Below are 58415 nucleotides of genomic sequence, written 5' to 3'. Positions count from 1 at the left end.
GTGCATGCATAAAACTAATGAGTAAAACATGACCAGAAGTGTATGCCCTTTGCCATCATCAGACCTGAAGCATATTCAAACTTGATCGTCATCTTTCGGTAATATACTTTATTTGAAACATGGTACCTATTTCATTGTCGTAGCTCAAAGCTGTGGAAAGTTATTGAGGGTATACATTCCAACATAGTCAGTATATTATTTGTCAATGTATAAGTTTATTGACATTTTGACCTTTGACCTTTTCGGACTTCACCAATATTCAAACTTAACCGGCATCTTTAGGCGATGTACGTGTGGTGTAAGTTCCATTGTCAAGCTCAAAGTCGTGGAAATTTATTGAGAGTACTCTACAATACTGTAAGTATGGTAATGGTGTTTATCAAGGAAAGCTCATTAAACTTTTGACCTTTGCCTTTCTGGACTTCCTAACATTCAAATTTGACTGGCATTTTTAAGCGATGTAAGCATGTTGTGAATTAGATGGTCATAGCTCAAAGCTGTGGAAATTAAGTCATTAAGAGTACACTAAATAGCCTACTATGAGTAAAGTGCGCATGCTTTTCAGGTAGTTCATTGACCTTTTGGCCTTTGACCTAGTCGGACTAAAAGAACATATTCGGACTCGACCAGCATTTCAGGTTGTGTGCCTGAGATGTTAGTTTGGAAGTCATAGCATAAAGCTGTGGAAAGTTGTTGAGAGTAGGTCCCTACACCAAATTGTTGACGACGCTGCCGGAAAAGTGACGCATATTGTTTTTTATGTCTCGCTTCCGCTTTGCAGGAGACAAAAATGAAAAATAATGCAATTTTAAAGGAACAATGCATGACAAAGAAAGATTTACAAAAAAGGGGGATTGACACTTGCACGCATATAATTAAAGAGATGTGATTTTAGTTTCACTTTGAATGCATTAATATCGTGCTTGTCTCGAAGAGCTAAGATTTATTCCAAGTAATCGACCAGCATGAACAAATGACCGACCCCCCATTTGGTGTGAACTTTTTGTACTCTCTAAAAAAAAAATCGAGTAAAAATATTCACAAAATGTTAATTTTCACTCACTTTGGAGTGACCTCAGGGATCACTCGAAGATTTTGGAGTGATCCCTGAGGTCACTCTAAAACGAGTGAAAATGAACATTTTCACTAAAAGTTCACTCCAACTTCATTCTAAATTCACTCGTTTTGGTATTCACTCCTTCAAGAGTGAATATTTTCACTCGATTTTTTTAAAGAGTATAGCTTTATTGAATGGAGTCATATGACCGTGCAGTACGTTGTCTAACAGGGATATGTTGCTGAACAAGAGAAAATAATAGTCAGGGGCAGTGCCATGGACACATTGAAACATGAGCAGGAGGACTACTTTGAACAGACTTTGTGATTCTATGGACAACAAAATAATGTAGAGATTGAAGGAAGCACGAGGGTAATACGATCGCGTTTTCTCGAATGAGTAATCATATTGGTAGCTGTATTTTGAAGTTTCTTAAGACTAACTGAAAATGTACATCGCTTTATCCAAATCTATAGCTTAGAATATTAAAGCATGTACTTTTACTTAAGTATTTCAATGCAAATCCCAAATTACACAAATAATGTATGCAGAAAAATGATACATGCATAGTTGTCATAGACATCGCAAATCGAACATGTCTCCAAGATTCATAACAAAATCAAATAATCTTAGATAACAGATAATAAGATAAAAATGCAACCATCCAAACTTAAAGACACAGGGTACTAACATCCGAAATGTATCATTTTCATATATGACAAGAAATATTAAGATCCAATACTGATCTTTTGAATGGCTGGCTATAAAACCCATGAAAACATGACAAATCAATATAAATTTAGATTGAATAGGGAAAATATCATGAATATAGATTTGTTTCTAACCTGTATGTTGCTGTAACTGCTAAAACAATGTTTTTGCTTGAGTTTCCAAGTATTCATTGTTTTAAGACATCTGTCTTTGATTCAATCCTATTATTTTAATGGAAAATATGGATGCAAACAAACAGTAAGATAAGAAGCCTGTTCCTCTTACCTCCAGTACCTGTGAAAATAAAACCACAGCCATAATTGAGATCCTTTTGATTTTGCCATCCGACCAAGTGTCATATACGCAACTTGTAGGCCACTGTTTGCAGGGAAGACACAGTACAGGGTTGAATAGTACATTGGTACATGTGTATTCCCACGTGATTCACATTTTTCCTCTATTTACTGTTTCATTAACGTGCATGTCCAAAGAAACGGGTTCTCAAAAAGAAAGATTTCCGATACTTAAATGTTGATTCATTACATGCAGAAAACAGTAATGTCGATATAGTAAAGGCTTGATTTACCATTTACAGATGAAACAAAAACCCATCAATAGTGCTTCAAAATAGATCTAAAATGTGAGTTAGGGAAAGAAACAACCAATGTAAAAATTTGAACCAGTATAATCGATGTTAAGTATTGCTCAGTACATATGCAAAATGTGAACAAAAGTTATAATTAAAATGTTCCCAGACTAACCGTCTACAGTTATGGTTTAATGAGAAAAATAGTGATATCTCCTTATATTTTAGGCTTTATTGCAAAAATTTCATATGTAAGATGTTTTGTGAAACAACTGACCTACATATAGGCATCAAGAGTGATATCTTGAATATTTTTTTAATCACTGCCCCCAAATGTAAACAGGACCTTCGAGAGAAAGTTAGTAGAAAATTGGGTAACACTTAAAGTAAAAGAGAATCATCAAAGTTCGCTTAAAGGAAACCTAAACCCAAGGATCAATGTGGAATGAGTGAAAGCAGTAATATTAGTAGAACACATCAGTGAAAGTTTGAGGAAAATCGGACAATTGGTGTAAAAGTTATTAATTTTCACTCAACTTTTAACTTTCACTCAATCCAAATTTCTTTTTTGGTTTCGGTTTCGTTTAATTCCATGTGCCACCTTCTAATCGTACAAAAATGTGAGATTTCACAGAAATAGAACAATTCAGAAAATATAAAAGGAATTTCACAGAAATAATACAGCAATGAGCACTTGATCTAGCTCCACTGGAAGACAAGCAGAATGATTATCATCTCAATAACAGGTTAAGGGATCATTGTATTTTACATAAAAGAGTTTTGAAATTTCTATTATATTCTAGTCTTCGTTAGTTTCATATGTTTTGACCGAGTAGTGCTTCTTGGTGGGGACCATACATAATCACACAAACAAGATTAGGTGAAGGCATCAATATCTCCTCACAACTCTGCCTGTGCACTGGGGTATCAAGAATCGTGCCTTGAGTATCAACTTAGCAGTCAGACATTTCTTCCCCTTAAGAAGTCCTTGATTCGCCATTGCACCCTAACGATTTTTTTTGTGTGTGTCAATGATAAATGCCTTGACATCATCATTTAATCATCTTTGCATTGGCTGCTACTAATCAATTTTTGTATATATTTATAATCACAAATTTGTGAAATGCCTTAACTTTTAAATTTTTGATCGTTTAGAACCATTCAAATGAAAACAAAAAGAAGACAAAATCTCACCTGCAAAAGAAGAGGGAGTCTAAAGAGAAGAAGGCACTGTTCAGAATCTGGAAACCTAACTTTCCCACTTGGCTGTAGCCATACATAAGGTTACCTGTCCATAAACGTATACAAGGATTGAAAACGTCATGGTGTCTGCATCTTAATCTACGAAAGCATCAGTGTAGAACAGCATATCAAATTTAACAATATTTCTCCATGATGAAAGAAAAATAAGTTGTGCAAATACCGGTCTGCAATAACTACAGAAGTTGAACATTGATTACTTAAAGAAAAAAAAAAGTGAGTTCAATTTTATATGCAATCGTTTTTTCCCAGATTGATTCCACTGCAAACGAAGTTAACCTTTTAAGAAACTTTGCCCGGACACTTGGATAGAAATTCTAAACTTTTTCAAACAGTCTTCCTCCACACTTAACCTAGTTGTAAAGGTAGCAAGCCCATTCAGGTGTAACAATGAGTCTCACTCCAACTGGAAGACCAAGGTGACATAATAGAGATTAGAGGGATTAGGTCATTTTATTCTATCACCATTAGTTTCCACGCATCTGTCCGAAATTTGGAACACAGCGCTCCAGTGCACATGCCGTTATTGGCGATTTATTAAAGCACAATCTTCTAGAATTCAAAGAGTCGATATAAAAGAAATCAAGCTGACTTAAATGATTTTTTGTTGTTGTTCGCACTCAGTTTGAACTTGTCTGATGTATCTCAAATAGATGTTTCATCTGGTGCATACGCACATTCTGAAGGTTCATTAATCCGAAATGGGATAAAGGTTCGTTAATTCGAAAATGAAATAAGATTCGTAATTCTCAAAATGAATTAAAATAATTTCATTTTGATGACAAAATACGCTTTTGTAGCTTAAAAAAAAATGGTAAGATTTCATGCATTGATCGTGAAAATTGAATAATACGTACATGTATGTAAGAAACGCACACAAACAAACACGAAACACATTTAATGAACGGGAAAACAAAGTAATCTGTAAAGTAAATTTCTCCCTTAGTATAGAAACAATATCGTAAGAGGCGACTCAAAGGCACAAAAAAGAACCAAAAAAAAAAAAAGAAAAGAGGAAGAAATCACATATGTGAATACTGATCATCTCCTTTGAAAGGATCCTGCATGCTCCCCTGGTCTGGTCATCATAAATCAGCCTCTTCAGACCCTCGCCTACAAAACAGAAACAATGACACCCCCCCCCCCCCCCCTTCTTCGTCACAGAATATTCAGATTTCGTATATGGAACTTTTTTTCGGATTAAGAAACCTCCAGAGAAGCTATAATCATATTTCGATTAACGGACCTTCGGAATAATGACCCTGTTTTCATTTTCGGTTAACGATTATTCCGATTAACGTCCTTATTTCATTTTCGGATTAGCGAACTTTTTGAATGATGAATCTTCGGAGTAACGAACCTTTTCTTCTTCTTTTTTTCATTTTAGGATTAACAAACCTCTAGGTACAGGGAATTCGTGTGTTTCGGAATAACGAACATCACCACTAGCAACTGCGATTTTCTGCAACAGGGGAAGCGTTGGAGTGCTCAAAGCGAACCGAACCAAACCGCAATGCCCAAGACTCGCTTGCATCTAATACAGTACTAGTATTGGGAATCAAGTCAGAGGTGTAGCACACAACGGGGTCAATCAGTTCGTGCGCTTGCGCTATACCCTCGCCAATGCACAAAATCATTCTCTTTTTTTTTTTTTTGTATCATGAACTTCCGATACGATGCCCAGGCCCGTGACTAGGATTTTTATGGGAGGGTTCAGAATTAAAAAAAAAAGAAGTGGACCTTTAACTTCAAGTTTGTGTTCCACATTAGGAGAATAAAAAATATTTCTGGTGCCACTTCTGGATTTTATTAGCTGAAAAAGAAAAGAGAAAAGAACAAGAAAGCCTCCCCTGTACATTTTTTTCCATTTCTCCTGCCTCTTCCGGGTATCATCGGCTGACCAGCAGAAAAGAAAAAGAAAAGGCACTGCTCATTTTTTTTTTTTGCTAGCAAACGGGGGTGGGGGGTGGGGGTGGAATTCTGCGGAACTCCTGGCCCTTCCCTCCCGGCCCTTCCCTCCTCCCCCCCCCCCCCCCCCCCCCTCTAATTACGGGCCTGATGCATTTGGACCAGTTCGCGTCTGAGCGTTCTCTGGTAAGGAACGGTTACTGCGATACTAGTAGGCCATAATTGGACCACACCGGGCTGTTGGGTTTGCTCAAGCCTGCGTTCAAGCGCTCCTCTAGCGTGAGAACGGTATACTGTACGCTCCAACACACCAACCTGTTACCATTAGGAGGAACTCACCTACAGTGTTCGTTTGTAAGACATAAGTAACAAGATGACCGAGGATGACCCATGCCATGCTGATTACACGGATTCCATTCAGACAGTTGATGCTGCCCTCGCTTGTCGCCGCCTTCATGAGCTTGGAGAGGTTGCGGTTGATGGCAAAGCTGAAGAAAAACTGATGCCATGCCTTGGTGCAATCTGTGATAGGTTTCTTTCCTTTTTTTTCATAAAAATATGCAGTGGACAGAGTTAGACACCGTCCCTTTATCACATGTTTATCGTAATGATTGAAAAAAAATATTCACCTAACTGCCACTAATATTTTGAGAGATGCATCTGAAAAAGAGTGTCATTGAAGAGCCTAGAATCTCTGTATAATTTCACTTTTTGCAAGTCTCCTAAAAGTAAAAAACAACTGCACTATATTAACCTGGCAATTAAGTCGATGTAGCTCAGAGAAAGAGGATCATTGAGACACATATCAAACAAAGAAAATCATCAACGAGTTGAAACGTGACAATCAAATGTGAGTGCCAAGCATTACGCCCTGATTAATGGGAAGTGAAGTTGTGTTTGATTTCCACAATTGATTCTGAATCGCGGGGGGGGGGGGGGGGGGGGCAAGGGGAACAGAACGAAAGGTGTTGGGAACTACTCAACAATTCTAGTTTTTTTCTTTATTGAAAAAATAGCATACTACATGTGAGGAAAAATACTGGTACATTGTAAAATCATCTCTTTATGAATCAAGGACGAATCATCCTCGATATATTCTACAGGATACAACAAACATAATTTCATTTGATACAATGTTCCGCCTGTCCACACAAGACACTAGTGTACGTAATTACGGGGTCCAAGATCTTCGCGTTTTGTTTGCTCATGGTTTCTTTGTGTTAAAGTTGTAATCATTTGTGTATGTAACATAGTTCATAGTACAGGTTCCCTAGACGATTTACTTATAGTTGTTTGACCATCAAGCTATACCTCTCAAATAAATTACCAGTAAAAAACAAATAGTTTTATTTTTATTCAGCGTTTAGGTCCATACCTCCAAGTGTCTCCCTGAAACCAACAGAAAAGAATAGGACCAACAGGACCTATCGGACCTCCTACTGATGTAAGAAACCATTAAAACCTACAAAACCAGAGGAAAACCAATAGTATTTTATAGGATGTTTATGGGAATCTTTGGGATTTTCGACCTGGGAAGTCGACATCTCTATAAGAAGACTTCATCACTCATTACTCTCCCTTTATGTTCAGTAGGTTGTGCCCTCAACCTGGAGTTCAAGATGTGAAATGATCACATAAGTCACATGCCCAGGCAATTACAACCAGGACAGGCACGGTATTAAAGACACAGCATCAGCAATAGTATGGAGGACTACTGAGATATTCACCTGTTGGAATTTCTTCAGGAGTATCCTGCACCACCTCAACCCAACGTTGTGTGTTTGTAGTGCTGGGCGGAGTCATATTTGTAGTGCTGGGCGGCGCCGTGTCTGTAGTGCTGGGCGGCGCCGTGTCTGTAGTGCTGGGCGGCGCCGTGTCTGTAGTGCTGGGCGGCGTCGTGTCTGTAGTGCTGGGCGGCGCCGTATTTGTAGTGCTGGGCGGCGCCGTGTTTGTAGTGCTGGGCGGCGCCGTGTCTGTAGTGCTGGGCGGCGCCGTCTTTGTAGTCCTGGACTTCAGAGTCTTGTCCACAACAGCACCCATTATTGCCAAGATGCTAAGTACAGCTATGAGACACCTGCACGACAACACGTGATTAACCCACAAAGTCGCGGGGTGATTTTCCTACCGAAATCATATTATTGACATATTTATCAAATTGGGGAACCATCAGATGAAACTGGTTAAATTTCCTCAATCTGCACAATATCACGAAAAGCAAATAGCAATGTGAGACAGAATTATTGAATTAGATTTCTAAAATATGTTGCCTTATCAAGAATCAGTTAATCAAAAATGATTCAGAAACGTTTGATAAATCTACAACTGAAACCAAGAATATGGTTTCTGACCAATGTAGTGCTTATGACATCGTGATAGATAAATCGTTACACAACCTTATGAAATACTATACTCTTGCAATAAATGATGAATATGAAGCATATGATACAGTGCAAAACAAAAGAAAAATGGTTCGTTTCATGTCACTCTCGGCTACTTCAGATCATCATGTTATGTAGATTCAAGTACAACAAGGTAAACTGCCTTAAATAAAAGTTCAGTCTGAGTCTGTTTTAATGACATCATAAAAGTTGAACAGTGACTACAGTATGCAAGTTCATTTACAAGTCTAAACATATTTTACTTAGGCCTGTATAGATAGAGTTGTCCGTGTTTGCATTTGCAATGCTGCCATGCTGACGTTTGTCAAAGGTCATGGTCTTACACTCTAAACATGGCAATCTTTTGCCACTCTGACAGCTAGTGTCTATCTGTGCTTTGAGCTACCAAGGAATAATTTGAACCCCTTTGCAATATATGAACCACATGGTACTTCTTAATCGTCGTTAAGATAATAGAGACAATGACATCTTCGTTTTGTTTTGTTTTGTTTCGTTTTGTTTGTTTTTGGCGGGATGTCATCGGCAAAATTTCTTGAGGTTTGTATGGAATATTCTACCACTTTAAGTTACTTCAAACATACAATGGCATGTTCAGTTTCTCTCAGTTTAACACAACACCTAAATGAAAACAAGATGATATGCATTAGCTGGTGGGCAGGTGAAACACGCTTCTTGTCGGGAAACTCATGAAAATTCAGTACAAGATCTATCTAGGATGTGGATTCAGGGCAATAAATAACAGGAAATGGTTTAAACTACAAACGTCTTAATGATAATAGTCTAGGTCTAGAGTGGGTTTAAACAAGTTAAAGACAAAAATATAAACTTACACAGTGATGATAAAGCCAGTGTTGTAGGCTTCAGGGGGATCTCCGGCACACAGCGCTGCTGTGCCATTTAAGATAGACATGTTGAAGGGTGCCTCAACAAGTTCTGAAAGGAATACGAACAGGAAGCACAAAAGTAATGGTAGGACAAGCCATTAACAGGGACGTTTCCTCAAATATACTTGTGGATTGAGTTAATGCAGAAATATTAATAGAACGCATCAGTGAAGTTTGAGGATAATTTGACAATCATGCTCAATAGTTATGAATTTTGAAGGTCGTAACGCTGGATGAGAAGGCTACATCATCACTGTAGAACATCAAGAATGAATTCAACTTTTTCCATTTTTCTAGCATAACGAAAGAGCAATCGACGTACTCTTTCAGAACACAGGGGTAATGATATTACCCTACACAAATGTCACTAACCATTTGAAGGAATGTGTCCTTTTCAAAATGAAACAAAATTTTGTGAAATTCTCTTTTATATGTTCTTATATCTTTATCATCTTTCTCGTGCAGCAATGTTAGCGCCAAGGCTTTAAAAATTCATAACTTTAGAACATAACTATGCCCAATTGTCCTCCAACTTTTGCTAATGTATTCTCCTATTGCTGCATTAACTAAATCCTCTTATATATTTGGGGAAACTTCCCCTTTAAAATACAAACCAGCCTAAAATTCTTCCAAACAGATTGTATTCTAGCAAGTCCTATAGAAGCCCGTTTTCTGTGGTTTGATGCTATATCTCGTATTATTCTTTCTTCATCAATTCATTATCTTGAATATTGAATTCAATTTATCTATCATCTCACCCTTATGTTGGTGGCTAAGTCATCAAAAGCCTCTAGATCTTTTAAGTGATTCTTGATATGATGAAATATTTCAGAAGATATAAATTTAATGTTTCCCTGTTTTATTGGCAAACTGTTGTATTGTATTTTCTTTCTGATTTTGTGCACGTTAAAGATTTTAACTAGTTTCATCCAGTATGTGACAAGAAGTCATTTCAAATTTTCCCATCATTCTATTGAAGATAAGATGATAATATCTGCGACAGGATTACTCTGGTATTTGTTGGGTTAATAGAGAAGGGGAAGTGGATAGTAGGCCAACGAGTTAATAGCAATGTTAACACTAAATCTTTGTTCGTTCCTCACGTAAATTCGCAATTAAATTTTGCAAACGAACGCTAAATGAATAGAGATTTCGAAAGTAATGAAAATCAGTGCATGGTTTACATGTATCACATTGGCCTGTCCTGCCGGTCTACCATAGCGGCTTCTGTCTTATCACATTTTAAGAGGTGTGCGTGTGTGTGCTTGGGTCAGATTGGGCAGTACCCTTGTACTTTTTCCTCCAACAGCCCTATGTGATCATGACATCGGGAAGCAATCCAACATTTCAACGCAAAGTCAAAGCCAATATGCCAATAATTTATTGACTAATGAATAGTAAGATAAATTCATATCCTTTCAAATTTGCGTAATGCTTTATGTACTATACTTGTAGTTTTATAATAGTAAGAATGGTTCTTTTATTGGTAGGATTCGGCTATGATGCTCACCAGTTTAGTTTCATTTTAATTTAAAAAGAAATCGGCCCAATTTAAAAAAAATCGGCCCAAGGGCCGAAATTTGTATATACCATAAGTTCATAGATATTTCACGATATCTAACCCCTTTGAACCTCTCCACAACACTTTGCACATCACGATCAAATTTGCCACGAAACTTCGTGTCCAGAGGCACCAGTCAATCAGGATGACAGTCAATAATAATGTGTACAGAAATCTGCTGCCCTCTTAAGGTAATAAGGTATGAACATCGTGCAATACATTCAACCCCACAAAGTCTCTCTTAGCTTCTTACCTATAAAATAGTTCAGCGATGAGAAAACATCTGAATTGGAACAGGATTCAGGAACACAGAGTCCCCATACCAGCGGAGGTTCCTTCACAGTGAAATACAGTATTTTAGGCAAAAACGGAAACAAGATAAAAGCGAACCAAACCAAAGTTATATCAAAGAACTTTAAAGACCCAGTAGCATGGAAAGCCATGCAATGGGAAGGCTGGCTTGACTCTGATATATTCCGGAATCCCTGCAACCAATTGAGTCCAGCTTTATATGCAGCATATTACGCAGCACAGGAATGTCGGCTGGAGTACTGAAGATTACCGACGAACGTACGCTTTTGTGCTCATATTCGCTGGCAAGCATCTATTCTAGCAGGCCTGCGCTAGTCGTAGTTTTCGTACCCAGATGGGCAACGAAGGACGATTGATTCAATACGGGTAACCCACTCGCTACACCCATCTCCATGCTACCGGCTCTTTACGCTGACTTAAAATATAAATCAGCATACTGTAATATAAAAGGCTCTAAATGCATGATACTGCATACACGCAGCTCTCTGGTGTTAATTTTGGTCAGTAGCTGTTATAATGTTCACCATTTTCAAATATCTACTTATCTAGATTTGGAAGGCACTTGCTATAGAGAACGGGGATATACTGGCTTATACATCATTGATCAAAGGTGTGGTTAATACTTCCTTTTAGCTAAAGGCCCTAGACCGCGTTTATTGTTGGATGCAAGGTTTGAGACAACGGACACTTGAAAACTTGTTCTTTTTTATGAGCATGTCCATCTAGCCGTATGAACCCTTGATCCGCCATCACGCCTGCAGTGAACTGCCCAATATCTGGCTGCAAGCCATGGATCACTACCGTATCTGGACTCGTCGATCAAGGTGTCCTAGAGATCACAACGCATAGCACTATTCAAACCTCTGCCTCTGGCACTGAGACTTGTCGCCATGGTTGAAAAGGTCAAGAGACCAACCACTGCTGTTGCCGGAACTATAGGCCCTACTGAGGAATTGGCACACTTCACATCGCGATAGAATGATCACGACTACGTGGATGCAACCATGAATCTGGCAAGGACGAGGTTGTCTACTGCTCAAGTGCTGCAATGAATTTCTTTGCAGGAACCTCACTAGAGCCGCTGGTGTTAGCCTCGAACTCACCAAGAAATCTGGAGAGGAAGTCCTAGCGGCCACCAAAAAAGCTTGATGTGCGCGAGAAGAACACCACGGTTGCTCGGATATCCCTCCACAACATGCATCTAGACAGAGATGAGACAATATGCAGCTTGGAGCCGGTCTGCGGGGTCAAGCGGACATCTGCAAGTTTATCAGAAGGTGTACACAGGCTGCTTCGCTGACGTGAACTGCACTGATGAAATCTGCAGAAACGACCACAGCTTCAAGCTTACAGTATACCTATGGCCACCATAGACCCCTATGTACAAGTTTTCTTTTTATCCTCGAGCCATCGTATGGAACTGTCTACCACGTCAAGCAATAACGGCACAAACCCGTGCTGCTTTCCAGGAGGCTGCCGTTCCAGCTATTAGAAGGATGAAGCCTCCCGTTGGTGAGAGGATGCTGTAATTTAAGAGCATCCTTTACTTGCGCATGCATCACGTTTTAATCGTAAATCTTTGTATAACACGTGCACCATCACATGACTGCCACTTTGTTTAATTACCAACACATCAGTCTAGCTGTGTTGCAGCTGCTGTCCTAATAGGGATTATTTCATAAAAACTCAAGACCAGTACTAAATAATATGACTACAAACTCTGAAATCTAGCTTGACCTCTTGGGGGACAAAAACTAGGACATGAGCTACGAAGCGAGCAAATGTTCTGTATCATTTCCCTCGATCCAGATTCAAACACTGCAAAAGGAACCAGCCCTATACAGGAAAACCAAGCAGACACATCTCAAGGAGAAACAGGACACATGCACCTAAAGTGGCAAGAAAGGACATGGAAAAGCCCCGACTCAGGTCTGTGAAAAATAATGTGAGGAATATGATTATTATTATGACACAAATGCAGGCACTGTTATAACCTTGAACGCATGGAAAGCGTGAATGCATGAAGAACAGAATATGTGAACTGGCTGCTATGTGAGATGTCCAAACAAGGATGGATTACCCCGGTGGACTGTTGACTTATTCAGGCCCTGAATGCTCATGCCATATTTCTATGGGATACACACCACACCCCATCCCCCTTTCGTAAGGCTCGGTCGACCCCACATGAAAAAAAACAAAACTGTCGTTGATGCATAAATGGTTACCAAAATGATCCCATCTGCGAGGAAGACCGCCACCTGACCACATTCATCACACCCTGGAGCAGACACCGCTACAAAGACAGCCCCTCAGGGATTATGTTGCTTTAATTTGGCGATTAATACACAAGACAGTATGATGAGATCGTCTGATCAGCTATCCCAAACCACGTCAAATGCGTGGATATGACATCCTGCTATGGCAGACGTGGATGACAGTTTCTTCCAAGAAGTTGAGTAGCTAGATGACTGCGCGGCCAGAACAGGATCACCATCAATCCTACAGCTTCACATTAATATTGGTCCAGATATCGTTGAATTTGCAGACTTCGAGATCACCACAGACAGTTTCCTTCCATGCCAGAAGTACCTGCAAGCAATCATTGCATGGCTTCCCCACACCTACCGACATCAGGTTCACATGACATCTGTTATGATTGAGCCTTGTCAATCGGGCGTCATATGCACTCAGTGTGACCAACAAGATATTACCGTTCCGTCAGCTTTCCAAGTCCAGCACACCTTGCACATGAATTCAATCAGTCTAAGGCTATTATTGCTAGTGAATTCGAGGAGGGTATGATTACCTTCGACCCAAGCTAGCTCACAAGTTTGGCCGTATAGACTGGTTAAGAATGGCATAGGCTTCTGCAGAAAGACTGTGACTGCAAGTGAGATAGACTATTGCACCTTGCTGCTGCAACACAGGTTGGAAGATTACACTCGTCGGCAGTATGATAGGTTCACTTTTGAATGCGGCAGAGTCACGTCGATCGAGCTTTGAGAGACATCCCTAATTCCCATTCCATGATCCAAATCCGAGATAAACGACAGGCTTGCCATGGATTGCCTCTCTTGTTGACCTACTGGTGAGAACCAAAAAGAAAAGAAAAAACAAACAAAAACAAAACAAAAAAACTGTGCATCCCCAATGACTCTCTCCTTCCTGTATTTCCCAATCACTTACGACCGGCCTGCAGACGCTGGACCCACATAAGGAAACTATTGAGTTGTGCACACTCTCTATACCACTGTTAGTTTACAACCTGAATTCCTCCTATCAAGTACACTGGACAGGTTGTCGCACAGGCACTGCTAGTAATGAAAATTAACATGCATACCCTTCTTGGGCTCATGGGTGTGGCATGCCAAAGTTCCATCACAAGCTCCCCAGCCCATCCATTAATACTTAGGACTGTGTTGATATATCACCGTCTGTCTGGGCAGTCTTTGCCCACCTACATAGGCCTACTGCTCATTATTCCAATCGCTTCAGGTAGGTATATATGCTACACAGCTAGCACACAAGAAACCCTGCCATCGAGAGAGGTCATATGAAGCACTTTGCAACTGCCACGTGAGAAGCGCAGAACGTTGGCCAGAGCACACTATACCCTGCTGCCTCTTGCCATCAGTGATCATGTCCGGATTCAGAATCAGACAGGGCCACATCCCCTCAAGTGGGGAAAAACTGGAATTGCAGTTGGATTTCAGCAGTATGACCAGTAAGCAATTCGGGTTGATGGTTCTACATGGGTTATCATCCGCAACTGGAAATTCCTGAGGAAGTATGTTTCTGTTCAGTATACCAGCCACCCATGATAATGTGGGTTGACGCGCGTGCATCTCGCCCGCCAGTGTTCCCATTTGCACAACACTCTGGCATTTCAAAACCCTATTCCAGCCCCACCAACCAGACCCTATCACACAGGGGGTATGATACAAACTGTCAGTGTTCCCCGACCCTGATGCCTAGCTGCAATCTCCTATCGGTGATCCACCAGCCACGGTGGTCATTTCTGCAGTTTCCCAGCGAGTGTTGGCCTGCTTCCAGATCCTATACCAGACCACCCCCTCTGGCCATCACTTTAGCTGCTGTACCGTGGCGCTCGACCCTCGGATAGGACATAAAATGGAGGTCCCGTGTGTGAGAGAGTTACAACTCATGCACGTAAAAGATCCCGCTTCATTCATTCATCGCAAAGAGCAGGGTGTTTAACCCGGTGAAGTGGTCCCGCCTCACATCCAACTGGACCCCATGGAAGACCAGCTTTGCATAGCTGAATATGGGCTATCCAGCCATCTTCTCAGATGGAAAAATGAACAAACAAACAAACAAACAAACACTGCCAACAAGCCTGTGAGACATTCTGACCATGAAATGTCATTTTAGCATGGACATTGAACTTGTCTTCTCGGATATCTTGTTCTTGGAGTTCCATTATCGTTCCTCGTTCGAGTGTTCCTGTTAGTAGTTTTACTCACGTTAATTGTTCTTCAGCTTTGACCAAGTCTTTGCCACTTACCCCTGACATACTCTTCTTTCGCGCCAAAGAGTAAGGGGAAGATACTGTCCAGGTTTGTGATATACGGAATCATGTATACCAGTAATTATTCTTCTCAACTAGAGACCGTGTTAATTGTTAGACGTTGTTAGATGCAGCTTTTGAGAAAATAGATTGTTGAGTTAGACAAAGAAAACTGGTTCTTCTTTATGCCATTGCTGCAAAGCTCACACTGAAAAGCTTGCTGAATTTAAACAACGTTTGGAGCATTTTTTTCTGTTTTTCTTTGACAGATACGATAATTTCTGGCAAACTCATCGTAGAAACACATCAAAGAGTCTTTTGACAATATGAGATGTAAGAGGTAATACACACAAAAAAAAATTCAAGATGCACACACACCTAAGTTTCTACCAGTTAAACATGTAGGCATGTCATCGATCTCAACACTCTCCACTGTTTCTTTTTTCTATTTGTAAAATGATGGCATGTACGGAACATGTCATACTATGGAAAGAAAGTATGATCCAAGGAATCCTGTCGATCCAATAAATGAACGTCACCACTCAGAAATTCAGTTCATAAACATTAACAATAGCTGTCTTATTTTTCCGGTTACTAAATTCACCCTCTCTTTACAATACCCAATTCAATCTCCGAGAAGGTCAAGGAACGTAGCAGACATTTAGGGTTCAGTGAACAAAGATGATGATTGACAGAATGCAAGAATTGGACATAAGAAAACAGAATGTTAACAAAAAAACCATACTAATATTTTGCAACAATGAAAGAAGAGTTATATACGTTTTAGAGAATAAATAGCAAAATTGGTGGTAGTAGCAAAAGAAGAAGGGGTGCATTGCTATTGCTACTCATATTCTGTTGTCATTCCATTTCCAGTTTCTTTCAGTTTGACACCGTGATAATGACATGATGCATAGGTAATGTGTAGGTCAAAATACACTATTGATGCAAAAAAAAAAAAACACCCACAAAAACCGGAAATAAGCCCCGAATGCACATCAAACAATGGTACTCACACCTATGATTGTGGTGTTTGGCAGTGTCACCTGGAAGTAGGCTGCACAATACTTGAATCCAGATATGCCCATGCACTCGTCAAAATGACCAAGCCATGCCCAGTTACCAACCAGTATACCGGCCTGTGGCTTCCCTGTGGCATCAAGAACTGCAAACCAAACAAACAAACAAACAAACAAAAAGATAGCAATAACACGCATTGAAAGGATAAGGAGTAGACGAAGGGGAGGGGTGAGGTCGCGCTCACCCGAGTATTGCGAGTTCACCTTCCACATCACATTTTTGCACACTGTCTCTGGGGGACCTCCAGAATGGTGTCTTTTAGTATTATAACACCTGCCAAGCTTGCAGCATTTTCGAGAGAAGATCGAAATGTGAAAACTAGCCCCCAATGTGGTCTACCCGTTCCCAAGGGGTCCTCCCCTCGACCTGCCAAAGCACAAACTTGAGAGTACACTTTCACAAATGCGCATTGTATACAGTTAAGTATCTAGCATGATAGAAGACAACTTTTTATTGTTAAAGATTATCAAATTTGGGGAATAGGGGCCCCATGGTGCCCATTTTTTTATCAATTCATATTTTGTTGTCCGAGGAAAAAATCCTTCAAAGTTACGTGAAAAAATGACCATGCATTTTCTGATTAGGCCCCAACTGGGTCCCCTCCCCCGCCCTTCTGAGTTCACCTCAGAACCGACAATCACCAATGTATCAACTCACAGCAAAAACTATAATTCCTTTATCCCTATCCTCGGCCGGGGGAAAGGGGGTACGGCTCTTATTTTAACAAATTGAGATCCTAGTATCATTGGCATGCTATCTGACCCCTATCTGAGCCAGACTAGAGTCAGTGTAACTTACCTTTTACCAGTTTTTCACCATCTTCAAACAATTCGAACAGCTCTGCCTCGCACTGCTTAGAGAGCTTGGCTGTGACGTGCGGTCGTAACGGAGGACGGCCTTCAGAGAGTATATTGCCCATCATCGTGGGAGTCATGAAGCATATGGAACTGGGAACGTAGAGCGACACAATCAGGGTGACATGCAATACCTGCTTGAAAACCGCAACAGTCTTTTCTGAAGTGAGTCGAGTCTGCATCTTGACTGCCATAATTCATTGACTGATCTTCGCCATGAGAACACACTGTAGATAAAGAATGAAGTAAAGGAAAATGCACCTAATAATAATAATAGTAATAATGATAAGGTCTTCTTTATCCAGGGTAGCCTCTTGAGTGTTACCACTGTTCTACCAGAGGGCCCTGCCATTATTATTACTCTAGCGTAGACAGGTACCCATTTATACACCTTGGTCGAGAGCGACATTGTGGGTAAAAACATCTTGTCCAAAAACATCAGCACTGGAATCGAACACGGGTTCTCCGTTTTGGAGTTGGGAATCTTATCCACTAAATTCATTTGAGCGTATAAAATCTTAGAATTCTCAATTTTATCCCATACAGTAAGTCAGCCCATACGAAAGGCTAGACATCTCATTCACAATCCGTGTATCAAATTTTCATATTGCATGAGTCATGTTATGATGAAATGATAAAATTCAAATCAACGGAGCTTGATGATAAAACAATCATAGGCATACATTTTATATGGTCCGACCCGAGTATCATGGCCACTACCAAAACACTATATGTCAAAGAAGTTGCAACCAAAGAACATTTTGATGGAAAAATAAAACTAACAATGAACACGTTTTTTTTCCTACAAAGCTATTCAGAATCCCCTCCCTTCACGGGCGGGGGGGGGGGGTCCAAGCTTGCCGCTGAGTTAGCTCCAAGTTCAAGTGGTGACACCACTGCTGAATCTAAATGGGTGCTGAATCAGCACCCACTGAATGTGAAGTTATTCCTGCTGCACACTATAACAGAGGGTGAGGACATTTCTCCCATCACCTCCAGAAAGCGGTAGATATTCATATCCTCCCCAAGCGTTCTCATCATTCGGGACGTTACTTTGCAAATAGATATAAAGGAGTGGTACAAGAAAAATCTCTGTTAAGTGGTAGGTATGAAAAAACTTACGCAAAAGTACAAAACGCAACACTAGTTTTATTAGTAAAGTCCTGTCCTGTATACTCCATGCAGGGGAGCCCAAAACACCTCGTTGCCTTTGTTTAATTGTGCCTAGCGTAGGGGTTATGTGCATTTTATGCCCCCAACCTTCGTGTGCAAAAACACACACACACACACACACACACACACACACACACACACACACACACACACACACCGTCGCGTATACAGTGATACCATCTAAATTAATCAAACTGTATCAGAAATGTACCATTTTCTGGCTTATTTTGATACATTATATATACGGCAAAGGCAAAAAAAAAATCCCTCAGGGAACCATGGACCACTATGTTTGCCAAACCACTTGATCTAATATGTAGGGGCCATAATGTTTACTAGTAATTCAAGCCTTTCCCTATGGAGTAATGGAGGTATAGATAGCGTGAATAGATACTATCACGAATACACCTCAGGCAGGCTGAAACAAGGTGTCACCTAACCGCTAGTCTTGCAACACCAGTAACTTTCTTCTCTGTGTTCGGAAAAATGATGGCACATTTCGACAAGTACACACGAGAAATTAACCCACCCGTACGTATGATGAAGGCTTGCCATATACCACGGTGATGAAAACATCCATGTATTTACAGAGGAGATCTATCCCATTTTTCATCTACAATGGGAGCCAGAAAAACCTCCGCTGAAAGCTCTCAATCCCAACCTGCTTTCCATGGATACCAGGCTTACCATATATTGCTTTAGGAGATCGAGTGCTGTATGGTAACACCGTATTGTTTCTACTGCATTTTCAATGCTGGAAAATGTTGCTACCCTTCCCCTCTATGCAACAGCATAACATGGCTTCTGTTCCTTAATTGCGTTTGCGAAGGCATCGGACTTGCGGCAACTGAACGCCCTCCAATATCCTTCTGTATCAAAGGTAACATATTTTGGGAGGGGTTGATAAACCAGTGATGATGTGGTAGGTCTACCGCAACTCGCCCATCACTGAAGTAGACAGTGTCAGGAAGTCACCCCTCCTGACTGAGCTAAGATGAGCCTCCTGCCTACCAACTGGGCATCAGACAATTCCCTTGGCAGCACTCTTCCACCTCTTCGCGAATACAGACGCTCCGCTCCCTTTCATCCCCAACAATTTTCCCGTGGAGCTCAGTTTGATGCTGCTGATGGCAATATCTCTGCCCCATGGAGACATCCTCAAACTATTAGGAGTCTGAAGCAGAGGTTTCATGACAAAAGAACAACATGCATTCAACATCCCAATCTAAGTGTACTGCAGGGCCCTGCATTGTACATATCGATGAACTTATCCCTCTATTGTTTCCAGCAGGATCAGAGGTATAATCATAGAGGGGCCTAAAGTCAAAGAAGACACTACTGGCTCTTAAGTTTAAATTTTTATCTGCATTCTTGTAGGCATAAAATTAAAGTTTAACCTTTGATCTATGTGTGTAGATATAATTAAGTCACTAAATGGGGCTAAAGAAATTCAAGGGGGAAGTTTCCCCAATTGTTCATAAAACATTGAATGAATGCAGGAATATTATTAGTAGGGTTAGGGTTTAGTTTAGGTGAAGCTTTGAGGAAAGTCAGACAATCCGTTCAATAGTTGTGAATCTTAAAAGTTTCGATGATAAGGCTATAATACTTTGTGGGGTCACAGGAAAGCATTATAAAGAAAATGCAAAGATAATTCAAAAAAAAATGTAATTCTTCTGACCATTAGTCTGTTTAACGTACACAGAAAACACTAGTTTTATTTGAATTTGAAGTCTTCTTCATAATATGAAAGACACGGGGTGGGGGGGGGGGGGGGGGGGAGTCAGGATACATTTGCCTGCATTATTATATCATAGTCCTTGTATATTCCTTGGTTGTTTTGTTTTTTTTTTTTACAAAGCATGCCAGTACATGCATCTCACATACCTAGATGAGGGGAAAATCAGCTAATGTCATTTCTTGCATAGAAATACAATGTTGTATCTCCAATCTGCTCAGCTAAGTTTCCCTACAAGTAAGGAATACACATCTGCCATAATGGCCATGGACAAATAAGGTAGAGGCGTAACCATGCCATGTGTGCATGCACATACATCTATAGTCTATTGACACATCAAGAACATGCAAGTGTAAATGTCGCATGTTTTTTTTTTCAGAAATGTGTTTTTAATGCACGTGTTTACACAGGCGATAACACCCATGCAATGTGTACATTCACACAATTTACTCTTGTAAACCCTCGATGATCACAGTTACCCCGCTTGTTCACGGAATGCAGGAAATACAGTCCATACGGTTTGGTGCCAGTGGCCCCTATTCCATAAGGCTGAAGGGAGTAATTTTTTTGCACCCGCAATATCACTTTGCTATAACATGATTTTGTTATATCCGACCTCTTTATAAAATGTTATAAAGAGAGGTTTAACTGTAGACAATTGATACAGGAATACTTACGTCTTATATGGACATTTTACAAAGGCATGTGTGTTATCAAACGAACATTTAGAGGTTTCAAGGTGAAGGTGAATAATATGAGTAACCAATCAAGGCTGAGTCATGCATAATATTCAACAAAATGCTTATCAGCTTGAAAAAAAAACACACACATTACCGTCCTTTTAAAAAAGAAAAAGTACATACGATCTGTTGTAACGTGGTAAAGATACTTCCAGGTTTATCGGCGTTTCACCTTTTTCATTTACAAAGTGATTAAATCACTACAGGGGATCAGACTTCACTAAAGCTAACATTAGAACATGTAGGAATTAACATGCAACTTTCTCATCAATACCTGAACGTTCTACATCTACTAATGCAAGATATGAAGTTTCAGGATACCTGGTGTCTTTGGCAAAATGGAGCTTCAGCGTTATCATCCAGATAGCTGACTTTAATATTACTATCATCAAGTACATGAAATCGCTTTCATTACCTTCACTATTATCAGCATCATCAAAAGGTAAATTTCCCTATATCACTTCCTTTGAAACAGAATAAGATTGACTTGCTTGTATAAATTTACATGATATGTTACAAAAACAGTCTAATTATGCTAATGCAGTAAGCAAAAAAAAAAAGCAATTATCAAGAGGTTTGATTTACTAAAATGTGACAAGCAAAGGACGTGGGAATTTCATCAATGATGTATTGAATAAGCTTAAGAAAACAATAGTTTCATGTAAGTTTTATGATAATGATTGTAGATGATCCCGAACAGATATTGGAAATCTGTAACTCGTATTTTTCTAAGATTGGTTGAGCTCGCTCATAATATCCCCTTAGCGTGAGACTATTTTATGGATTTTTTCAGCACAACCCAACCCTGACTCTTCATTTTTATTTCCAACAGATAATTATGGATTGTAAATAAAAATGTTGGTAACTTTCCAATTTAAAAAAAGTACTGTACATGACGATATTGATGATATATTACAAAAACTATAACATCGCAAATTCTTATCCCTCTATACATAATCCGTCACTTTCACGGGCATAATAGCAAGTAACATGGAAATAGCTAACGTTGTCCCGATATTCTAAAAGGGCAGCGAACTAAATGTATGTAATGATATGTCTATATCTTTGCTCACTTTTTTATAATCTTGAAAAGTTATACTATATACAAGAATTGCCAATTTCTGTAATAACTACAATTTATGTTTCGATTATCAGTTTGGATTCTGAGAGAAGCAAGGTACTACACATGTAACAATCATGCATAAAGTAAATACGAGCAATTGATAACCACTCTTGGTATTTTCCCTTCTCCAGGGCCTTTGTGTGATTTTGATTACACTCCTACAAAATTGTCTCAAAATTGACTACGGTGTGAGAGGAAAAGTCTTGCTGTGGTTCTGTGGTCTTACATATAATTATCATTATCATTATTGTTGTTTCATTAATTTATCATTTTATACATTCATTTGGCATTTCAACATAGAGAAAATAGAAAGTCATATTACATGATATAAAATGGCAAACTTTGTCACCAAGGGTTGAGGCCTTCCTCCCCGACCAGTGCATGCACCCAGAATCAGCTATATCAATGTGTTGATTTGAATGACTTGTTATTTCGTCCACGCGAAATCTCAGGGGCGGATCCTAGAATTCCGTAAAGGGGGGGGGGGGGTGACGCAATATATATATATATATATATATATATATATATATATATATATTGTGCTACTTCCGGGTTTAATCAGTTGACAAGCAAGCAAAAAAGAAAAGGAGAAAAAAAGATCCGCCACTGAATCTTCTAAACATTATGCGGAGCTTAAGTTTTAGATTTTTTTTCAACGCCATTTTGGCATATACTCTGTAACGTTAATGTGTTTAATTGTCTCACTATGATGTGCTTCAATATTAGGGGGCCTAAGTAATGCCAGCTGTGCTTTTGTTTTAGGCTCCCCCACTTTGCTTTTTATGACTACTATGCCTACCATTTGTTTGAAATGCGTAATGCTATATACGTTTCGATTATTTTTCTGCTTAAAAAGGAGACAAAATGTAATTACACTGTATATAGAAATAGTAATTGTAGCTATTATGTTTGTTTGATTATGACTTGAATCTGGAGGTTTGCTTTCCTTGCCGTCAGGATCTGATTGTTTTATCTTAAACAGGAAGCAAAAACGATCAATAGGACAGACCGATGTAAATTATCACGTAGCTCCTCCCCCCTCCCCTCCCCCCAGAAAAAAGTACTCACGCAGCACACAAAATGCAGAAAGTAAGTTATTTCCATACCATTTTTAAAGCTAAACTTTGATAGAGGCCAGTACTCAATTATAAAAAAAAAAAAACATTACCACACACAAATCAATATCATACACTAAATGTTCTGGATGTGTGATACTTGCAATTCAACAAAACTTTCTCATTTGAGCGTGAAGAAAAAGTCGGTATCAGTTGTTTACTGCGCAGACAAAAAAGGGGCACTGCGCAGTACTGTATAGTATCACAGACGAGACAAGATTACGATAACAATGCAGTTAAAATGAAAGGATTAACTTACCTCGTGATATTTGATCTTCATTTTATGAGGTACGTGGAGTGAAGGAAAAAAGTGAGAAACCAGTTCCGTTCGCAGTCGCCAGACTTGAAAGTAAGGATAAAGTCTAATCACCCCATAGCTATACGGATTGAATAGACCTCATTTTATCTGGGAGTATCATAAAATCCGTATATTATTGTTATTTGAGTATGGAGTGGATTATGGGCACTTCATTTCTCTACTCCACGTCACCTGATGATATGAGAACTTATACAGTGGGCCCAATCGCTTGTTTGATCCTTTCATCTGATTTCACCACATGTCCTTTCGAAACAAAGGGAGACTTTTAGAGAAAATCTGTCTTCAACAATCCGTTCAGTTATTACGACGTACGCCTTAATACTGTATCTACCAAGTCTAACCTGTAAGGTTGGCAACCTCTTGCATAGTGGGGGACCTTGCTGCTTCGCCTTAGAATTAAGTTGACGCAGCTCGCATAGAATGGAGTTTACACGTGGACGATCAACGGCCGAAGCAAATGGACAATATGTCTACAGAAGGTCACACGATGACATGATGATCGCTAGTCATGCAGCCCGGATGACATCTTCCATTGTCGCTGGACATTGAACCTCAAAAGTTTTGGAGAATAACCTACAAGCCATGGGATGGAGGTGCTTGTAAAGTGGATGGTGCTCATCATAATTTGGCTGTATGACTACACATGGATTTTGACGTGGGGAGGACGACGATTTATCCACAGATGAATCAGTCATATTCTAGGAAACCAGACCTCTGTTGGCCATTTCGGTACAATCCTGCCCGTTTTGTCGGCTTTTAGAGCCTGAATCCTGAGCTTCTTCGAGTTCACAGTCTGTAGAGATCTATATTGTATTGCAAAAAAAAAACAACAACAACCAAACAAACAAACAAAAAACAAAACAAAACAAAACAAAAACAAAAAACTTAAAAGAAAACTTTTAACAACTTATCAGGGTGTCACTATAGTTTTAGAAGAAGTTCATATGTTTCTTTAATTGTCTTTAATTGTTGCCATCTTATAAACTTTGACGATAGAAGTATATGTCATTAATTTATGCAATGGCTCCTGCTTCTCATGTTCGCTATAGTGATGGTGTTAATAACCTTGTGAACAGGCGAGGCCAATAGCTAAGCCCTGAGCCTCTCGGGCAAGGCCTTGAATTGTCTCATCTTCCTTTTTCGAAATAAACTTCAGATATATTTCCAGTGTTCAAGAGCAATGGGTGCGGGGGGGGGGGGGATAAGCATCATGGGGGTTAATTCAAAACCATAGTTTAATATGCTGTGGTGTATTTGAAAAGGGTTGCTGGCAAACTCAAGACCAGGTCACATCCGCAAATTGGCAGGGAAAGCTGGGGCTCTGATGCGCATCTATACTCGAAACTGCTTGCCTTCCATTTGTCAACAATACATACGAGTAATGATCACCAGTCTGGGCTGGGAGCTGCAACACCAAGCCGGTCGATACGATCCTCAACTCTGGAAATAAGTTCTGGAACCATCAGTTCAACACCAGTCCTACCAAGTGGCTGCCGACTTTATCACACGTAGCTCCCCCTCCCCTACGGCGCCAGGAGATGACCCGCATATAAAGGTTGTTCTGTTTGTCAACTCCAAGCCTGACCTTCCCATCCATGAGGATTTGAACAACCGCCCTAAGATGTGGCTTAACTCTCTCAAACCTTTCTGGCAGTCGATGTAGCTCCTCGAAGAAATGAATTTCAACTTAAACAAAGAGTGGCAAAAAATTATGGGAAGGATCTGAATATCACAACCAAGAACGCATGGAGGATGTCACACGGAGCCACCAGGATTTGATCTTCCAAGAAAGCAGTGGGTATCCCTTAATAGGATCCGCACAACCAATGCCAAGACAGCCCACCACCTCCGTTGGTGTAAGTTGATAGAGAGTCCAGCGTGTGACTGTGGTTATCCTGACCAAGTTGAGGAAGATCTCGTTGACATGAAAACTTTCCTCACGTGATCTACTGGAAACAACAGCTTGTGTATTAAGACATTAACATGTACTCCCGTGGTGGAATGGTACAACTTGTTCGCGCAGTGCTGCAATTTACTTGTGTAGAGGAATTAGAGAAATTAAGTTAGCGACATGTTTTAAACCAGTTTGAAGGAAAAAGAAACATTCTACCACCCACCTCAACCACAACAACAGAAAATAATGTTTTGAAATTGTAACCACAATCAAACTATCAAAAACTTGTTTCATATCTTGAGAAGACGCTGTCCGCACATGCGCATATGCATGCTGAAACATTGACATACAGTAGACCGTCTTTTAAAAGATGTTAAAAGTGACAGGACTTTTCCAAACAACCATCGCGAGAAAACTGGGTATTCATTTTTTTTTTTTACATTCCTCACTATTACGTGTAAAGGAATAGTTAAAGGTCTATGATACACCGTCGATAAGCAAGAATGCGCAGAGCACGAGCGCAAAATTGCTTCCAAGTTGACAAAAATGGCAGATTTTTTTTCTTTCATGTATTACGTTCTTCATACCAGTGAAAAGATCAGAATCTTCGCTTACTTTATCTTAGGGAACAATAATATAAAGTCGTATGAGTCGCTCGCCATGATCAAGAAAACAAAGTACGTACAATAGACCAAAAGAGTCAACACTTTGTAGTGAAATAAAATGAACGCCAATAGCCTCTACACCCGTGTGCACAGCATCACCACACGGGCTCAGGAGAACGGAGACTGAATGGCCGGTCCTCAAGAACGACAAGAACATCACCTCATTATGTTAATATGGGACTCCCCACGCAGTATTGGATACTATTAGATATAAATTGTAAATTTCTACCTCAAATGAATAGGTGGTCTACGCTATTATCCCGATGTGTGACATTTTTATTGCGCCATGCACCAGCAGGTACCCACTCACTCACTATATGAACCACCACGGTGCCAGGTAAAAATGGCAGGGGTAAAAATGGCAGAGGTAAAAATGGCAGGGGTAAAAATGGCAGGGGTAAAAATGGCAGAGGTAAAAATGGCAGAGGTAAAAATGGCAGGGGTAAAAATGGCAGGGGTAAAAATGGCAGGGGTAAAAATGGCAGAGGTAAAAATGGCAGAGGTAAAAATGGCAGGGGTAAAAAAAGGCAGGGGTAAAAATGGCAGAGGTAAAAATGCCAGGGGTAAAAATGGCACGGGTAAAAATGGCAGAGGTAAAAATGGCAGAGGTAAAAATGGCAGAGGTAAAAATGGCAGGGGTAAAAATGGCAGGGGTGAAAATGGCAGGGGTAGAAATGGCAGAGGTAAAAATAGCAGAGGTAAAAATGGCAGAGGTAATAATGGCAGAGGTAAAAATGGCAGAAGTAAAATGTCAGAAGTAATGAGAGCGATGTCGTCAGATATAAACGTATGAAGAGGTTTTCAATGATAACCTAGCCAGAGCAAACTATATTTATCGAATTATCAAATCCAAATAGCAGATTTGAAGAATATTGATTGAATTATGTTTTAAAAAGATTAGAGCACTCTCATTATTCTGAGTTTGATTCAATTGCAGTGGCGTAATCTGTCTGTGTGCAGAGAAATAATAAACCCGCTAAGAGCCTAGTAGGCCTATGGGAAATTATTTTTATCATTCAGTATTGTTATTATTATTATTATTATTATTATTATCATTATTATTATCAATATTATGATCATTATTACCTATCATTATAAGGGGGTTCCAACAATGCTGCAAAGCCCTTAAACAGTATAATCCTACGTTGTTTCGGCCAATGAAGTTATCACACACACACACACACACACGAACCCACTTTTGGTATAAACATACATTATACGCAGATATACATACTCTCACATACACACTCTTACACAAACGAATTCCGCTCACGTCCGGGCTAGTATATTGTCATTATTTTTCATTTTTTGAGCTGTTTAGTGTAAAGAAGTGAAGGAGACATAGTCGAAGCAAACCGCTAATTTTTCACCTGTTCAATATTATTTTCTCACATTCAGGTTTCGTAGGAGCCTATTTATCTCACAAGGCCTGATCACGACATAATGTAGAAGTAAAAATACAAAACGCAAAAAACAAACTACAGCAGATGTTTTGGCTGACATAAGAAAGCTCTTGCAAAATATTTTATTACATTTTTCAAGTATCACATGCAATGGCGTAAAAACAAATAAACTCTTGCAAAATATTTTATTACATTGTTTAAGTATCACATGGCGCAAAAACAAATATCTCGAAGTTTAACGAACACTTTGTGGTCACTTTACAAACTTATACCTATTAAAACTGGAGACGAACTTTAGCAATAAACTGTTCTAGTGAGAGTGAAAGCTGATAGTTTGCCATGGGATTTCTTTCAATCATTGTTGAACGAATCCGCAGGCGAAAAAATGTAAATGTTTGATGCCTTTCAAACTTAGCTGTTGCTCCAAAGTCAGATTCCATTATGTTATCAACATGGTGTGCACTAAAGATTGGTAGGTTCAGCCACCGAAAATGACGTTGTTCCCTCGTTATACAACAACAGTAAGAAAATCCAATCCAATCCCATCCAGGTAGATTGAAATCACCGCCTATGACTACCATATGATCGCGATTCAATTTACACAGGGATCGCTGAAGCTCTGCAAGACTCTCTTTACATGTACCGCGGGGAGAAATGTAACACTGCCCTATTAAATTTCTCCCAGTGGTAACAGAAACAGTAAAAGATCCCTGCCAATTTTTCATACCTGCATGTCTGTTATCAAACAATTTTATTTTCAGAAGTTTGCACACTTTTTAAATACTTATCAACATAGTATAGGACCTACCAGATCTAAAGTAAGTTTGATATTTTACTGACAAGATACCTGTAGAGCTGTATAGTGGTTAATATGTCCATTTTTAGGTGTAAACCGAGGCTCATCTTTTTACTGATATAATTGGATTGTTGACTGGCCGAGCATTTTTCAAGTTACATGAGTGTCCCATATTTCTCCCCGTGTCCCATTGCTCCCCGGTCTCCCCCGTGTTTTATTTCAGGAGAAGGCACGAAAAGCGCGTATTGCAAGAAAGGTGTCAGAAACATGAAGAAAGAAAAATCTCTGTCACTTTTCCCTCGTCCGCTTGCATTTCAACGACTAAATTTTTATCAATGGCATTTTTATCTCTAGCATTTCGACCACTGACAACTTTACCGTTGACATTTTTACCACATAATTATTTACCTCTGCCATTTTTACCTCTGCCATTTTTTCCTCTGCCATTTTTACCTCTGCCATTTTAACCCCTGCCATTTTTACCTCTGCCATTTTTACTTCTGCCATTTTTACCCCTGCCATTTTTACCTCTGCCATTTTTACCTCTGCCATTTTTACACCGAACCTGCACCACAAGCCTTATAGATTATACTTCTTGTATTTACAAGCTATGGCTTTCACTCGCTGAGACTTTAAATTCATTATGGTCTTCCAAGTGATGGGATGATTCAGTATTCCTTAGATACGATAAAAGAATCTCTGAAACGCTGAATTTGATAAGTCATGATAAACCTTTTCATTTTTCATTATATTGCCATTTATTTTCATTTTCAACAGAGCATCAGTGAACAAAACATAGCATTTAAAGTCATTTTTGTACACTGCATCGAAATACAATAATAAACATAATTTACTGAGACACCTTTTGCGCCGACTTCAGTCCATGAAAACATAATTCCGTGTACCATACGTCGCTCAGATATAGAATACGGGCCCAGTAACTAGAGCGTATCGAGCCAACGAATACCCAACGAATTCAACAATTTGAAGGTACGTTCACATCTGTTAAGAATAATTTGTAAAACGTATTCGACGTTCTTTGAATGCATTAGCTATTCGTTGGGAATCGCAGAGATACATGTACATGCACTCTGGAGGAGATGTGTTTTTTTAACATGTCCAAAGTGAATAATATTCAAGAGAGGGGGCAAGTTATTACAGCGTATAACAACTTGACCCGGTATGCGTTTCAATAAATAAAACAGGTGTGCTCTGTAAACACCTAAACATAAGACGGTACTTCTCCTACCAAAAGACACCCAAGATACGCTTCTTTCACCTTCATACCCGTCATTAACAAGAGATGAATGGTTTTGACGAAATAAAAGAATATCGAAATGTAACATTTTCTTCAAGGAGGTGAAAAAGCGTTTCTTCAAGTAGGTTTTCCATAGGATGTTTAGGCATGATGAAATTTCGCACGTAGAGATATTTTGATACTTAGTAAGATTAATGGAATATGTCTGATTTGATGTTAGTTGAAATACCGCCTCTTATTCAAATTTCGAGAAAATGATCAACTCACCTGTGTAACAGCGTGACCCGGTCTCCCCTAAGAACGAAGGAGGTCGGTGTTTTTCTCCTTTTTCTTTTTTTTTTTTAAAGTTCAAATGAGACTCATAGAGACATAGTACTCGTCAGTGACACCGATAATGAAATTTCACCTATCCACTGGAATATTTGTACGTTTTGTAGTATATAAATTATATTTCTAATCGTTTACGTGTTTTCCAGGTGGTTCCTGAATGTCCGTGAATTCTGGTGAAGGCACTATCTGACGACTCAGGAGCCGAGGTGCACGTATGGTATTTATACCCTACCGTGGGAGGGGATGAAATACACGACCGTATGTTGATCTCCAACGCTTATGTTTACAATGTGTCACCTCCAGGGTAAGACAATATTGGTATTATGGGAACATGCAGCTGTCTCATGAATTCACAGAACATTATTTTTCGCCCATACAAAAGCCGCGTCATCGGATTTAAAGGAAATCAAAGTCCAAATGTTAATGTGGATTGAGTGAAAGCAGAGCATATCAGTGAATACTGAGGAAAATCGGACACTTGATTTTTAAAGGTTATGATTTGAAGGGTTTGTTTGCAAAAACCGATAAGTCCATTTTTAAAGATTTTGAAGTACGATCTCTGTCATAAAGTACAAAATAATGCCTTTTAAATGATGTATTGGTCACTACATATAAAGGTATATTTTTGAAGTTATGGTCAAAAGAAGTAAACATTTTCTTATTATTCTATTTTTCTTGACCTTTAATCGCAAATATCTCCATTTGGCAAATATGGACTTATCGGTTTTTGCAAATAAACTCTTCATTTTTTTTTTTAAGTTCCGGTGTTCTCATTTTTGGACAAGAAGACTACTTCAGTTCATGACGTCATTTTGGACAACAGTAAATAGTATCGAGAAATATAAGACTTCCATAAAACAATTTTTAATAAAAAGCACACATTTCATCGAATTACTTGTCACTGACATTGTATCTAGTGAAAGGGTACTATTATTCACCCTGCTGTTCTCTGAAAGAGTAAGTCAAGTGCTCTTTCACTAAGGTAGAAAAGTGAAAATATGTTGTGTTTTTATACTTTCTTGATAATTATTATAGACCATTTCGTAATTAGCTCAAGTGTACATTCAGAAAATGACCTTTGTTTTTTTCTTCATTGTTTAGGCGCGTCACTATTTTTTTATACGACATAATGTATAGACTTGCCCGACACATCAACCTTTGGAATTCATGTTCAAACAATTTAACCAGCAGGTGACCTGTGGGAAGCATCCATTTATTGATTCGCATTGAGTGTACATGTATTCGCTTTTTTCTATCATCATTGCCAAGAATTAATACAGGGCTTTAATGAAAAAAATTAATGGATGTTGGCAGCCACTACTTATAAGGATTACAGGAACAGTCATTACATCACTGATGCTTATCTCGGTGAATTTGAAAACCTACGTACATGCCTGTTATGACAAAAATGACCCTATTTCTGATCATGAACAAAGAGGAACTACGAAATGGCTTTTGCAGTTGAAATTTCTTAACATTTATGATATGTATAAATTTCAAGTTGCAATTTTTATGTATTCTTTCCAAAATAATTTATTATTAAAGTTTCTTTTAGAGTGTTTTAAACTGAATAAAAGCGTCCATAGTCATAATACAAGAAATTTACATCATTTTCATTTGCCACAAATTAGAACATCTGTGTATAAGAGATGTGTATTTTTCTCAGGACCGCTTATTTGGACTCATTTGCCAGAAATTATCCAGAAAAGTCAAAGTTTAAACTGTTTTAAAAGGAGATATAAACGATATTTGTTGAATAATGTGTAATAACTTTCATAGGAAACTATATCATTTATAAAATTGGAACATTGTCTGTGTGTATGATCAGGTATTTTGTACATTGTAATTCCATCCAGGTATAGTGTTATGTGATTACTGCGTGTGTGTGTGTGTGTGTATTGCGTTTAGGTTATAAGTATTATGATTATCTCAGGGTCTCAGCTTTTATATAAGGCCTCGGCCTTTCTGCTGATTCCTTACACTTGCATAATTTCTCCTTTTTCTGTACAAGTGTCATGATCTTTGAATATTTTGCGATGTATCTTTTTATGTTTTATGCCAAGTGTTAAATAAAAGAACTGAACTGAACTGAAAAAAAAAATGGCTTATTGTTGTACAAAATGACAGCATGAAGCGTAGTCTCCTTATCCAGCAATGATGTCACCGAAACTTTGAAAAATTTATAACTTTTGCATCTAGATTGCAGGATTTTCCTGCAACTTTCACTGACGTGTTCTACTATCATTGCTGCTTTTACTCAATCCACATTTGTATTTGGTTTTGTTTTCCTTTAACAGTGTAGCAGAGCTAACCTCGCTATTGGGGTGCATCCGAAGCAGGGCCGTCCAGACCGATCGGCATAGTGGAGTACTAAACAGAAATGGTATATTCTATGGTAAGAGGAGTACTTTAGCCCTCTATCAGCAACGGTTTTACTGCGGTGTACGTGTCCACAGAAGTAAGAACAATTTACTTCAGGGTACGTGCCCATGTGTATATACGTATCCCGCGAGTCCATCTTTGTTTGCTAGTTTGTTCGTTTTAGTTTGCTAGTTTGTTCGTTTTAGTTTGTTTTCTTGCTTTTTGTATGTTTGTTTTTCACCGCAGTTCGGTCATTTTTCGCGAAAAATAACGAAATGGCAACGTAAGACGGGAAGCGTTTTTTTTTTTTTTTTTTTTTTTTTTTTTTTAGACGGCACAGATTGGGGCATGGCGCGTATTAACCCTATGGGAAACACGTTGGGTTAGGGTTAGGGTTTAGGGTTAGGGTTAGGGTTAGGGTTAGGGTTAGGGTTAGGGTTAGGGTTTGAGGGTTAGGGTTAGGGTCCCCAATCTGTGCCGTCTAAAAAAAAAAAACACGCCGCCGTGGGGTGGGGGGGGGGGGGGGGTGGGGGTAAACAGTTCGGTATTCTGAGGGTTCGTAAATGATATGGTATATTTAGTACCTTAATCAATTTTCTTTTTTTCGGATTACTGAACATTATTTCATTTTCGTAATAACAAACCTTCCGAGGAATAACGAATTTATTTTATTTTTGGATTAATGAACCCTCGAAATAACAAACTCTGGATACCAGACCGCCCCATGGTCCCCAAAACCCCCAACTTAAAGAATATCTTTAAAACTGTTTTCTCTTGAACCTGGAGGCATAGAGCTTAAAGTGCTATGTGTTAGTACATTGGTTTCTGTAAAGATAAGTTTATTCCGAGAGTTCTCTCACTGGTTTCATGACATAATGCCCCGCCGACATTCGTTCCGCTGACAATAATTATTGCTCCGCCGACAATAAGCCATATCACGATCTGGATAATCAGCAAACCGTTGAATATATATTTTTTTTAATTCAAAAGTTCCACACATTCCCCCTTGTCCCACCTCTATAAACTAAGTACACAATTGAAACACACACGCGGAAAGAGAGGTGATTACAGATACCACAATTTAGACATTCGCAGTGTCCTTGGATATTCATTTTTTTCTTTTGGATTGAAAATTTTCCAAATATTCTCCAAAAGCGTGCACCAGATCGTTGAATTTCAGTTCTAAAAATGCAAAAGCTCCATCATGCGGGAGGGGGATACCTCTTCCCACACCTCCCCCATTTTTCCATTTCCGTAGACCGAGTTATCACGCGGACGCGGAAAACAATGCACCCTTTTGTAATACTACATCAGCGATTAAAGTTGCCTTGAATTTAAATTTTCGATTGAAAACATTCAAAACCTCCCAAAAACGTGTGCACCAAATCGTTAAATTTCAAAAAGTTTTGCGAGTTTTAAAAGTGTAAAACCTCCACACCCTTCCCTTTGGTCCATTTCCCATAAACTTACAGTACAAAATGAACACCACACGCGGATTGCGGATACCACTAATCCATATACATGAATATTAGGATTTTGCTACTTTAAGATACAAAGTTTTTCCAAATACTCCCCCAAAAATGTACACGGGGGGGGGGGGGGTGTTTCATAAAGCTGTTCGTAAAGTTACGAACAACTTACGAGCGACTGGCGATCAGTTCTGATGTGCTATACTTATCAGAATTTCCATAATTCAGCACAAGAACTGATCACCAGTCGCTCATAAGTCGTTCGTAACTTTACGAACAGCTTTTTGAAACACCCTCCAGATCATTGAATTTCAGTCCTCCCGGACCCTCCCCCCGCTATTCGATCGCTCCATAGCTTGAGTTACTTGCCCACAAAACATATTCATATTCTCCATCCGGATACCACATGTGAGTGTGTGTGTGTGTGTGTGTGTGTGTGTGTGTGTGTGGTCATTTGGACATACTGTGATTGCCTGTTTGGGCCGCAAGTCATACCACCCAGGTCTCAGGACCTGTCTACGGCGTTGGATGATTGCATCATAAAATCATGGGTACCGGAAAGGGGAGGGAGATGGCGGAGGCGAACTTTTAATTACATTATGTCAATAAATTCGCCATTCGATAGTGTAGCTGAAGTGTAAAAAGATAAACACTTTCAGGAACAGAGCTTATTTTAGGACTGGCTTTCTTACCATTTTGATGAAGGTTTGTGTACATAAAGCAGAATAAGCTCTATACGCTGTATATCCCCGACAAACTTAAGAGTTCAAAAGAGTAAAGCAGAATTTGTTCTGTGACTTTATCCGGCTCACACATACTCATGGATAGGACCAACACTTACAATTTATCGACTGAAAGATTTCAATCATTCAATAGATGAATTCTTATATCAAGTTGTTTTTATTGCAACTGATTGACAAATTGCTCAACATAACGGAATCCTTATGTTAATGTAGGGCACTTTGCTATTAGCTGCAACAAAAATGTAATTATTTACATCGGTGTAGGACAATATGTCAGTCAGTTGTAATGAAAACAATTCAATACAAGAATTTCTTTAATTTTAACACATAATATTATGCAGTAGCCACTGCATGCTATAAGGATAAGAACCAGTACTGGCTGTCGGGCGGGAACTTGGTGGTCTAGTGGAGATGACGCTTGTCAGGAGATCAGGAGGTTGAGTATGTATGCTCATAATTTCTTTTGTCATGGCTACTAATAACTCAATGATCAATTCAGCACTAATTTACTTCAATGTAGGGCCTTTTGTCAATCAGTTACAAGACTTTAATCAAGCAAACAAAGAAGCAAGATCTTCATGAGCAATGTTTTTTATTGATTCCTTTTTTTCAGCGGAATTGTTGCATAGACATACTAATAAAATCCATATAGTATTTCTGAACTGGGCTTAACAGATCTTTTCCTGAGCATAATTCAAGTAATTTACAAACATACAAATAATTTAGCTTCAGGGTTTGTTTACTTGTTGTAGCTTTTTTGTCTGTGTATTTCAGATAGTACATGTTCTACTCAAGCATAACTGCACAATTACAAAGTCCATGAAAACTGTACACGAATACACTTTAAAATGCTGTTTTTAAAGGATATGCAAAAATTATGTCATGAACAGATGACAATACAGTGTAATTCAAGCTTCTTTAAATGCTTTGAGATGTTCAGTCCCAGCTCTTATCTTTTTTTTTTTCATCATATTACCCTCATTCCAATAAAATTTCATTGAAAAGCAGCTGTAAGTTAAAAACACTTAAAAAAAAAACTACTGATGATTTTGTCAGTGACACACACTTTAAATCAAGCAAGTGCAGCATATTATGTACAATACTGCCAACACATATCTCCATAAAACTAAGTATTGCACAGCTTAAGCTAAAATATTCTATATGAAAATCATAAATGTTGCACAGCTATGGGCAAACAGCATATGACATACATGTTGCAATTAGATAATCGCATTACACTCAGCAATTCTGGGATGGAGATAAGCAAAATTTTTTGATAAGGGAAAAGAATCATTCTGCAGTCATTGAGGAATCCTTTGATCTTATCTTGTCATTTTAGTCATGTGACCGGTAATTTGATATATCGTCTTACATGCATCATTTACTTTATCAGAAGTCACAGAAATCTTCTTCATTTATCTTCAGATCTTAGATTTAGCATGCACTTTTTGGTAAGGAATGTTAACACTCTAGCATTTTTTTTTTATTTTCAAAAGTGGTTCAGGAGGTTTTAATTATGCATATGCTGAATTAGATATGTGGTCTCGTCACCTCAAATACATTTTGAAAATTGCAACTGATTGAAAAATTACCTTACATCAATGTAAATAAGCGCTGAATTAATTAGTATTAAGCAGTAGCCATGTTAAACATTTTTTTTAATCATGACTACTACTTAAACACTGATTAGTTTAGTGCTTATTTACACAGATGTAGAGTGTGTTTAATATGTAATGTAAATATCTTTTATCACGGCTACTACTAAAACGCTGATTAATTCAGTGCCCACTAACATTGATGTAAGGCAATTTGTCACTCAGTTGCAATAAAAACAACTTGATGCATGAATTTCATCGATTTGAATTAATTTTGAAGATTGTCGTATGCCAAGTTATGAAGAGATAGCAGAGTTTTCGGGGAGCCTCCAGCAGAATCAGCAAAACTTGACATTATCACAGGTGAGGTAATCCCTTCTCGAACTCAGGAATTTATCTCATTGAAAAGGACGTTGATGGGAGTGCGAACAGCACATCAGCATGGAAAACAAGACAGCATCATAGATCATGGATTCATCTTTGCTGTTTTATGCTATTATTACGATTATATCATTCAATCTCCACCATAATACTGAGAAAAGCGTGTACATGGATACGTTTTTACTGAAAATTAGAGAAATAAAAATTCACAATAAGAATTTAAATTTCACTTTATCATTACACAAAGTCACTGGAATGATAATAGTAAATACCAGTATCAGATATAGCTTAATAACAAATACAAGATAAACAAGTTTTATGACGTTGCAGGTCTGTCTAATTATATTTTTCTCAGATGAACTACATCAAATATCGTCTAATCAGGAATCTCAGCTCGCCTTTGTTTTACTTGAGGGCATCATCATCTTTTCCAGGTTTCCAAGCGGGAACTCTACTAACAGCGCCATCAAGACAGCAGCGCTGTACGCCAACACGAATACACCGGCAAACTCAAATGGCTGGAAGAAAGAAAGATTAGAATGACAGAGAAATCAATTCATGAATTGCTTTTTTCTTTCATTTGTCTCATACTTAAAGTGAAAAATCACTCCATACTAAAATTGAATTCAGAAGCTACAGGAATATGAAGAAACACAGATGAATATTTCAATTAAAGTATATCTGTACCCTGAAATTTAAATTTGAGAGGTGTAAGAACATGTCCTTAGTACCCTAGAGAAAGTTCTTGCTCATCGAAAAAAGCACCCACAACTGAGAAATATTGATTTTTAATATCCATCCAAGACCATGCATGCTGCATTAGTCGAAAAGTTTGTGAAACAGTAGCCACACTTAGCCCTTTGGTGTGTGCACATTTCCTTAGCTTGTATCTGTGTGCAAATATCTTCATTAAATACTTTCTATCAGTATCACCTCGCTTATTGATACGCCTACATGTACGTGCCTGCATCTGTGAGTTCGAAAAGCGATACCGTACATCGAAGTTTGCACAGAAAGCTATCAAACTACTGTAAAAATTTTCGCGAAATGGAGCCGATGGCCTTTTTCGTGGCAAGAAATTTTCGCGAATTCCCTCTTGCGTTCAATGCATATAGTGTAGATAAGAAATTTCGCGTGCATTTTAATTTCGCGAATCTTGGCGCTCGCGAAATTAAAATGCACGCGAACATTTCTCGTTTTACAGTATGCAATTGAATGCAATTTACAACGCTAGACGACTAGTTTTAGATCAAGGTGCCTGTAACTTTACGTGTTTGGGGCTGATCTTTTTAATTCAATATCTCTGTATGGGAGCTACCTCACACTATCAGATTTCTCAGCGATATTACCAATACAATAAACTACAATGTCAGAAAATTCAATTTTGGTGTGAGATACACTTTATGTTTGGTGTATGATAAGGCAGTTAAAGGACAAGTTCACCTTCATAGACATGTGGTTTGAGTGAATGCAGCAATATTAGTAGAACACATCAGTGAGAGTTTGAGCAAAATCGGACAATTCGTTCAAAAGTTATGAATTTTTGAAGTTTCTGCTCAGTCACGGCTGGATGAAAAGACTACTATGGCTTGTGATGTCACATGAGTACAACGATATAACGAAAGAATAAAGAAAATTTAACATATTTCCATTTTTCTCGCATAACAAAAGAACGCTTGACTTCTCTCTTTCAGAAGGCACGGGGAATAATATTACCCTTAACATACATCAGTAGCAAGTCTAAAAAATGTGTACTTTATTCAAAAAGTAAAGTTTTGTGAAATTCTCTTTTTATTTTCCTTATATAGTTGTACGCATATGACATCATACACTGTAGTAGTCTTCTCTTCCAGCAGTGACTGCGCAGATACTTAAAATATTAATAACTTTTGAACGGATTGTCCAATTTTCCTCAAACTTTCACTGATGTGTTCTACTAATATTGCTGCATTCTCTCAATCCTTATGTATATAAAGGTGGACTTGTCCTTTAACATGTTGTAATGAAACAGCGACATCCGTCAAACTACAAATGTGACCCTGCATCATAAAACCAAGAAAAAGTCACCTGACATGGATTATCTGTTAGAAACAGATTCTGAAAGAGCAGACTCTTAAGCTTTAAAATGATGTACAACTCAATAGAACTGGACCTTCCTAACCTGTTTAAAACATGGAAAGAAAGAACACACCCGAGAAAAGTGTTTACTGAGAAAAGGGGCTTCAAGTTTAGGGTCTATTCAAGCCTAATTTCACAAAGCTGTGCTCTGTGCAATAAATGGGGCGAACAAAAAATAGGATGTAAAACTCTGTAATATCACAATGAAGGGATTATCAGATTAAGCTAAAATTTTCCACTTTCATGGAACATATTCTATTCATGACTGATACCAATTTTAAATGCAGTAGCACTATATTTTCAAATGTTATCAGAGTTGAAAACAAACAGTGTGTAAACGGTCTTATTGAAAAAGCACCTCTGACACATAGGCTTACTTAATCACACTATTAAAAAAAAAATGGTTCTGTGAGAAATAGCTAAAATTGCCATTTTCCATTTATTTTATTGACCAAAACTTTAGAACTACATAGAAGAAAAATTGCTCTTTCACGCAAAAACAGGGCTTGCGACTTTTTGTTGGTTTTGTAATGCGCGGTCACAAATGCAAAGGAGATGAGGAGATGATGCCATCATTATTACATTTCTTTCCTTCTTGGAAAGGCTGAAGCGCAAACTTACCACAGTGAAGTAGGAGAAGTAGTAAGGGTTGATCATGTTGAAGGAGTAGATGTTTAGGATGATTGGGTGGAGAAGGTAGGCTGAGTAGGTCAGTCGACTCATTGGTATCCACAGCTCCCATGAGAGGAAATCGTTGACCCAACCTGGTAAAATACAATATGTCAAAAAAAAAAAAAAAAATTACAATCGGATTTTTGCATTGATAACTTCCAATATGATTAAATCATCTAAATGCTACTTCAAGGTCTTAGAATATAACATCTTAGCTCTATTTTGAAGAAAACCCCATTAAATTTGGTTAAGCGGTCACAAAGGAATGTGGATTGTTGTAAAGCACATCATGAGTCTGATTCTTCCAAGTTTAGCACTTGGATGCTCTTGGAACTGCACATTTATGTGTGAACACAATGGACAGAACTTCCGGAGGGAAGGGATTCCTGACATGCTCTACAAAACTCCTCATTTCTCTTTGACCACTGAAGCAAATCAGATGGGGTTTCTGTAAGATGTGGGCAATAAGTTATACTGTAGTTTCAGACCCTGAAATTGTATTTGGATTGATTCACTATCTTTAAAGATATCATTGTGGAGGGTCCTGTTGTATTTTTTTTTTTTTTTTTGGGGGGGGGGGGGGGGGACATACGGTATAACAGACCAACACAGTGCAAGATACTGTAAACCGAAGAATATTCGCATGCATTTTAATTTTGCAAACTTCGCAAGAGCCAAGATTCACGAAATTAAATGCATGCAAAAGTTCTTGTCTGCACTTTATGCATTGAATGCCAGTTGCAATTTGTGAAAATAACAATGTATACAGTACGTTAAGGACAATATCATTCCCCCTCCCTTCTAAAGAGGCAAGTGAAATGCTCTCTTATTATGTGAGAAATGTGAAAACAAGTTGAATTTACTCAGTATTTTCTTTTCAATCATTCTAAACATGTGACACCACATGCGATTAGTAGTCTTCTCATCGACATCCAGTGCTGAAACTTTGAAATTTCATAACTTTTGAACGGACCATCCAATCTGCCTCAAACTTTTACTAGTGGGTCCCATTAATAATGCTGCATTCTCTCAATTCACATGTACAACGTATATGAAGGTGAACTTGTCTCGCAGTGCCACAACATTGCTAGAATACATTGCGTATGCACTTCAGCAATGCTGAACTTACCTGCATATCCGAATCGGCAGGCGAACACGACCCACGATAGACACACCCCCCACGCAAATTTGGAGAGAGACATGTAGGCAGCGCGTCCCACCACAGGGATGGGGTGGCCGTGGTAGTCACCGTAGAGCCCGTAAACAAGCGCCATGGCGACGGCTGTTGCCATGGCCCACCCTGTGGCTACAAGGATCTAGGTGGAATTAGATGGAACCAAAAATGTAAGCATTTTCTTTGATCGATTATAATAAACAGAAAGTATCCAATAAACCAACATCTGTGGATGAAAGTAATAACAGTCCAATCACGTTAACATGGAAGAGAACAGTGAGGGATAACAAAGACCAAAATAAAAATCACAAATGATTGATTGTTACATGAAAACAGGTAATGAGGTGCAAAGTACGAGTTGTATGTACATTTAATAGCTAGAACACCTGAGAGATGTTACTTAGCTGCCACTGCCTCGTATGCAAGAAGAAATCTCTAAACATACAATTATTTTCAGACATTAAATGGGTGTTACAGATGGACTTGGAAAGAATTAATGCATTCCATTTCAATGCAAACACTCAGCCATTTACACTTGAAATGGTTCCTGCCTGTGAGTAATCTCTGAAAAAATTAAGAAGTGAGACTACTCATGTCATGAGAATCTATTCAGAACTTAAGATAGAAGGGGTGCCTGGACATAGTTTTTCACAGACGATATGGATTGGAAATACTCTGGGGAGGGGTGGGGAAAATAAATCATTGTCAGTTTACTGTACTTACTGGATGAAGTTTGAATGTCTTGTCTTTGTAGTTATGCAAAAGATATCCCATTGCCATGCCAACCAAGTAGGGCGCGATGCGGCAGTACGGTTTGACGTAGATCTCGTTCTCAAACGAGTGGAGGGGATTTGAGGTGGGGTCTGCGAAAAACCTGACATAGTGAACAACAGACAACACATCACAAGGAATGAATGCATTTAACAGTATATGAAGTGATGTCTCATACTGTAAAACAAGGAATTTTCGCGTGCATTTTAATTTCGCGAATTTCGCGAGCACCAAAATTCGCGAAATTAAAATGCACGCGAAAGTTTTTTTTCTACACTACATGCACTGAACGCCAGTGGCAATTCGCGAAAATTTCATGCCACGAAAAAGGCTGTCGGCTCCAATTCGCGAAAATTTCATGCCGCGAATATATCATGTTTTACAGTATTTGGGTAGGGTTGTTCAATAATCTGGCTTGCTACATATATCTCGTGGGACTTGGGCAAACTCAGGAGGCTGTTACCATGGTAACGCCTTAAATGATGCATGAGAACACACTGTCCCTGAAATGCCTCAAGTGCACTGATGTATACCCTCATCAATAACGACTCCACAAGTCAAGATTATTCTGCTTGCTAGAGCACTAACATAGAGATTAGTGATAAAACTGTACATAATTCCTTACTGAGATTCCCAAGCACTGTCTATTTTGAGTCGGCAGCCTTCCCATTACATTACGCGTACACCTGGCAGTTGTGGGGGCGCAGCTGGATGATAATGTTGATCATGTTAGTAATGATACGAAGATTGCTGAAGTTGAGCTGTCATCAAGAGCAAAGCACGTAGGTGTTGCTAGGGAACGTTGCCTATGTTGTCTTCCGCACGCATCACGCAAGTCTATAGTATAATGCCAGGGTGCGTGCTTCTTAGTATGACGTTACAGAAGAAGTTTGCTACAGCTGTCACCACGAGCCAAACTGTGATTCGACCACTGACTACAGTGGATCTGACTTCTGCAAACTCATGGAAGTGGGTTACAGCGTAAGTGCTAAAAGGGAGTTGATAACATACTAGGTCTCTGTAGGAAACTTGCGCTGTGCACCCAAGTATGCATTCATCTAAACCACCAGGGCTATGTGACTTTAACATGGTTCTAATGTACATGTATAGTGGTAAAAGTGCATGTTGCTGACTTACACAACATCTATTCGGAACTTGTACTTCACCATAAGATATGCTGTTACCACAATACTGATGATAGTTAGCACTGCCAGAGACAAGAACCCACAAACTGGTTTCCTGAAAGGGAGAAATGAGTAATATGTTATGTAGTGCATCAATGCCTGAAGGCACCCAAATCTTAAATGTGTATGAAACATGATAATAGAAACAGACTATAACATTCAAATTTATCTACTCATTTATCTATTTCTTCCAACATATTTTGACAGGATAGCAAGATCAGCAAGTAAATGCTGTTTCACATCAAGATACTCTACAATCTGAGTTAGCAAAATTAGCACATTAATGATTCTTGCATTGCATTTTGTTTTTATTGCAACTGATTGACAAATCATCCTTCATCAACGAAAATGAACATCAATAATGTATTCAGTGTTTAGAGTAATAGCCATGCTAAAAATCATGGCCATACAGTATACTGTATCCCACCCCAGCATGTATGCTCATGCTTTTAACATGGTTATTACTCTAAAAACTGATATGGGTGTTCATATACATCGATGAGGGCAATTTGCCAATTAGTTGCAAGACTGCAAAATTATCTTGAATATGCAAAAAGACAGTGTGATTCTATAATCTTGTACAAACTAAACAGTTGATCTCACAAACTAAAGCCACTGTTCTTACACTCTCTCACAATCCTATTTTACATATTGAGCTGCAGCAATATCATATGTCATAACTTCATTGCTGAGCTGCTTTCTTTGATTGCATACACTGAATTTGAATATGAAAAGTATTTAAACACTGCAATTGCTGGTGCATAAACACACACACAAATAGATGCAAACAAAGTATTAAAAAGATTTTGATAATTTCAAGTCTTTGCTTCTATGTGTATGTCCAGTGTCATGGTACTGGAAAACCAGAAATGCTCGCATGCATGAAACTGTCATGAATTTCGTAAGAGGCAAAGATTCGTGAGAGTAAAATGGACCCAAATTTTTTTCACACAATGCACTGAATGCCATTAGCAATTTGCAAAAGTTTCATGCCAAAATGCGTCTGGTTTTACAGTATTACACTGCAGACATTTGTTTTAATTAGGCCTCCTCTTCACTACCAAAGCATGCCAATGTCTTCATAATGAATACAGACATACACAAAGATACAAACACACACACATACACACACACACACACACACACACACACACACACACACACACACACACAGAATCTTGGTTCTGTTTTCTATCAATCTGCATTCTAATGCATTAGAAGTGTGTGCTTTATCACAGGTTAAGATGACTCACTTGTGTAAATGCCATGATTACGAATACAACTGGATGAAAAAAACTTTAATTCTCACGTACTTTGCTAACAAACCTCTGCCAGATTAATGAAAGACAATTGGAAAGTTAAGACTACACAAACATAAAAAGAACATCAGAGCACCATTTCACAAAATGAAGCTACAATTATCAAATAGCAACAATAGCTACTCTTGCTGCAACAGCAAATGTCATGGTAACGATAAGAATCCTGCTCCCTGATTGGCTGTTGCTACTGAAATTTGTCATTCTGGCAAGAGTTTGCTATCCTTAGGTATTTTATGAAATGGGGCCCTGTTGTATGCACTGCAGAAATATGAGAATTGCAGGATTACTGATGAAGCTACTTGTGCATGCTCTAAGGGCATAAAGGCAATATCTCTAACAATCACACAAATGCTAAAGGATATGATGAGAAAGAATTTTTCACAAGTTAATGTTTCTTACAATCTTCAACAGCAAAGAAGCATGATAGGTGTCAAAATTACATCTTTTATGCACCTCTGCAGAAATGCTGACCGCTCAGAAGTAAATGTTCATTCATCACTATCAACAGTCTCACAAATACACATATACACACACATATATGCACACTTTTTGTCTCCTATTCATACATGAAAGAAAAAGAAAAAATGAAAAGGAAATGAGTTCTTAAAGTTACCTGTAGAGGAGAATCAGTATGAAGGGACTGATGATGAAAAACTGAGTATCATTGGCCAGATACCACACCCAATCTATACACTGGTATCAATGTAAAAAAAAAAAAAAAGGTGAAAGTGATTTCAGTTAGTATGATATGAGACCATTTCGTCGTGGGACGACATTTGAAGCTGGAACATTATTTGGCAGTAGGACGTCATTTGAAGGTGGGACATCACTTGTAAGTAGGACAATACTTGAGGAGCAGTGTTAGTAACCCTTACAAACCACTGTGGTACTCACATTGCAAAGTTACAAGCTTAATATGCCACCCATAATGGACATTTTTATGATGTTACAGAGCCATCTTTACATATGCATACAATGTATAGTACACTAGTCTGAAAGAAGTCTGAAGCCAAGGGAAAATACCGTATACATGTACCACCAATCACCTGGTAAATTTGATTTAATGTGATTGTCATTTTGTCAGTTTAACTTTTGCTTTTTAATTTGCTAGTTGGCCACATGTGTTGTCTGAGTACGATAGGAATGTAAACATAAACATGAATGAATGAACAAATGTTTGCCCCCAAGGAAAAATGCAGTATCGTCAGACATTTTGGCATAAACAATCCATTTTCATGTGATAAAGTCTGTAAATTCCGTATGTGATGACACATACGGTATGTGGATGTACACTTTTCACAGGTCGGCTAATAGTGATAAACTTTCTTTGCATATACTGAGTAATTGGTATATATGTGTTAGTATGCTAATGGGTTCAGTGCTCTTTCTCCTTCTCGTTCATTTTTCCTTCATTCTGTCTCTCTTTCTTACCTTATTATCATAGAAGTTGTTGATGTACAGAATGTTGGTCCACCAGTATCTCTCACAACCTGGGTCACTGACCTGAGTCTGCCAGGCTGGGCCTGTGCCAAGGTGTGGTTTGAGGTACAGGTGTACCAGCATGGTCACGCCCAATGCTGGAGTTAGCCTACAGATTGCATGAAATTAAAGGGAACCACAATGGACGCAAAAGAAAAACAGAAAATGAGACATGAAATCGTCTGTTGAGAATGAGAAGGGCTTTAAGTCTTCTCGAACACTATGGGTTTTGTGGACACTTATCGCCCTTATCATTCTCAACCGAAGAAATGTAGTATATATAATGCATTATGCCAAATTGTTTTTACATATACAGTGGACTCCTGTTATAACAAAGTCCTCCGGACCCGCAATTATCTTTCGTTATATTGAAATTTCGTTATAACCGAACAAGTAAACAATAAAGAACAAAGAGCGGATAATTTTCCGGCTTGAATTTTTACTTCGTTGTAATCAGAAATTTGTTATAATTGTGTTTGTTATACAGGAGTGCACTGTACATGAAGTCCTATCTAACTCTTCCTTACACACTTTTATTGATATACACTAAATTGATAATTATTTTCCTATCACCACATTCAAGAGCTCTCTGCTTTATTACAAATATGTATATGTATATGTGTTTTAGTTTTTGTTTATTATCGTTTCAGCCAAAAATATTGAACAATCACTTAAGAATGGAAACTTCAATGGAGACTTCAATAAACTGCTGAAATTACAGAAACAAAGGTTATTGCTTGAGTTTTCATTCATATCATATTTTAAGAGATATGCCTTCAATCCAATATGATTTGTTTTCCTATAATGGAAACAATGTATGCAAACAAAAGAAAACTGTCCCTCTTACCTCCAGTACCTGTGAAAATAAAACCAGAGCCACGGCACAGATCCACCTGATTTTGCCATCCGACCCAGTGTCATATACGCCACTAGTAGGCCACTGTTTGAAGGGGACATATAGGGTTGAATAGTATGATGCTATTTCCATATGATTTCAACAATATTCTTGCCTCTACTTACTATAATTTCATTCATGTGCATATAACTATAATCAGGTTGTACTGGGTTTTGAAAATTATAATGTTCACTCAATGCATGCAGAAAAATTAGTCATACACTCGGTGAAAATTTGTCAATAATTGGGTAATACATATTGTATGTTTGGGGGGGGGGGGGAGAGAATTGTACAGTGTGCTCAAGTTTGCTCCGTGCACAGACCTCTCACTATTAAAATATTTTGAGATGTTATAGTAGTAGAAGAACATACAGGAAAAAAAATCGTAGGAATATCTTCAAATATGACACAGTGATGAGCACTTGACCTAGACTCTACCACAAGCATGGAAAATGATGTTTGCCTTATCATAATTTAAGGAACAAGTTTAAAAGGGAGAATTGAATTTATATAATAGGTTAAAGATTTGTGACAATTTAAAGTTTCATAAGTTTTTAACCAAATAGTGCTTTGGTGGCAACAACATATTATGCATAATTATTACATGATGTGATGGCATCACCAACTCCTTCCCGTGCACCAAAATATCAAGAATCATACCATGTTTGACACTTTACATTTATACAACTTCTTCCCCTAAAGAAGTAATCATTGCTATGTTATTGCACCATTACCAAAAGCATCTTTTTATACCATGGATTCATTTACATCCCTATCTGATTTCATATCAAAAGAAAAAGAAAAAAAAAAAGATTTTGTGAATATTCGTGGGGCACTTGTAAGATAAATGACATCATCACTTTACCATCTTCGCATGAGGCTGCTACAAGTATCACTCTTTCATTAAATAAGAAAAAACAAAACTCCATAACTTTAAAGGGATCGTAAAGTATTAGGCAGGAAGAGGATTGGGCTTTTAACTTTTTGCTAGATACCAAGAAACTACTTTAATATGTAATAATACAGAGCATACCATTCCACGAGGAATTCAAAGTTTATTTGATGAATGTCGGTTTTGGAATGGCTGAGACATCCTAAAAACAAAATAAAACAAAGCGATCCTAATTACAGGTGGGACAGACCTTTTATTAGGACTGCGGTGTTTAGGATATCTCACCCATTTCAAAACCAATTTTCATCAAATAAACGTTGAATCTCTCTTGGAATTACATGCTCTTTCATATTTCATAAGAGATTTCTCATTATCTTACCAAAAAATGTTGGAAACCTGAAGTTAGGTCTCAACCAAAACTATATGATCCCTTTGAGATTTTACATCATTTAGAACCAAATAAAAAAAAAAAAGAAGAAAGAAATAACACTCACCTGAGAAAGAAGAATGAGTCAACTGAGAAGAAGGCATTGTTTATAGCTTGGAACCCAAACCTTCCAACCTGGTTGTAACCATACATAACATTACCTGTTAAAGAATGTACACAACAACTGAAAAAAGTCATGGTGTCATGCATTAAAATCCATGAAAACATTAGTGTAATACAGCATACTATTTTCAAAATTATATTTCTTCATTAAGAGTGATACAAAACAGGTCGAGAAATTATGTAATAATGATTGTGAACACTAAACACAGATTACTAATGATGATTAAACATTTCAAGTGATCTTTCTCTCCAACATTGATTTCAGTGGAACACAAATTAACCCTTTAGGTTCCCAGACACTTAGCCCAATTTGCCAAACTCTTTTAAGCATTATGCCATCCCACTTAAACTTAACTTAGTTGTAAAGGGAACGAGCCCACTGGCACATGCAGCTCACTCCAACAGAAAGGCCAAGGAACACAATAAGGATTAGGTAATCTCTAGTCTTTGACAATAAGTTTCCAGACATGTGAGCCAACTGGCAAACAAAGCGCTCCAGCTTGCATGCCAATCACCATACCAAGTACAAGAGTAGAGAAAAATTCAAAGAGTTGGGATACATGTAAGCAAACCGGCTTACATAAATAAATGTACAATATTTGTCTGCATAAGAGTATAGACAGAAAACAGTTTGAGCTTCTCTGATGCATAGCTCACAGGTGCTTCATCAGGCACATATAGCAACTGTGACTTTCTGAAACTGTGGCTGTGTTATCTGGAGCCCAAAGTGAACCTAACTGTACCATACTGTACCTGCACTACATTATTTGCCATTAGGAGTATTCAAGCGCTTTGTGGAGATAGCGTTCCTTGCGAGTTCTGTTTGGGACTCACTTCAGAGGGGTCACACATTGCATAAGAATGGTGTCAATCACTTTGCCTGCTCACGCTACAACCCAGTGTTGCTAATGCACAGAATCAAGTCTTTGTATTGTGTGTTAAGCGCACTCTTCTCTTTACAACATACAGCATGCTTTTAAACTAGGTTCAAGAGTTCTCTGACGCGTTATGGGTATGGTACCATACTGCTTTTGGACCAACGTGGTATGGTTTCGTTAACTTTGGGAGCATTTGGGTGCTCCTCTAGTGCGAGTATGGTGTGATATAGTATGCTTAAAAAAGAGTGATTGACTACACACCCTGTCACTACCAGAAGAAAACTCACCTACTGTGCCTGTTTGTAGGACAAAGGTAACAAGATGACCTAGGATCACCCATGACATGCTGATTACACGGATTCCATTCAGACAGCCGATGCTGCCCTCGCTTGTCGCCGCCTTCATGAGCTTGGAGAGGTTGCGGTTGACGGCGAAGCTGAGGAAAAACTGATGCCATGCCTGGGTACATGCTGGATGGGACACACAGTTTGTTCAAGTAGAATATACATGTATGCATTGGGTATTGTCAGAAATTGTCACCTCATTCTAAGTATGTAATTGCAATATTATCTGATACAATCTTTGCTAACACTTGGCAGTTGCATCCCAGAAAGAGTATACGGTTGGTTCATTTGATTGTGTTCAGGAGTTGTGTTTATCATTTATTTCTATAGCACATTGCAGGGACACTTTCACTTGTTGCATTATGAATTATTACAAATAGTTGTAAAGGATTTCTGTTGAAATATATCATGTATTATTCATAACAACAGCTTTTCTTGCAAGAGGGAATAGAAAAGATGGGTGGCTCTCATTACAATTTATGTAAGGAAAAACAGCATATAAAGTTGTTTAGCTTATTAATACAGTAAAACTCTTGTAAATGCCATGTCTGATTGACAGTCACAAAAATCATCGCATTTCGGTCTATTCTTGTACGTGTATATAAATTTGACACCTAACCGTAGAACCCAGTATTTATCATTTCCCCTTGTGATCCATTGGGCCTTGCCCTCAACTTGAAGTTTGAGGTGTGGAATGATCACAGAAGCAGGGGCAGATCCATGAATTCCAAATGGGTGTGGGGTGCAAAAAATATTTCTGGTGCCACTTCCAGGTTCCATTTCATTTTTTTCTCTTTATTTCTTTTGTTTTGACAAAACATAAAGGGGGAGGGCGCACGTCCGGTGCACCCCCCTCTGGATTCACCACTACAAAGTAAAGTGCCATGACAATTACACCCAGGGTATTGAAGACTTAGGAAGGACTACTGATATGTTACTCACCTGTTGGGATTTCCTGAGGCACCCATGGCTCTGAAACAATTGGTTGGTCCCCTCTCTCACTCCGCCCCCCTTCAGGGGTGGGATCCACCACCCTCTGGTATGGGTGTGTGCTGGCGGTGGCCGCATTCCGGTTGATGATGAGCTTTTGGGTGGTGGGTGGGGCCTTGTAGTTGATGGACCTCAGAGTCTTGTCCACAAGGGCACCCATTATTACCAAGATGCTAAGGACAGCTATGAGACACCTGCAGGACAACACAAGGTTAACCCAGAAAGTCGCTCAGTGATTTGACGGCAGAAATTATCATCCTGCCATCATCAAATTGACAACTCTGAATTCTACTGCAAATCATATACTTGAAAATATCAGATGAAATTTGTATGAACTACCACACAATGATGTGAAATTCTTTGTACTATGCACCCAAGGATATGTCTAATTATGAATTTATTTTTCCAAAATGGAATAAATCATCACTTTGACTATTAGAGGGATGAGAGGAAGATGAAATAACACCTCTTTTGTCATATATGCAAACTTTCTTGAAATGTGTATGAAGTATTCTTCCACTTCAAAGAACAGTAAACCTGATAATGCATGGCCCATCAATAACTTTTCTTTTTTTACTTGTCCTTTGGGCAAATAAAATCATCAATGTTTAAATTTGAACTTGCCCAAGAGAAAAAGAAAATACTGATTTTCACATTAACCTGTTGAGGACAAGTCCCGAGTATACTCGGGTAGGTGTCTATGGAAAATGTGTGTTGTAACAAAATCAGCCGTCCTCAATGGGTTAAAATAAAAATTTTACCCCCCCCCCCCCTCAACCTGGGCTGGTAACTTTAAACATTATTAGATTTCACTTGCCAGACACACAATTTCACTTGCCCTAGGCAAGCAGGCAGGTGCTAGGCAAGCAGGCAGCTGCACATAATGGCTGCTCACGTTTCTCTCATCATAACCTAGCATTTAAATGAGAACAAGATGGTACGCACTAGCTGGTAAGAGGGTGCAACACACCTCCTATTGGAATATGGAAAAGGATATACAGGAAAAACCATTACGAGAGCTACTTTACAATGAATTCAGGGCAACAACGAATAGGAACTGGTTTAAACTATCATACATCTGAGTGACCATGCAAGTCTAGATTGGGTTTAAGGCCAGTGATAGGAACTCACACGGTGATGATAAAGCCTGTGTTGTAGGCTGCAGGGGGATCTGTCGCACACAACGCTGCAGAACCATTCACAGCAGACAGGCTAAAGGGTGCCTCTACTTGTTCTGGGAAGAATATGAACAGAACAGAAAGCACAAAAGTCATATTTAGATAAACCTCTAAGAAATCAGCCTAAAATTCTTCCATCCAACTGATAAGATTCTTTGGCTGTGTGTGTACTAATACATAGAGATCAGTAATAAAGCTATGGTATACAATATCTTGAATATATTTGAGTCCCTTCCTTCTAACTCAAGATTTTCCCACGCTACTGAGTATTCAATGTTGACTAAAAAATTTTCTTTCATATGATCCCTATCTTAATGGAAGAATTATCAAAAGCCTCTTATTTGCTTTTTTTCAACTGATTCTTAAAACATAATAAAATATTTAGGAAGATTTAAGTTAATGTTTCTGTCTATCATTGGCAAAATATTGTACTTCCTTTCTGATTTTGAGCAGACTTAAGATTTTTTTTATCAGTTCTGTCTATTCTTTCCCCAACAATAAGTATGAATATTAGTAAGATCATGTAGAAAGTTATGGCTACTTGCATGGGTGCATACAGCACCTGTGATTGGTCAGTACCCTTGATAGTACCCTTTCCTCAACAACCTCTACCTGGTCATGTCATTGTGAAACAAAGCATCATTAGATCCAAACGTAATCTACCAATGATTTAAGAAATAAGACCATTCCATGTTTGTCAACATTCTTTAAATGCTCACTGCATATTCTAGTCACTTCACTGGTAATATGTGGCAGTATTTGAATGCAGTTCATGAAATATCTACCACTTGGGCTAAAATTCTCATCTATCGTAAGCCTACAAACATTCAAAAATCCCTCCTCCCTTCCAGACTGTTTGAGAACAGTTTGCCACCATCATATTTGTCATTAAACAACAGGCCCAGATTTATGGCATCAGCCAATCAGGATAGTTTGTGACTTCTAAAGAAATCTGCTGCCCTCTCTGATTGTGAGGTATGAACATCTAGCAGTGCATTTAAAGCCTGCGGCAAGCTACATTTTGTATACGACTTTCGGTTGCATGACTAAGCGACTTCGGATCTGGAATAAACAAGCGTGTTTATTCTGAGGCCATTGTGATTTATTTTGGACCAAAAGTCTGCCAGTTGTGCGACCGAAGGTTAAATAGTGTGCAGTGGGCTTAACCTAACAAAGTCTCTCTCAGCCTACCACTGTAAAAGTGGATATTTTCGTGCGACTAATTTTTCGCGCTTGGCTGGGTGAGAAGAGTTTCGCGTGTTTTTAATTCCGCAGAATCAGATTCTGCGGAATTAAAAACACCTGTCAATCAAGACATCACGCACAGGAACATATGGCAAGCAAAAATATTTGCGTGCTTTTATTTTCGCGCTAGTTTCTGGTTGCGCGAAATGCGCGAAAATTTCAACACCGTGAAAATTTCCACTTTTACAGTATGGCACACTCATTGCTGGAGGGACTGGGGTGAAGACAGATCCTTACCTACAAAATAGTTCAGTGATGACAAGACGTCTGAATTGGAACAAGATTCAGGAACACACAATCCCCATACCAGTGGAGGTTCCTTCACAGTGAAATAGGCAGAATCAAACAAGGAAAAAACAGAAAAGATAACATTCCCTGGATACACTCAACCCACATGCACAACATTGCAGACAGAGAATGATTGACATGCCATAAGCCGATCACGTGCATGGATTGTAGCCAGTGATCTCTATGTAGTTGGGATCAATGATTGTATTTGCATAATCTAGAACAATAGGCACTACTGGCTGGTAGGCATGGTAGTCACATCAGTGGACACACCCCCTTTGTGGAAACCTACCCGGAGAAGGTTTTTCGGTGTGTGTCTGTTAAATTCACAGTACCCCTCGCTCTCTCCTGCAGTTTTATTGGAATTTTGGAGGAATTTTGTTTTCCGGACGTTGTTGCCGAGTTGTTGTGGTAAGGTCTTTTAAACAGGGCTTTCCAGAGGCAAGTCATGTGCTCTTTCAGAATGCTACAAAAAATAAAAATATTAAGAATTCTCTTCATACAAACTGTATTTTCTTTGAATCATTGTCCTTAAGAGACATCCTGAACTGTTGCAGTCTTTTCATTCAGCAATAGTGATGATTTGTAGGTTATTTTTCATCAATTACAGGGGCAGATCTAGGCATTCCGTAAAGGGGAGGCACCTGCAAAATTAAAGGGGGGTGCACGCATCCCCGTTTTTCTTTTTAATTTCTTTTGTTTTAACCAAAAATAAAGAGGGGGCGCCTGGTGCGCCCCCTCTGGATCCGCCATTGAATTAAAAAAAAAAAAAAAAATCCTTTAGTAATACAAGCAAATCAAACAATGGTACTCACACCTATGATTGTGATGTTTGGCAGTGTCACCTGGAAGTAGGCTGCACAATACCTGAATCCAGAGATGCCCATGCACTCGTCAAAATGACCCAGCCATGCCCAGTTACCAACCAATATACCAGCTTGGGGCTTCCCTGTGGCATCAAGAACTGAAAACCGAACAAATATAACATATATGTATGCATATATATAAATTACAATGAGTAATAAAGGGACAAACAATTGAATGAATACATTAACTAGAACCGGAATTTGTCAACACTGACAAATTAGGTGATCCGATCTCTTCCAAAATCAATGATTTGAGTCCTGATCCAAATATTCATGACCATACAGGTTTCATCTGTGTTGACGGGACATTGGCCTTGTGATGTTTGGATTCTCATTTAGAAAAGGGAGTGAGACCTGCCATCTTTGGTACCGAATTCCGTATACACTAACGGAAATACAGAATGAAGTATATTTGACCTTTGACCTCACTTTGCACACCCAAGATGGCGTCTAAGCAAAAAGTGATTATTTTATGAAATGATTCTTGTAACATGGTCTTTGCGTGTGCAAAATATGGGAAAGATAGGACATGTATTCACCAAGATACAGGATGAAACATTTATGACCTTTGACCCTAATTTACATACCCAAGATGGTGTCCGATCAAGTAGTTGTTATTTTATGAAATAATGTACGTGACATGTACTAAACATGTGCAAAATATGGGATTGATAGCCATTGTTGTTGTTCATCTATTGCACAGAAAGTAGTAGAAAGAAAGAAAAATAAAGAAAAAATTATGTTATTTTATAGAAATTTGAAGGAGAAGCATAAAAAAATCAGAAAAAGATAAAGTAAGGAAAGGGGGATTCTCGGATCACCTAATAAGTAAATGGAAGTCTATATGATCAATATGAAAATAATGCAAATATACAAATAAACAAAAAGGCAGATCATGAAGCAAGGTTTATGCTTTGCCACTATTTGATATGCTACATAAGCGACATCTCACCATATGAAAATAAAAGATTTGATTTTTTTTTTTTTTTTTTTTGGGGGGGGGAGAAATTTGCATATTAATCAAGTGCATTTGTGCATTGTCTTGTGCATTTCTTGAAACTGAAAGTAGATGAACTACATTTCATTAATCATGTTGCACTTCAGTAGGTCATAACAAAAAATATTTTCTGCACTTAATACTGAAGTGTGAGCTGAAGTTGCCCTGGGTAAGGAGGCAAATAGGTCTACTGAAACACCTTGTTCAGTACTGTTCAGTACACTGTTGTATATATTTCTCCATGACTTACTAATGATCCAAGACTTCTCCTAAACTATGAACTCTCCATGAACAATGAATTTGACAAGAGTAACTTGCCAAAATCTCACTCCTAACAGGTACAGAGCTGAGAAAACTCTGCATGTTACCTTTTACCAGTTTTTCACCACCATCTACAAACAGCTCAACCAGTTCTGCATCGCACTGCTCAGAGATCTTGGATGGGTTGTGTGGCTGTAGCAGAGGACGACCCGCAGACAGCATATTACCCACCATCGTGGGCGTCATGAAGCCTGAGGAACTGGGGACGTAGAGCGACGCGATCATGGAGACTTGCAATATTTGTTTCAAGGCTGCAACAGCTTTGCCGGAAGTGAGCCGAGTCTGCACCTTGGATGCCATCATTCACCGACTGACCTTGGCCTTGAAAACACTTGAAAAGGAGGCAAAGGGATTACGGTATTAAATGAACTTGCTGAATCTATTTGAACATTTAATCTCTTGAAGACTAGTTTCCAGTATACTCGGGAAAGTATCTATGGATAATGCATGTGGCAGCAAAATAAACTTGTCATCAATGGGTTAAAACCTTATATAATCAGACACTAATACATCAACAATTAAAAAGTCTCACGCATTTTGAATAGGCACGAGTACGGGTATAACACCTCAGGGGTCTAATTTCTCATGCTCACAAGCCTGTTAAGCTTTCACTCACGCCTCCCAAAATAAATCCCCAAACACACACACACACACACACACATTATGCGCTTACAGCAACATCGTATTACTAATCATAGAACACATACAATAGTGTATAACCGGTACGCCATATATTTCGCGATCATGGAATCCTGTACTGAATGGAGAAATGTGTGCATATATGTACCTCACATTCATATCAGGATCAGAGTCAATATTTTCGCCTGTTTTTCATGAATAGCAGCCCCCCAAGGACTCGCGAAATTCGCGAAAATAAAAACCTCGCGAAATATTCGGCTATACAGTATCTAGACCACTAGCCTGACCAGACCGCCGCTGTGCATAATGTGCAAAGCACAGCCACTGTGCGACAGCGGCTGCGTGTAGTTACTAGACCACTAATTTATATGGATCAGGTTGCAAGATGCTGCCTACAGCACAAAAATGCTAAAACTCCTTCCCACTGGAGAAGCTAGGATAAGGAGCAGTGGTGAATCCAGGAAAAGAAAAAGGAAAAAAAAATGGGGGAGGGGTGCATGCCCCCCCCCCCCTTTAATTTTGTAAATGGTTATGCACCCCCTCTTTAAGGAATTGAATCCTGGAATACTAGGCCTACTGGATCCGCCCCTGAGCAGAGGATCGAGGAGTGGGGCCACCCTCGGCCCTCTTCCCCCCCCCCCCCCCCCCCCACCCACCAAACAGGATCACTCACCCTGCTTTCTCTCTCACTTTGGTCATTTGGGTCTCACACACCTAGACTCCTAGCTACTCTTTGGCCTTTTCAGCTCTGTATGTTAAATCTTCTAGGCACCAAAGATAATAAACCTACTAAAGAGGCGAGAATGCATGCATGCTTTCCAGGCATGTTACTGTTTTCCAACAAACACAAAGGCTAATGGGTGGGACTGACCTAGATCGGGCAACAGCACGAACAAGAAGCCACCAAACATAAACGGACATCATCGAATATCAATTCTTGCAGCCCCAAGAAATTCATGCAATGGCTATAACTTTCATTCAATTTGCTGTCAAACATAGTTTACCTCATTCACAATTTCCGTATTTCGGCAGCGTAGTCCTGCACCCAATAGCTGGCTCAGCTCAGCTCGCTAGCTCATTCATTCCGATCTAAATTTTAATTGTAAAATTCTGTATTCAAAATGAATGTAGGCACTGTCTTCCTCATACTCACGGTTGAATGGGTATGTCGCAATATTTACTCTTGTCAAGCAACCGCACTACACTGTACATTCAAGAGTTGGTTGAAGGGTTTAAAGTGCAAAACAGATAGATTCTTATCAATTTGAGATATCCAGATTATGTTTATCAAGCTGTTGAAAAAAAAGAGAAAATAATTGGAAGATCCTATCTTCACAAATAGGCCCTATTTCTTGTTATACTAACGACTTCAGTATAGGCCTAAGTTAAAAATAAGTTGAAAAGTTGAGCCCGCGATGCGCTCCCCCTGGATCCGCCACTATAAAGGTCTAATACTACTCAAAAAATGAACTCCCTAAATTGCATAACAATAAGCCAGTTCGGAGTTAGCTCATGGGCACATTGGTACGAATGACCTTTCTTTTTTCTCAGTTGGTTAGGGGCACTTCACTCGTTTTCAGAGCGACATAATGCATAATTATAAGCTTTACGTAACAATTTATAGGATTCATCAATCCCGTTCAAACAAAGAATTAATAAACTTGCGTAGACCAGATGAGCAGAATGATCTGTCAATTCACACTTGAGAATTAAAGCATCCATTTCATTACTAAGTATTTTGCATTGGAGGTATTGACAATCTCTTTCTATTGATATTGCCAAATACCACTTTTGCTGTCAGGTGGATGTGCTGGCAAGCGGCATTTATAAGGATTACATGAATAATCATTACATGACAGATGCTTATCCCAGTAAATTTAAAAACCAACATGCCTGTTGGTCCGAATGACCTTGTTTCTGCTCATGCGCAAAGTGGAACTCCGAACTGGTTTATATGTTAGCCGCACATCATAATTTAGAAAAACGTAATTTATCAACTTCGTTGAATGAAACGACATGTGCAGGGCGGATCCAGGGAGGACCGCAACCGGCGCACGCCCCCCCCCCCCCCTTTATTTTTTGTTGAAACAAAAGAAATAAAAAGAAAAATATGGGGGAGGGGTGCGTGCGCCCCCCTTTAATTTTGTAAACGCGCCCCGTCTTTACGAAATTCCTGGAGCCGCCCCTGATGTGGCTTTTTACAGTGGCGTATGGGGGGGGGGGGGGGGGCAAGGGGGGCACGTGCCCCGGGCGCCACTCCTTGGGGGCGCAAAAAAAAAAAAAAAGGAAGAAGAAGAAGAAAAACAAGACGAAAAAACGAAGAAGAAGAAGAAAAACAACGAAAAGTAGAAATTATGCGGTGCGTAATATATGCCCCCGCCGGAAGTAGCATTTTGTGGCAAAATAAACAATATAGGTAAAAAATCAAGGTCAAAGGTCAAAGAAGTCAGGTCAAAATTCTGTGTTGAAGTTTTGAAGCCCTCACCTAGTGCCATCACATAAAGCAAACGGAATCGAAATCGGGTTAGAAATGGCAAAGGAGTATAGCATTTTGTAGCCAATGTAATAGGTCAAAAATCAAGGTCAAAGGTCAAAATTCTGTGCAGAAGTTTTGAAGCCCTCACCTAGTGCCATCACATAAAGCAAACGGAATCGAAATCGGGTTAGAAATGGCGAAGGAGTAGCATTTTGTAGCCAATGTACAATATATAGGTAAAAAATCAAGGTCAAAGGTCAAAGAAGTCAAAAGTCAAAATTCTGTGTAGAGGTTTTGAAGCCCTCACCTAGTGCCATCACATAAAGCAAACGGAATCGAAATCGGGTTAGAAATGGCGAAGGAGTAGCATTTTGTAGCAAAATGGGCAGGTCAAAAATCAAGGTCAAAAGTCAAAATTCTGTGTAGAAGTTTTGAAGCCCTCACCTAGAGCCATCACATAAAGCAAACGGAATCGAAATCGGATTAGAAATGGCGAAGGAGTAGCATTTTGTAGCAAAAATGTAGTGCTATCATATAAAGCAAACAGAATCAAAATTGGCTCATAAATAAAAGAGAAGTAGCAAATTGAAGATTTTGATCACACACGGACGCACACACGGACAGACACACGGACACACACACGAACGGAGCCCGTTTCATAGTCCCCTGCTCGAACTCGTTCGGCGGGGACAAAAAGAAAACAAGAAAAGAAGAAGAAGAAGAAGAAGAAGGAAAAAAAAAAAAAAAACTCGCCCGGAAAGGGGGAGGGAGAATGGTGTGTGTGTGTGGGGGGGGGGGGGGGGTGGGGGAGGGGGGGGGGGGAGGGGGGGAGGCAGCTTTTGAAAGCTAAAATAAAAAAAAAATCGACTCGCTCTCTGCGCTCGCTCGCCAAAATT

General features: G+C 38.9%; 2 protein-coding genes and 1 long non-coding RNA gene across 4 annotated transcripts; all 3 read right to left on the bottom strand.

Annotated features, from left to right (window-relative positions):
• Positions 1–3435: 3435 nt before the first annotated feature.
• Positions 3436–15816, bottom strand: LOC139724846 (uncharacterized). The gene is made up of 5 exons (XM_071635972.1): positions 10620–15816; positions 8752–8854; positions 7250–7596; positions 5862–6062; positions 3436–3642 (listed from the first exon to the last, which is right to left on the bottom strand). Exons 1-5 carry the CDS (start codon positions 10807–10809, stop codon positions 3545–3547), a joined length of 939 nt encoding a protein of 312 aa, XP_071492073.1. The 5' UTR covers positions 10810–15816; the 3' UTR covers positions 3436–3544.
• A 413-nt stretch (positions 15817–16229) lies between these two features.
• Positions 16230–29872, bottom strand: LOC139724855 (uncharacterized). 2 transcript variants are annotated; one of them, XR_011710488.1, is made up of 3 exons: positions 29632–29872; positions 17085–17367; positions 16230–16371 (listed from the first exon to the last, which is right to left on the bottom strand). It is a non-coding gene; the product is annotated as an uncharacterized lncRNA (long non-coding RNA). The 2 variants fall into 2 exon arrangements; XR_011710489.1 differs by lacking the exon at positions 29632–29872 and adding an exon at positions 23690–24141.
• Positions 29873–36626: 6754 nt separating this feature from the next.
• Positions 36627–56129, bottom strand: LOC139724825 (nose resistant to fluoxetine protein 6-like). The gene is made up of 16 exons (XM_071635953.1): positions 56048–56129; positions 54452–54735; positions 53024–53184; positions 52170–52251; positions 50641–50743; positions 49462–49703; positions 48463–48645; positions 47242–47335; positions 45808–45900; positions 44913–45069; positions 44095–44174; positions 42116–42217; positions 40931–41081; positions 40163–40349; positions 38983–39125; positions 36627–36761 (listed from the first exon to the last, which is right to left on the bottom strand). Exons 2-16 carry the CDS (start codon positions 54705–54707, stop codon positions 36633–36635), a joined length of 2163 nt encoding a protein of 720 aa, XP_071492054.1. The 5' UTR covers positions 54708–54735; positions 56048–56129; the 3' UTR covers positions 36627–36632.
• Positions 56130–58415: the final 2286 nt, after the last annotated feature.

The sequence above is a fragment of the Diadema antillarum genome, unplaced genomic scaffold, assembly GCF_040938485.1.
Source record: "Diadema antillarum isolate AM-2024a unplaced genomic scaffold, OU_Dant_1.0 scf00000015, whole genome shotgun sequence".
NCBI lineage: Eukaryota > Metazoa > Echinodermata > Echinoidea > Diadematoida > Diadematidae > Diadema > Diadema antillarum.
This window is presented reverse-complemented; position numbering and strand designations above follow the sequence as displayed.

Bases quoted from the DNA above. Each gene is read 5' to 3' on its own strand.
- LOC139724846 (XM_071635972.1), bottom strand. From the start codon at position 10,809: ATGGCTTTCCATGCTACTGGGTCTTTAAAGTTCTTTGATATAACTTTG. The intron at 7,597-8,751 runs GTAAGTTTATAT...GTTGTCGTGCAG, and splicing joins ACTGGCTTTATCATCACTGT to GTGTCTCATAGCTGTACTTA. The intron at 3,643-5,861 runs GTGAGTTCCTCC...GTTTATGGACAG, and splicing joins CTTACAAACGAACACTGTAG to GTAACCTTATGTATGGCTAC.
- LOC139724825 (XM_071635953.1), bottom strand. From the start codon at position 54,707: ATGATGGCATCCAAGGTGCAGACTCGGCTCACTTCCGGCAAAGCTGTT. The intron at 47,336-48,462 runs GTGAGTTTTCTT...ATTCTTTAACAG, and splicing joins CCTACAAACAGGCACAGTAG to GTAATGTTATGTATGGTTAC. The intron at 40,350-40,930 runs GTAAGTACAGTA...AATTCCACCTAG, and splicing joins AGACATTCAAACTTCATCCA to ATCCTTGTAGCCACAGGGTG.